The 72,089-nt window shown below is 42.9% G+C and overlaps 1 protein-coding gene, 1 long non-coding RNA gene and 1 other non-coding gene across 3 annotated transcripts; 2 read left to right on the top strand and 1 right to left on the bottom strand.

Annotated features, from left to right (window-relative positions):
• Nucleotides 1–15,939: 15,939 nt before the first annotated feature.
• On the bottom strand, nucleotides 15,940–17,947 carry LOC135104681 (uncharacterized). Its single transcript, XR_010270484.1, has 6 exons — nucleotides 17,869–17,947; nucleotides 17,684–17,738; nucleotides 17,421–17,597; nucleotides 16,638–17,077; nucleotides 16,290–16,424; nucleotides 15,940–16,096 (listed from the first exon to the last, which is right to left on the bottom strand). It is a non-coding gene; the product is annotated as an uncharacterized LOC135104681 (long non-coding RNA).
• Nucleotides 17,948–35,210: 17,263 nt separating this feature from the next.
• On the top strand, nucleotides 35,211–36,628 carry LOC135104680 (uncharacterized). The gene is made up of 2 exons (XM_064012209.1): nucleotides 35,211–35,845; nucleotides 36,014–36,628. The coding sequence occupies exons 1-2, from the start codon at nucleotides 35,806–35,808 to the stop codon at nucleotides 36,517–36,519; spliced, it is 546 nt and encodes a 181-aa protein (XP_063868279.1). The 5' UTR covers nucleotides 35,211–35,805; the 3' UTR covers nucleotides 36,520–36,628.
• A 12,453-nt stretch (nucleotides 36,629–49,081) lies between these two features.
• Nucleotides 49,082–49,153, top strand: Trnaw-cca (transfer RNA tryptophan (anticodon CCA)). The gene has a single exon. It is a non-coding gene; the product is annotated as a tRNA-Trp (tRNA).
• Nucleotides 49,154–72,089: the final 22,936 nt, after the last annotated feature.

Raw genomic sequence — 72,089 nt, 5'->3', positions numbered from 1 at the left:
AATGATTACACCACGACTACCACGCAGAGTCCCTGGCTGCCACTTAACAACCACCTATTCGGGATATTGTCTGATGGACCCTCTAATCATTCAAAAATTTATATACCGTCTTTTTACGAGCGAAGCGAAGTTTACAATAGAAGTTGTATCATTATGAGCGGCACTACAGAATGGATCTACAGAATGGAACAGCTGCTTACGGAAATTAAAGCCGTGTCTTCACTCATGCCCGTTGCGTTACGCCGAGAAAAGTAACTTCCTTCCGGGACTAGACTATAATAACGGAAATCACGGCGTATTATACATAAATGTCGTGTCCCTGCTCTCCAGTTTCCCGCGGTCAACAAACAAAACAAACACCACTCACCTTAAATAGAAGTTCCCTGATTCCGCAACAATCCATGACTCTGAGGACTCTTGTAGGGTAAAATAGATACGACACTTACTCACAAACACGTATTACATATTGTGAGAAAATAGGTATATAATGTAACAAAACAATCACAAGTTTCCCCACAAAGCAGAGGCACACCAACACTCACAGATACGACGTGACGCGACGTGATGCGTGATACTGCCCGCCGCACACTACCCAGCGAGCCTCACGTCGCGTCCCTCTTTCGGATCAAACTTTGGCTTCGAATAATTTATATTTGTGGTGTGTAAAAAAAGACCACAGTGTAATAATGGGGTGAAATACTGTTTATTGTATCTTTCTATAATACTTTTTCTATAAAATTATGACATACAATAACATAATGTATATATGATTTGCTCATTATTACAAAAAAAAACATGAGATGAAAACGAACGCTGATGATAAAATATCGACATCATGTTAAGAGGAGAAAAAAAAACATGAAAAAAGTCAACAGAGAAATAAAGAGAAAGAGAAAGAAAAAAATGTGAAGAAAGAAAAAGGAGAGAGAGAGAGAGAGAGAGAGAGAGAGAGAGAGAGAGAGAGAGAGAGAGAGAGAGAGAGAGAGAGAGAGAGAGAGAGAGAGAAAATAAGGGGAAGAAAAGGCGCGCGCGCACACACACACACACACACACACACACACACACACACACACACACACACACACACACACACACCATAACAGCTTATTAACAATATTTACGAAAGCCAGTTAGCGTATATTTATCGAGGTGGCTACAGAAAAAAGAAAAAAAATTTTTATTAGTGGGAGAACAGTAATAATTTAATGCATTTTACCAACACTGGTCGATTTGTAGTGTACTTCCTCTTTGGACAAGCTATGTACAGACCTCTCTGAACCTTTACGCCTCCACACAATATGATCATTTCCCTTTCTCAAACATCTTTCCTCTCTCCTTCCTTACTTACTTAATCAGTGTGACATAAACTATTAAAAGGAATGGTCTCTGTCAGCGTTTGGTTGTCACAATAGTGCAATCTTACCAGAGAGGAGGCTATGAAAAAAATATGTCTTGGGATGAATTTGTCAGTTTCGAGTTGCTCTGGAAGGGACAAGAATAGGGTAGAGAGGAGAGAATTAATATATAGAAAATTGGAAGCGTAGGAAAAAGAAAAGGTTAGGGGAAGCATGTAAATAGGAGAACATGAATGGAAAGGAAACAAAGAGAGAGAGAGAGAGAGAGAGAGAGAGAGAGAGAGAGAGAGAGAGAGAGAGAGAGAGAGAGAGAGAGAGAGAGAGAGAGAGAGAGAGATCGCTGACCAAGTTAAATGAAAGGAAGAAGAGAAAACGGCGAAAAGGAATGAAGGTGAGGGAAGATAAGGGGACGCTAACAGAAGTGGAGAGGAAGTGATGAAGAGAAGAGAAAGCAAATACAGAAATAAAGGAAGAAGAAGAGGAGAGGTGAAAAATAAGGGACGAAAGTTAGCAAGAAAAAAGTAAAAAAGCAGAGGAAGAGAGAGAGAGAGAGAGAGAGAGAGAGAGAGAGAGAGAGAGAGAGAGAGAGAGAGAGAGAGAGAGAGAGAAGGGAAGATTAATAAAAACAGAGATTGGAAGAATGGAGCTGAAAATTGAGAGAAGAGACGAAAGGACACACACACACACACACACACACACACACACACACACACACACACACACACACACACACACACACACACACACACACACACACACACACACACACACACACACACACGCACACACACACAGAAAGAGAGAAGAAAAAAAGGAAGAGGAAGATAAAATAAACAAAGACATGAAAAATGAGGAAACGATGTGGATACGGGAAAAAAAAAAGTTTGTACTGAGTAAATAAGTCAGAGAAGAAGTAGAAAAAGAGAAACCGAGTGAGAACAAGGAAAAATAAATACGTTAAAGCGAGCGGCTGTGTTGAAACGGAGCAAGAGAGAGAGAGAGAGAGAGAGAGAGAGAGAGAGAGAGAGAGAGAGAGAAAGAGAGAGAGAGAGAGAGAGAGAGAGAGAGAGAGAGAGAGAGAGAGAGAGAGAGAGAGAGAGAGAGAGAGAGAGAGAGAGAGAGAAGGGGGATAGGAAATGAAAAGATTAGGTCGGAAAGATGACGTGAGGAGAGGAAAGAAGAAAAAAAGTAAAGATGATGGGAAAGAAAAAAGAGAGCAAAGCAGAGAGTGAAAGGAGAAGAGACGAGAGGAGACTAGAGCGAAAAGATGAGAGGAGATAGAAAAAAAAATAAGAGAAAAGGAAGGGAAAGTTAATGAGAGGAAGGAAAAGTAGAGGAGAGGAGAGAAAATAAGACAAGGCAATGAAAAATAGAGCTAGACAGAAAAATCAAGGAAAGGAAAAGGCAAAAGAGGAGAGAGAGAAAAAAAAACAGGACAATAAAAGACAAGACTTGGCGGAAAAGGAAGAAAACGGAAAAAAAGAGGAGAAAGAAGATAGACCTGAGAATAATGACAGAGGAAATGACGAAACGATATATGAAGGAAGGGGAAAAGTAAAATAGAGAGATAAATGAGATGACAGAAGGCGGAGGAAAGGAGATATTAACTGAGAGATGACCGGAGAGAAATGACAGTAAGGATGATGATGGAAAGTGGAAAGCAGAAGAGAGGACAGAATGATGGTGGAAAAAGGAATAATTAAAGAGACGTCCTGAGAGAAAGGCGGTGAGGGAGGAGAGGCAGCAAATTTCCTTAAGGTAATTATGAATATTACATCATAGAATAACAGACAAGGAAATGTTAGCTGAGTGGTGGTGTGGTGCCTTGCAGGGCGAGAACCAAAGCAAACAAGCGAAGTCAGTCCTAGTTAATCTGAAGCAGTGCACTTGAAATACACGATAGTTTGCGGGTTAATGGCTCCCATCTCCACAACACGTCTGTTTCTCCTATTTCCTGCAGACTATTTGGTATACACAGAAGAATAAAAGTTAAAAGAGGAACGTGCACTGGCTACCGGCGAACCCTGAACCGGTAAAGGTGATAGCTGAAGTAACACGGATTCCCGCAACACTTCCGAGCCTTTATCATCATTTTGGGTTGTCGTGGGTTGGGGATTCGCCGCTTCACTCGTTACCTTTCTCCCAGCACCTCCTAGACTTTCCGGGTGTTGAGAATTTGGACGCATTTCTTCACACATTAACCTGAATCTTCCCCCGAGAGGTTGTTCCGATCGAATGCAGACGCAGCTTCTCTTTCAATCAGCAAGATGGAGAAACCAGCTAATGAAGATGGAGTAATTTTCATAGAGAAGGAATTTTTTTTTTTTTTTTTAACATGATGGCAAGACTGAAGTGAAAATGATGATCGAATGAAGGAGAAAGCGCAGCATAAAGAAACAGGCAAGACAGGAGGAAAAGAGACAATTCAATATGAACGATAATAGACACAGACGGTAATGAATACAGAGACTGGAAGAAATTCCTGAAAAGATGATGGCAAGAAAGAATAAAAAAAAAGTTAAGTGGATGAAAAAATAAATAATAGCGAATAAAAGGAAACAGATAGGACAGGAGGAAAAGAGAGAATGGAATATCCTTCATTCATTAAAGAGATGTTGCAAGAGTTATCTTCGTCCGCACTCTGTTATTGTTGCCATCCATAATGTGCCCCCTTGCGCTGCATTGTCACAATATTATCAATTCAACCTTCTATCATCATCAGTCTCTAAGGCGCTAAGAACCAATGCCATCACCTGCCCTTGCTTGCCAGAATGCCCCTAATAAAGAATACAAACATGATTAGTTACCTGTGCATCACAAAACCAGCATGTCACTTCTCACTTACTGTCGTTACTGAGAAAAAAAAAAAACGTCTCTCCATGCATAAAATAACGATAAAATCATGCTAATTTCCAAGCAAATCACAGGAGAAAGTGTGCCAAAGTGCAGTGTAACACGTTCACCTTGCAGAGGCTAATGAAGCTCAACAATTCACATCACTCTTTCCCTGATCGGCGGAGGAATTCGAGGGCGGGGTGAGCAGAGATGCGCCTCGGCAAAAGTCTCATTCACAGAGTGTTGCTGCAGGCAGATACAAACTCCATTCATTGTTTTGACAACTACCTGGGGAATACGTGGCGTCCGGTATTTGCATGCAGGGTTGCTTCTTCTTCTTGTATACTGTCAAATATCGTTTTCTAGAGAAATATTAACTATTAATTTTACCACATGTACTGTCCCTAAGATACTAACACTGAGCCAACGCTAAGTATCCAAACTTATTCGAATAACAGTAGACGATGTGGCAGAAGAGAGGTGCCTGCGAAAGCTGGTAGGATGCGATGGTGCTGTTGCTTCTATGTAAATTCCATCCAAGTCAGTTCCACCCACGGAGATTCCACCATGAACACTGAGCAAAAATTATTTACCCCATGGAAAATCTTCCAAATAAAACCTAACATGACTTAATCCAACACGTGGAAAACCTTGCGGGTGAAATGTTCATAGAGGAAAATTTATTCTGGCCAATTCGCGGATGGTGTTCGCAACATTCCGCAGTCTGTGAGAAACGTAACACGGATGGCCACGCCCACAGAGCGCACCCTGATAAATGTCCCGCATTTTACCTTTCACCAGCATCACCATCACCATTATAGCCGCCACTACCACTCGCAGTGTCTCCTTAACAGCCTCCACCACTATCACCATCACCGCCACAACTTCCACTGGGCAGTATCATTACAGTATTTCTCTCCTGCACCGTTTTATCGTATGTTTTGTTCATGAATGTTTTACGTAACTTTCCCTAGCGAAGAAAACATTCTCCCTCCCTTGCTCTTTTCGTCCTCGTCATGTTTGCATATTTCAGTGCTCGTTTCCGTTGCCTCGCTTCTCTTTGGGGTAAGATTCAGTCGCGATAGCAACGGACCACCAGCGCAGCAGCAGCAATCCCTCTGACGGAGTGTTTCCAAAGTCTGCAAGTGTTTTGCCCGCTACCAATAAACTTTTATTGAAGATTCACATGTAGCGATTCATTAGTATATTTATTATTCATTTACATTCAATACGAGCAAGACCAGAATTGGACAGTCTGGACTAAAACTGTTTAAAGATGAAAGGGGACAAGAGGGAACAACACGGCGAGTGAAGAACCCGCCAGTCTGACACACACCTGCTGAAGCCTCACGTCGGTGTTTGTCACTCACTGCTTGCTGGAATAATTGCCGGGACGGGATGTCGCGAGATAATGAAGAGTTTCTATTTTTTTACTTACTAAAACTCTAAAGACAGTTTCTTGATCAGAGAAACTTGAAATAAAGATAAAGCAAAGGTTTGTAAGAGACTCAGTGACTACATAATGAATTAGGGGATTAGTAAACGAACAGAAAAAAATATAGCTGACTCACGAAAAAAAAAAAAAAAAAGAGATGGAAAGAGTAAAATAATTAAGGAGTTATTACTTAACGTTCCGACCAACTGACCAAATGAAAGTCTAGCAAACGAACAAACAAGTCAACGAACGAACACACGTACTAGCCAGCCAACCAACCAACAAGCAAACAATCTGTCAACTATCATTATCTAGAATACCGAATAATAGAAGAAATAACGTCAAAACTAAACAAAGAATGAACAGACAGCAAAGAATGGAGTATAGAAAAGCAAAATGAAAACAGGCAAACGAAAAATCTTTTGTCCATTTTTCATTTCATTCATATCCAATCACACTTCCTCTTCCGACATAAAAGTACTGCTGTAGTGAAAACCCGTAACGATATTTCCTTTATATATAAGAGTTTAGAAAAAAAATTACAAAACAGTAAAAGTCGTGTATCGCCATGTCAACTGTGGATTCCTTCTTTGGACCATTATTAAGAGTACGTGTGAAAAGCCTGAGAGAGATGGCACATGGAGCTTCAGAGAGAGAGAGAGAGAGAGAGAGAGAGAGAGAGAGAGAGGTGGTGGAAGGGAGAAGTAATTCTAGGCTGAGTCACTACGCAGGTGCCCATCGCTCGCTTGGGTCAATACCGCTTTCAGGTGAAGCCAAGCATAAAGTTTAGGAGTCGCCCCGGGAGTTAATGCCTTCATTTGAGTTGAAACAGCTTTGATTACTGCTGTACGCGAGACAGCCCATTTGATGTTCCTTGACGCGCTCACAGAACTTCGGGGAACACCGGATTTTGAACGAATCACATTTTTTAAGATCACACACAATTCTACAGCAAAAGGTATCTGTGACAAATCTCAAGGCCTCACACAAAATTGCTGTAATCGGGTGAAGGAACTTATAGTAAAGTATTGTTTTCAATAAGGGCTTTCACACGTAACAATTTGCCTGGGCGAGTAACTCTCTCTGACAGTTGCTCGTTAGCGCAACCAGTTGTTACAACTCGGAGTTGCTTCCACACGAGGAGGGCATTGTTTCAGATACGAACTTTCACAGTGTGCCGCTACCTGGCGCCACTGTCGACAACTGCTCATTGTCACGCTGGGGTAATAACTGCTGCTCAAGGATTTGTAAAGGAAGGCTAAATTATTCTACGAGGGAAATATGAGAGGTGACAGTACGAAAAGAGAAAAGAAAATATTGCCATGAACCTACTGGATGATCAAGTGACCATTGCACTTTTGACTTGCAAACCTTGTCTCTTTAATGAAATACGATGCATATGAATGTTCCTTTTGCAATGCGTCTGTTCTTTGTGTCGCTATTACACAACTCAATTGCCGCCACGGTAACTGATGTACGCTTCGACTAGCTGTCACGAGTGAAAGTATTCGAACCCCACTTAATAACTTCAATTGTTAACCTCCCATTCTGCGCGAAGATACAACTTATCAAAAGCCATGAGATTAGTTTAGATCTGCCTTTGACTCTTAAGTGATGGATCTTCAGGTCAGCCTTTGTATTTGTTCATTTTAAGATACGATGCACATATTCACTCCGTTGTCACCACCACCACTGCCACCGCTACACTCCTCAGTCGCAAGTGTCATTACTAGCACACTGGCAATACTCGCAACTATTGGCACCTTTTCATAGACAGGCAGGCAAATAGTGGTAGCGAATGGGTGAGTGCAGGCATTCAAATTGATGGGTGATATGAGAGTCTGTACCGAGCAGCGACCTCGTTACCTGTTATACTAACCGGTAGAGTATTTTAAACAGGGCCGTGTGATGGCAATAGAGAACGACCTCCTGTATAATTGTGCCCCGCTAAGTCCATTATTGTGTCCATTTATAGGAGATGTGTAGGTCTCTCTCTCTCTCTCTCTCTCTCTCGTCCTCTCTCTCTCTCTCTCTCAATGCTTTGCTCATTTATGAAAGTCTATAGGGAGGTTTAAAAGCTTGTTAGACAATATTTTGGGGGGATCCGGGGATGATAGGTGGAAAAATATAAAACTTTCTTCTTCAAGGGACTCGCGTGTAGACCTGATGGCTTCTTGCAGTTTCCTTTACTATTTTTTTTTTTTTTTTACGTTTATGTACGAGTGAGACGGGCACGTGTCTGTTAATTCACCAAGTTACCCTAGCTGTCAAGTTATCGTGCGCACTCTTCAACGTACCCAAGAGAAGAGAGAGAATAAGTCACCAAAATAAATCCATTTAGTACACTCAACCAGTCTGCGTTAAATAATAAGAGGGAGAACAACACCAAAAAGACTGAAGCTAAACTGAATAAACAAACACTGAAAGGTATTGGTTGGCAGCCTCCCTCGAAGTATACGGTAGAGAGCCAATCAGCAGCGTTGCCTGTATTTCTTGTTTTACTTGGCAAGTATTTCCCACCGCCATGGAATTGAGGCCCTTGCTGCTGGAGGTTCCTACACAGGCCGGCCAGAGGGCAGCACGTACACAGATGCAAAAATAGCACAGGGAAAAGGAAATTATATAAATGACATAATAACACATAGAATTCGAGAGAGAGAGAGAGAGAGAGAGAGAGAGAGAGAGAGAGAGAGAGAGAGAGAGAGAGAGAGAGAGAGAGAGAGAGAGAGAGAGAGAGAGAGAGAGAATTACATTATCTACAGAAAATATGATAATCTGTTATCAAAACACCCACATTCTCTCTCTCTCTCTCTCTCTCTCTCTCTCTGGATGATAAACAGACAGTGAGGGGAGGTGCAGATAAACAGACGATGCTCACACAAAAATAAAGAGACGCGCGCGTAAAGAAGGGTATACAAGTAAGAAAGAGGTCTAAATTATCTGACTCCCCTTACAGAGAGAGAGAGAGAGAGAGAGAGAGAGAGAGAGAGAGAGAGAGAGAGAGAGAGAGAGAGAGAGAGAGAGAGAGAGAGAGAGAGAGGGGGAGAGGGAGGGCGCATGCAGGAAACACACAACTTGAACAAATCACTACCCTTCAAATGACTTAATTCCGTCGCTACACGTGAGCTCCCCTTTCCAGCACACACACACACACACACACACATTGTTGGTTAGTGAATAAAAAGCGAGTTTTCGTAGAGATACAAAATATAAAATACAGAATGCAAGAAACGCACTATTAAAAGGAAAAAAACAAAACAAAACACACACACACACATACACAAAGGAAGAGACGAAACATTACTTTTTTTTTTTCATTTTCCTTTTGTTTAATTTTTTTTTCTTTTTTTTTTTCCATCTAGTGTATACATCCATTACTGGGCCCGCGCACCTCCCTTTTATGCTATTCCGGAGCCGAAAGCCTCTGCCCGAAGCGTCCAAGTCCATGGCCTTCCATCATAACCCGCGCCCCAGAGGGATCGAGGCAGACTGCACCGGCTCCACTCCATCCAGATATCATGACTTTTTTTTGTGTCCTTTTCTTTCCCTTCTCTTCCGTCCCTGACTCTCGCAGTTGTATCGATGGAAGTAATAGGAGACTGGAAAATATATACATTACATGAGTTGATGTTGGTAGGTGTACTCGTATGTATAGCAAAGAAGGAGAGAGGGGGGAGGGAAGACAGGCAAACAGACAGATAGACAGATACGGACAGGCAGATAGAAAAACCGACGTGTAGGCAGATAGATAGATAACCATACAAACAGGAAAACAGACAGGTAACCGCCAAACAGGCAGACAAACAGTTAGATACGAAGGCAGACAGTCAGAAAGAGAGAAAGGTAAACAAACAGACAAGGATCCGGGACGAGGAAAGAGCGAAATATAGCGAAGTCTCTCACATGACTTCTTAGCCGTATGAGTCCACTCTGTTGGGCCGCGATCTGTTCCTGATGTCATGAATATACAACTAACAAGGAAGCAGAGGAATTTCTTAAGGTAATTCAGGATAATTTTTTAAAACAGGTAGTCGTAGAACCCACAAGGGGGAATAATATTCTAGATTTAATTCTTACTAGCAGGGAGGAAGCAGTCACGTAGGTAGAGGTTGGAGGACAGCTAGGTAACAGTGACCATAGGGAAATTAGGTACAATTTAGAATGGGAAGAAACAGTTAGAAACAAAAACACTAGTAAAATACCTGACTTTAGGAGAGCAAATTTTGAAGAATTAAAAAGGTACCTCCAAGGAGTGGACTGGCAAAGGATGCAGGGTGAGGTCAGGTCAGGGACGGAGTTCAGAGAGATAAGGCAGGATGAGAGAGGTGAGGTGAGGCGTGAGGGTGTAGGACAAGAGGAGGGAAGATGTGTCCGGAAGGGAGGAGGAAAGAGGAAGGGGGGAGCTAGGTGTGAGTATGTTGGAATGTCAGGTCATGCTGAAATGGGAGAGGTGAGGTCGAGGCGAGTAGATGAGGGAGTGGAGAGGATGGTAGGAGACGAGATGAGGGGACTAGGTGAAGTAAATGTAGATGAATTGTATAAATATTTCGTAGATAAATTTCATACAGGTCAGTTAGTAAATATCCCGTATAGAACAATAAGATCACAAAAAATGACCCTAAATGGATGACTGCTAGGTTAGAGCATTATATAGGGCGTAAGAGAAGTATATATTGGAGATTAAGGGCAGGTGAAGAAGTTTTAAGGACACAATATAATGAATTAGTTAGAACAGTCAGGAAGTTAACGAGGAAAGCTATGGACAATTATGAATCAAAGGTAGAGAGCCAGGCGAAGACGGACCCCAAGGGATTTGATCAGGTATACAGGACGAAGAATAAGGATACTGTAGGTCCATTATAGGCAGCAGATGGGGAGCTGGTTAGTTCTGGGGAGGAGATTAGTAAACTTCTGAATGATTATTTTTTAACTGTCTTCACCCAGGAAATCATGCAGGATATGCCAGATAGTGAACAGGTGTTTAGAGCAGATGAGAATGAGAAGCTGACAGATATTTCCATAACTAGGGAGATAGTGGAACAGGAGATAGATAGGCTAAAAAAGTCTCCAGGACCTGATGAAATATAACCCAGAGTACTTAAGGAATGTAAAGAGATTATTAGTGAGCCGTTAGTTTCTGTCTTTAGGAAATCACTGGAGTCAGGTGAGGTACCAGTAATGTGGAGGCAGGCTAATGTAGTACCCATCTTTAAGAAAGGAGATAAAACTTTAGCGTTTAATTATAGACCTGTCAGCTTAACTTCAGTTGTAGGTAAAATGTTAGAGTCAATAATAGCGAGGAACATTAGGGAACATTTAGACAAACATAACTTGATAAATCAGTCACAGCATGGCTTCACGAAGGGGAAGTCTTGCCTGACAAACTTGTTAAGTTTTTACAGTAAGTTGTACGAGGCAGTAGATAATGGTGATAGTTATGATATCTTATATCTGGACTTTAGTAAAGCATTTGACAAGGTACCCCATCAAAGGCTCCTGAGAAAGGTTAGGGCACACTGGATAGATGGGAAGGTGTTAGGCTGGATAGGGTCATGGCTTAGTGACAGGCGACAGAGAGTGGTAATAAACGGCTCGAAATCCGAGTGGGGTCATGTAATTAATGGGGTGCCACAGGGATCAGTATTAGGGCCATTGTTATTTCTAATGTATATCAATGACTTGGATAGAGGAATTAGTAGTGATGTTAGTAAATTTGCGGATGACACAAAGTTAGGTATATTAATTAGGTCAGAATCGGATGCCATCGCCTTGCAGGCAGACTTAGATAGAATGAATGAATGGACGGATAGATGGCAAATGCAATTTAATATCAATAAATGCAAAGTGCTTAGCGTAGGTAGAGGAAACCCACACAATAGGTACACATTAGACAACCAAACTCTGGTAGGTACAGGGTACGAGAAAGATTTAGGAGTTATAGTTAGCTCTGAACTCCGTCTAGGGAAACAATGCATAGAAGCCAGAAACAAGGCAAATAGGGTACTAGGATTAATTTTTAGGAGTGTTAAAAGTAGAAGGCCGGGAGTAATATTAAAGTTATACTTGGCGCTGGTCAGACCTCATCTAGACTACGTGGTGCAGTTCTGGTCCCCACATTACAGAAAAGATATAGGTCTATTAGAATCAGTACAGAGGAGAATGACTAAAAGGATACAGGGGATGAGGAGTATCCCTTACGAGGCGAGGTTGAAGCTGTTAAATTTACATTCTTTAGACAGACGTAGGTTAAGAGGGGACCTGATAGAAGTCTTTAAGTGGTATAAGGGTTATAACAAGGGAGATGTAAGCAAAATTCTTAGGATCAGCAACCAGGGTAGAACAAGAAATAACGGGTTCAAGCTTGAAAAATTTAGGTTTAGGAAGGAGATAGGAAAAAAATTGGTTCTTAAATAGAGTGGTAAATGAGTGGAACGGACTCAGTAATCATGTAGTTAGTGCTAGGACACTAGAGAGCTTTAAGAGAAGATTAGACAAGTTTATGGATGGGGATAGCAGATGGAAATAGGTAGGTGTGTTTCATACAGGGACTGCCAGGTGTAAGCCTGGTCGCTTCTTGCAGCTTCCCTTATTTCTTATGTTCTTATGTAACTGTGGCCGAACCTCCCCAGTTAATTTAATAAATAATATCCAATCCCGCAAGAAAAATCGTGGATATATATATATATATATATATATATATATATATATATATATATATATATATATATATATATATATATATATATATATATATATATATATATATATATATATATATATATATATATATATATATATATATATATATATATATATATATATTATATATATATATATATATATATATATATATATATATATATATATATATATATATATATATATATATATATATATATATATATATATATATATATATATATATATATATATATATATATATATATATATATATATATATATATATATATATATATATATATATATATATATATATATATATATATATATATATATATATATATATATATATATATATATATATATATATATATATATATATATATATATATATATATATATATATATATATATATATATATATATATATATATATATATATATATATATATATATATATATATATATATATATATATATATATATATATATATATATATATATATATATATATATATATATATATATATATATATATATATATTATATATATATATATATATATATATATATATATATATATATATATATATATATATATATATATATATATATATATATATATATATATATATATATATATATATATATATACTTTTTTTTCAGTTTATAATGTTCTGGGCGAGTTCTATTTTTACTTCAAATTGAATTATTAATGAGTTTAGGGCAAGTTTCCAACTCTGCACGGCTTCAAGGCAGTTATTTAATCTAATCAATGAGTTCGGCCCCTCGCGCATCAGAGCCTCCCCGGCGCTCCCTCACCCTCGCACGGCCAACCCAGGCAAAATAGCTTAAAGGATTGAAGGCTGAAGGTGGCGGCGGTCACATGATGGTTTCAAGCTTATAGGCATCCTTTTTGGCTTTTCCATGCAAGCAAGAACCGTACCCTTAGAATCCCCCCGCGCCACGTCATTGTGCTGTGGAAGACGTGCAGGAAATGGCCACTTCTTAAGGATGCAGGGCACAACACATGAATTCTACTAAGTGCCGAGGAAGAAAAGACAAAGGTATAAAGAAAATGCCAATCCCGTCTAGTCCTAGCCAGCCTTCGAACCCATGACCTCTCAGTTGTGGGCCCCGCGCGTTAACCATTGCGCTAAAGGACACCAATGGTTGAGATCACGTTAAATACTGAAGTTCATCATTGTAAGTGTTAAGGTACTACTTTACCGGAGTATGAAGAACATTTACTGAATTAATGAGACCAGTTCACATAGATAGAATGTACATAACCAGAATGTCAAAAGTGTATCGGGTGACCAGAGGCAGGATAATAAGGGAATTGGTTTTGCAAAGGGATAGTTTATATTGTCTTTGTACCAGGAATGTTAATATTATTGGCCAAGGTAAACAAACCTATGGAAAGTGAAGGAAGAAGTCACCCAGCCTCATGTCACCCCAGCACCTAGCAGCAACCAGTTCCCCGAAAATGTCATCGATTGGATTGGAAGCTTTAAAAGAGAACCATGAATTCGAATATATTCACTGGCAAAGTAAATTAATTAAATCCACTACTATTTTTATTAAAACAAACAATTGCTGAATATATGGCTGTTTACAGTATTTACTGGAGGGAAAATCATAGTTTCACGTAGTTTATTTAATCTTGCATTCCTCGTAACTACCCAAAAGTCATCATCATCTCCAGTAAGGAGCACAAAAGTGGGTACGCTTAAAGCTTGCCGGTGGTTGTAATACCACTGGCTCTGCGTCATCTCGATACCTCTTGTCCTCTAGCTGGCCAACTCCCATAACGTCACAGAGGAGCCGAATGGAAGTCAAGGAGACGTTTTTTGCAGGAGACGTTTTTTGTATACAGTTAATACGCTCTAATATCTTTATTTTAATTGTAATGTAAAGGGCAATATAAAACATATCCGCAAGTTCGTTTTCTAGTATTGGACAAAATTTTGACTAATCACTTACTTTACTGGATTAACTTGCAGGTCTTCTCACACTCTTGCAAGGTTTGGAAGTTGTTCTGGTTTCCTCCACAACCGCCATAGATGAAGTACTCGCACCGTCTCGTGGCGACGTTAAAGTAGTACCGCGGGAAGAACCCGTAGCAGTTGCCAGGCTCCATGGGCTGCAGGCACAGCGGAAGGGAAGTAGGGAATGTTGGCAAGGCGGTGATGGTAGGAGGAGGCGGAGGGAACGTGGCAGGACCTGTTGGCGTTTTCTAGTAAATATATGTCCGTAGAAAGGCTTCAGAAAATATCGTCATTAGCACACAAAGGCTGATGGTCAAGAAATTGACGCGCTCACTCACCACAGGGGTTGCGGCTGCATACGAATCCTCCCCTCACACAGTTGCACCAATTGCAGTCCACCTTCCACCGGGAACCGTCTTTGCACGCCTCTTGTCCCAGCGGATGAATGTGCCCTACAAGAAAGATTTGAAACTAAATTTTCATCCCAAGATTTAAGATATATATTAAAAAATATTTTCATTCAAAGAGTTCATAACCTTGAAACTAAATTTTCATCCCAAGATTTAAGATAAATATTAAAAATATTTTCATTCAAAGAGTTCATAACCGTATGGATTTATTTATTTTTTTTCTGTTCGGTTTCATTTCCACTGAGTTTAGCAACTTTACCAACTGCAGTACAGATAGCTTTGTAAATCACATCACTCTCGCAACCACATGGTACTCGCTTTCAACACAGCCTATGAGAGTGCAGCGAGCAAACTGTCCATTATCTGCGCAATCACACCAGTTACACTCTTCCATCCACCGAGAGCCGGGCACACATATGCCCTGGGAGGGAGGCACGTCAGGCAGAGGCTTCCACTCTCCTGCGTTGAGAAAAAAATAAAATAAATAAATAAAATTACTTCGATAAAAATTAAACAAATCTCATTAACACCACCACATACTTTTATCCAAAAAAAATTAAACAATGATTATCAAAATGACCCTCAGAGGCTCACCTGAAGTTTTAGCGAGAATGATCTTAGCATCCTGAGCTAAAATCTCCAACTCCCGCAGCCAGTTGTCTTGCGCCTCCTTCGTGGCTCCCGTCTGGCGCAGCTGGCACAAGTCAAACTGACATGCATCTAGGGATGAAATTAGGATCTCTCATGCATGACGTAAAGCTGTGCATATAGAACTTGAAATATTTATGTCCTGTCAAGTTTCTGGTTTGGAAATTCTCGTTCTGGCCGCCTCGCCGCCTTACCGACGTAATGCTCCAGCTCCTCGTCGGTTGCCAAAATCAAGTGCAGACGTCTGCTACAAATCGCCCGGAGTTCTTGTCGCTGTGCGGCATCTAGAGTACACGGGTCTCCCTGTAGCAGGCAGAAGGATTAATGCTGGCAGCCACGCCAGCCAAAGATCTAACGTTAATTCAAATAACAAAGTTTTACTTACTGTCGTTTCCCTGTCGCAGCCACGGCAAATCTGGCAGTCGCGGCCTTGATCCGGAGTCTGGAAAGAGATTACTGAAGTGACCGAACTGTTTATCGCCTCGTTCTTTTACTGCACTAAATAGATTTACACCACAAGTGAATTGTATAACTTTGAACTGAACTTAGTAACTGAAAAAAGTTATCTTCCCGCCATGACTCCGCGAAGGCCACGGGCCAGGGGTGGAGCGGGTGCTGCGTCAGGTCGCGCGACGTGAAGTCATCTTCCTTGTGGAAGTTGAAGCATTAACACAGACCATACAGAACGTTCACGTGTGACGGGTGTGCCCACACGTCCAAGCGGTGGCGGCAGTGCTGGATCTGGAGGAGGGAAAGAGGGGGAGGAGGGAAAGAAGGAGCGGTAACTGGCAGAATTGAGGGAGGAATTGCAGGTAACGGCGGGCGTACATTAAAGAAGGATGTAATTATTTAAGTCTTGGAAAAAAAAGCATTATCCATAACCGATCTGTAGTAGAGACAATCACCATTATATTATGGTAATTTCGAAGTTTACCATAATCTTTGAGGAGCCAACCAGGTAGATACAGTCCCCGTCCCGCCAGACCAAGACCGGGTGCTTGCCGTGAGAGGAGAGCGCCTCGGTCACGCCCGTTGTCGGCACCACGAATTCATCGTTATTCACTAGAATCTGCAGTGACAGTCACTCATGATGGCGCATTATAGGATTACGCTCGACTCACTTTGACAGACGAACTTTCTAGTTAACATAGTGTACTCCTGTTCTTCAGTCCATTATGCTTCTTTAATTTTACTGTTAAATGTTCAAAGTAATACAGTGTGGTAACTTGATATTAAACTTCAGAAATACAAGACCCCCTTACGAAACAAGGCTGGTACTCACCGTGAACGGGTTGTTGTGGCGCAAAGTGATTGCTGTGTATCGGTCATTCTTGAAGGTGGACACGTGCAGGCAGGAGGCACTGTTGTAACAATGGCGGAAGTCACTGAAGACACCGTAGTCAGGATAAAGACTATTTCCAGGCTGCGTCACGGTGTAATTACAAATACCGTGCCAGTCGTAGTAGTGACCATCAAGGGTGTGGATATGAGGGTCGTTGAACAGGTAGCAGTGCTTACCTGGTGGAGAAACATGGTAATTACAGTTGTTCTATATGAAAAAGCGGCCCATCTCTAAATGAAGGAAATAGGAAAACAGCAGCAGCACTCACAACACTGCAATCTCCTGAGAGGCAACCCACACTCCTCGCCTGCAGATTAGCTCCGCACAATGGGAAGTTAGTTCAGCTCCGTTAGGGTAGATCAACCCGTCAAACTCACAGCCTGGAAGAGAAAACCTTCACACACCACCATTACGTTGGCCCCACTGACAGCCTCGATATCAGGTGTTTCTGTTACTCGTCCCATATTGTCCTAAACACCAGAAGAATCTCATTATAATACTTCAAGCGTGTTACTTTTAAACATCTGAAAAACAAAACGAAAATTAAGTTACGACAATAATAAAAATGAAATGAAATACTACCTAAACATCTTGGTTCCCTAATGGCTACTATGGCGCTGCACATGTAAGCACTATTATAATTAGGGCACCAGAGATTCACCGTCTATGCCCATCACCACCACCCCACCCACCACAGCCAATTAAAGTACCCGGCTTACTCACAGCCTCTGTCACCAGGCTTGCCAATGTACCGCTATCGGATGTCACCATCGTGGCAGGTCAAATAGAGGCAGCACGACGGTAAGGAGGCGACAGTCTGGCCGTGGTTAAAGCTAGACTTCCCATAACAGCAGCCTTCACGAGGGCGCTGCGCTACAACTGTTGTCGCCATCACTGCTCCTGTGGATACACGCCAAATTAAGTGGTGTGGAAGCTCTTCGTTCTTCAGATTATATAATATTCCAGTTTCCCACGGCTCATCTCACCAATCGCCACAAGTAGACATGCGGTGCTGCTGTACATCCACGGCGCCTTTTGTTCCTGAGGATACAAAGCACATATTTCTAACACGTAGTTTTCTCCAATTACGTAGATCATCAGTCAACAACCCAAACACTTCACGAAGAATATAAAGCGAGTAATTTCCTCGTGACAAGACCCACTCCCTCACCATGAGGTAGCCCCGTCCTGCTGACAACACCACGGTGTTCTTGTCTCAGCTCACCTCTGCTGGCTGGCGTTCTATCACCACAGCGACTCTAATATCAACTCGATTTCGCTCATTCACTCATTCGCTGCTGTTCAGGGTCGTTCAGTCACACCCGCATCGAGTCAGAATGCTGCCAGCGTTTTTTTTTTTTTTTTTTTTCAAAGTTAGTGCATCCTCTGCAATGTTTGCGTGCTACCTGCAAGCGACCAGTGAGAAATATTACATTCTGCAAGGAACACCGTATAATCTAGTGTGTCCTCGTCTTACTAACTGCAGTTTCCATTCTGAGTTAATAAACTGACGTCTACTTCAGAAAACTCATCGAGGGTTTCTTTTTTTCATTCCGTTCCCTAAGCTTCGTCATTAACATAAGTATTTTCATTCGGTACAGAGTACGACGTAAAACTAGCACAAACGGTGGTTTATGAAATAATGGTATATATGTTTTAATACGGTTGAAGTGCATACGTATCCTTTCATAACTGAATGATCATATAGAAGGTGAAGTACGAAGTGCGTCGCATACTCAAGACGTGGAGGAACATCTTTTGTTGAAGAGGTAGAAGTGAAACATGTACTATTTTCGTGTTCGTTGCAGTGTGAGAGGGACTGACGTTTAAAGTAAGAGCAAGTTGCTATTAGAAAGGAGGGAAGCGTATTCCTTTGTATTCGTTGTAAGTGGGAAGAGCAATAGGTGGGTGGGTTCCAAAGCAAACAAGCTCATTTCTCCTTTGCTGCTCCTGGCCGGTGTGCGTCCAACTCGGCTCATTGCAACTCTGCCATTCCCTATTACCTACACGGCCCACTTGATGAACCAACTCGTGCCATTTTGGAATACCAAGTCGGATTATCAGTTCGATTTAACAAACACCCATCACAACCAAGCTATTCAGCTCATCTAAGGTATTATGCAACACACGCACTAACATATTGTCACGATCGCTTACTTACCTGCGATCGTACGATCCCGGTTATCTTTCCAAGAAAGTGGACGTTACACTGATCCCGGAAAGTTTTAAAGGTCTGGATTTTTAAAGGCTTCGAGTGCCTACCCGACCTATCCGAAATCACCAGAATTATCTCTCACTCTACCTTTACCTTGACTTAGCACACCTGGAATTACCTCTAATACCAGATTAATGTTGGGGGGGTAGAAAACACGATTATTCTATGTTACAAGCACATATATTAATACTAATAATAATTCACAAACAACATGAGGTAGTACACGTTACTACATGACGTTCTCGTCACTTCCCACATCACCAGAACCCGTTTACACCTCCACCAGTCACTGAAATATTTCCCCTCAACCGCAGGAATTTACCCGGACGCCATTACCGCGTCCCCAGACAATAATTCCCGTATTTCACCTCCTCAAACCTCACAAGAGATTACCATCATCACCAAAGATTACCCATAACACCATAACATCGTCCCTAAAATCACCAATACACCACAACACCAACTTCCAAGGTTAACACCACAATCTCCACTCACAAAATGGCTGCCAGTTTGACCTATGACCCCTTCCAACAGCGTCACCGGCACAACTCAACAACTGAATTTCAGCGGACAAGAGTTCTTGGTACCACAAAAGACTCACTAACCTGATCCTGGATATCAAGGTTATACCGCTACACCACTAATACCTCCACAAACTCATTCCATCACCAATCCACACCAAAATCCTTCCCTGAGAAACGCCACCTTCCTCCCCACTTCACGACCCAAGGCGCTCTACCTTCCCCTCCTTGGAATGTGTTGTTGCCCACTTAAGCTCCCCTCGTTTTCAACGTATTTCACCTCAATTATACTTCCTTCCTTATACATACAAAGATATAGAGAACTTAAATTATGAAGAGAATAATACTACATGATATAAAATGGGTAAATAGACCTTACACTACTTATAACAATAATAAGGATAATGCCTGAATGGCAGGTAACCGAAACACGGGGACACTAAGAAAACGTGATACCATTCAAGGTAAACTCGGCCAATAACATGACAATATTCATTCTATTCCACCTCCCTCCATCCTTCACCTCATCATTTCCGGTCTCTCCAACTTCCTTTTTTACCTTCACCACCTCAAAGGCTTCATGCTTACACCAGCTCACAGCATAAACACGAAAATTGTATATGAATATGTCTTCATGATATTTTCAAATCTGAATAAGGCATTTTACCTCTAAGAATGAGACACAATTCTTGTTAAATTACCAAATTATACAGACATTTCCACATGTGAAGCTTTACATATTTTTCATAGATACAAATTTAAACGTTTAAAATTCATTTAAAGCTCGTGATTACCACTGATTAGATTGAGAATCGAGGACAAAGTATATGGGAAGCACATGGTTCACATTAACACTGAAAGTTTGTGGGACAGTTCACTGATGTGCGTCATAATTCCAGACAGCTTTTATATGTCACACGTTTTACACACACACACACACACACACACACACACACACACACACTGTGAGCCATGGGTTCGGTAATTATAAGGCAGACAGATAATGGTGTTTATATTATCAGTAATGAGAAGTGCCTGGCAACAAGCAAACAATTAGTGACTGCTTTAATACCAGTGGGAATGGCACGCCTGTCCAATAACCAACGCATTACCGTACATATTTCCTCAATAAGCACCATGCAATAATTTCCCCGACTAGCATCGACGTCACGAAGCATGTTAGCCGCTTGCCCAACACCACGAGCAGTGCATCGCCGCGCCGAACGACACAGCACATCCCTCGAAGCACATCTGGGACGTTAAATGATAGCAGTGAAAGGAGAGTCTCAGAAGTCTCAAGAAATGTCTGTTATAATGTGACAAGGTCCAATATTCTAAAACAGTTCCATCCAGCATCACTACTTTCAAAAGGCTTTATTTGAAGTGACACTAGTTTTTTAGGGATATTTTTACTATTCTAGTGACATATTAATCATGTTTTTTACATCATTAACTAGATAAAAATTCTTGAGAATTCTTGAGGCTAATCATCTCTGTGGCCTAGGAAAATAGTCGTTATGAGAGAGCGAAGCCTTCCCATATACTGGCGAAGGGACGAGGACGTAGAACCCTCCATAGGGAATATGCCACTATGGAAAGTAGAGAAAAGACTGTCCTCGCGTCCTCTTGGTAATCTGTTTAAGGAGAACATACAGAAGTAGGTCGTTCAGTGTATATTTTTACGACTGCCCGCCAGAGACTCCCTTGCCGTATTATTTTGATGTTTGATCGTGACTCGTGACAGAACAGCGGCCTTTTGTTATTGTGCTTACGTAAAGGGAGCGGACAAGGAGCCTAATGTCCCTGTAATATACATATTTATGCTCCTATGTCCATCAATCATCCAAGTCCATACAGTTGTCTATTCATCTCTAAAAGTTTCCCTCTTGACTCATCACTAACAACCTGAGTCTATTCCAGTCATCTGCCATCTTATCCGATAATCAGTTTCTTCATACCTTGTAGAGTATGAGAGATGCCACGCTCGAGATGAACCAGTTAGGACACTAATTTCCAACTCTTCAGCCTCTCCTCCGTTCTAGTTTCTCGTATCCCGGTAACCCAGACTCCTCCTCCTCCTCCTCCCATCCTCTCTAACGCTGCTATTATATCACCACGCCGACTCTGGCAAGGTAACTTTACCAGCTGACGACACACGAACACTGTATCATTAACACTGAACGATGTTCCCGCCTGTCGATTGGCTCAAGCATTCGTGGTTTCTTTTCACACGTGTGGCAAGCTGGCTATATACGAATACCTACCAAAATCATCTGTTAGTTATAAGATACCGGGTTATTTGTACACATACATCGGTACCTTACAAACGATTATAGGTTTAAGTAAACATGAAACCAGTCTGCCGCACCATATGGAAAAGAAAACGAGAATACTTGGCGCCAATCAGCAGACGAAAGCATCGGTCAGTGGCAGTGTTACTAAGTTCGCGTCTCCTCAGTTAAATTCCGTTACCAGACTAAGCTTTTGTGTATAGCCCACCTGTTTCCCTACCTTTCCTCTCTGGCCCTCGACACCAGCCCACGTAGATGCACAGTGGCTTGTTTGATGAATTTACCAACAGGAGAGTCACTGAAGTTGAGATGCGGGAGTTCGGATTAGAGTTGTCTAGGTGGCCATTAGAAGTAGTTGGGAAATTGCCACCAGAGCCCCCATCCTGAAATGGCATGCCGCCCAGGTCCCCATGCAATGGGGACCTGGACGGCAAAGGCCATCCCACCCCCACCCCCAGGAGCGACTCTGATGGCATGCCATATTGCGAGTGTGGACCTGATCAAGTTGCAATGGGGAAACCTGACAGCAATTTTCCGTAGACTTCAGTGGCAGTCCATGTCAGGATGGAGGCCCAGGCTGTAGATTAGTGGGGGTTGGGAAGGGGGGGTGATTCATGACGGCGACATCAGGGGGGTGGGTGGGGGGGGGAGGGCGGGGGGGGGGACGGTGACGGCGACACTGACGGAGAAGAGGTGAGGGGGCGTGCGTCCTTATGCTTCGGCGACGATGGAATGACTAATGAATCAATGATGGTGGGCGGAAAATAATTGAGTGAAAGGAGGGGGGGGGGGTGTGGACTGGCGGCCAGACGTGGCAGCCGCCCGCCACACACGCGTGGTTAGGTGACTGTGACGGCAATGCCGTGTAGGTCGCCCTTTCACGTCCCCCCCCCACCCCCCCACCCCCAACCCACCCACCCAGGGGCGGCTCTGACGGCAAGCCATATTGCGATGGTGATCCTGATAGCAATTTTCCATAGACCCAGGCTTGGGAAGGGGGGGGTGATTCATGACGGCAAACACCAAGGGAAGGGGGGGGAAGCGGGACGGTGACGGCGACACTGACGGAGAGGTGGGGGAGGCGTGTGTCCTTATCCTTCGGCGACGATGGAATGACTAAATGAATCAATGATGGTGGGTGGAAAATAATTGAGCGAAAGGGGGGGGGGGAATGTGGACTGGCGGCCAGACGTGGAAGTCGCCACACACACGCGTGGTTATGGGGACTCTGACGGCGCTGCCATGAAAGTCGCCCTTTCCCTTTCATTCACAAGAATCCGGGAGGGTGGGATGACTGAGTGTTGCCATCACGCGTTCCCTCCGACATCTCAATACATCCCCTATGGTCAAGGTCGTCGCGACTGCCGCACGAGATCCCGTTACCTGTCCATCCTTTTTACCTGGAGAAAGCGTCTGTGACGGCCAGGGCAGAGCGGCGGGCTCTTCCACTTTCACCGACCACCAGCGGCATGGCCGACGTAATACTTATGTCGGATGGCGGTCTTATTATTATCATTATTATTATTATTATTATTATTATTATTGTTATTATTATTATTATTATTATTATTATTATTACTATTATTATTATTATTATAGCCGACACGTGCCCCCTCCGATATCTCAGTACATTCCCCCTATGGTCAAGGTCGTCGCGACTATCCACGCTGCACCGCTATAATCTCCAGTCTGGCGACGTATATATGTCATGAAAAAGTAAAGTTTAAAGTCAGTCTGTTAGTTGACAGGGTTTAGAAAACATGTCGTTGAGAGATAGTGACGATATATACGTATACCTATCTTCTCTTGCAGGTGGTAGGTCATTTCCCAAAAACACAACAACAGAATTTGAAAACAGAATCTTACCCATTCATTTAGACACCGGCAGGGATTATGAAGTCGGCCTGTGTAATATTTTATTCCCTAAATATTTCTACTGCATTACGGAAGGGGATCCAAATTCTAATATATCGTTCTATGGTCGGGTTAAGCAGTCAGACTTTGATATGTATGAATATAATATGTATACCTATCTACCGGAAAGGAATATCATCTCCAATTTTACCGATAAGAACATACCGGCCATAACTAAGGCGATTAATGGACAGATAGTGAGAGAACTTCAAGCAATCTTGAATGACTCCTTTAAGATCTATTTCCCTTACTCGGATATCATTTATTATGACCACGACTTGGAGCGGGTCGTTGTGAATAACGCGATTGTCCCTCCTAATGACGATCGTATTTACAGTGATATAAGTATAAAATTTGCATCGCATATAGCTCGCATTCTGGGTTTCAATCCAAATTTTCGCTACACCGTCTACTTTCAAAGATCTGGCGATGTCATTTCATCTTCCAGCGCGAGCGAAGCTTCCTCCTCATTACCCATAAAATTATTCGCTCAATACGTACCGCGAGCTGATGCAGGGACGGATTATATGTACGTTTATACCGACATCATTTCTCCCTCGCGATTTGGTAACCAACTAGTTAATATATTAGACGTCATACCACTCCCCGGCGACAGCACCAGTAAAGGTGCGAATTCAGTTACGTATAAACCACTTTCTGTATCAACTATAGAGAGTGTGGCTATCAAAATTGCTAATCAAAGAGGCAAACCTATTCAGTTTGAAGATGGGGAAAACAGTGTTACATATAAGACCACGTTAACTTTGCGTCTCGGACGTAAAGTTTTGAAGAGAATCGATCAAGGTGGGATAATGGCTGGAGTGGAGGATAATGAAACAGGCAGGTGTTGCCTACTTCCGAGGCAAGTCACGCACCTCGCGACCATCTGCGCGGGAAGCTTCAGTGTTTCCCCGCGCGGCACGGCGGCCGGGACAAAGTGTTGACAATGTTATAGAAAAAAAGAAAAGAAAAATGGGTGTTCATTGTGGAACAGCAGAGGCGCGGCTTTTATGTGAAGTGTGTGGGAGATGGCACACTAATCCATCCTGCCCCTCATGTGTGGAAGACCAGTGTGATTTATGCGAGCGGTGTGGACTTCTGTTTCCACATCCACCGCCAGAACACACCTGCGAAGTTGGCAATCCTGCTTCTTCTGGTAAGCATTATTACTTATTTTGGCGGGAATGTATAATAATAAAGATGAAATGACTGTCAATCTTTACAAGTTTGAGCTCTGAGCACATCTTCCTGTACAGGCTCACTCTCGATTAAGGTTGAGCAGAACGGCGGCGTAGAAGGCCCACGTCGGCGGACGTCACAAGGCGACATCCCACGCGGAGGCGGGGGAAGAGGTGAGAAAAAAAAATACTACAAATAATAAAGCAATAAATACGGTGCCACCGCCACTACTAATATTCTTTTTTTTTAAGACTCGCCACGGCCGGGACCGAGTGGATTATCGGGGAACGTATTCAATTCTTCCGAGACTTCAAGTCTTCACTACCTACACAAGGTAAATATCAATTCAATAATAATAATAATAATAATAATAATAGTAATAATAATAATAATAATAAACTGTCGCTGCTACTTCTATTTTTTCTTCCCAGACACGCCACAAGCGGAGGCGGACCACGATGAGCGCAGCATGGCAGGAGAGTCGGCGGATGCAGACCTTGACGAGCGCGGGATGCCGGAAGAGCCGCGGTTAATTGACTCGAGGGAAAATTTTATGAGGAGCTTCACCAGACATCAATATGACATACCTGATCATGTAAGCAGAGATCCACTCGGTCTACTTACCGAATACAGGGAGTTCTTTATACGGGAAATTAGATCATATTTCACGTCACACGGCTCGCCATTCCCCCCCACCCTGAAAATATTTTCACACATTTCTCTGTTACTAGTGAAATTCTCTACCTTAGGCGAGGATGAACATCGAGTCATTCATATTGCTTTTAGAGCACGACTGATCACCTATCAAGATGTGCCTGACCTTGTTGATTTATGGATCCATCAGCTGAACAGTCGGCTGGAAAGCCTTACCAGCGAGACTGAAGGATCTGGTTTTATCATTTCAAGAGTACAGAATTTTTTCATCAACTATTGCTTGCACGTCGCATGTAGTGGCATAGGAGATTATGTTGCTTATCCTAGAGGCGTGCGAGGAGGGAATGAAATTTTCAATCCTGATGGCCGACATTCATCCTGTGTTATTCAGTGTTTGGCGGCTTTCAGACTTCATGCTCGAGGTGTACCTTGGAAAAGAATTCCAAAAATATTACGGAGACGGCATGGCGGAGAGAAATACGTCACGCGCGGAAAAGTAGGCAGTCCAGTGACTTGGGAGAACTTGAGTCAGTTAGAAAGGTTAAATTGTCTGTCTCTGGACGTTTATACACTGACAAAAAGCGGTGAGATATACTATTTAACATTATCAAGAAAAGGCTCGCGGAAGTATAAAACTGTAGTCTCACTCCTTTTACTAGGTGGAAAACATATGACGCTCATTAAAGACGTGGAGAAGCTGCACCGGAAATTGACGAGAAGCAGCCCCACCCCAGAGGGTCATCAGTTTTGCAAAGTATGTTTCAGCTCAGTTCCCAAGTCTGTCAGTTTGAGCGATCACGAGTGTCACTGCGACTTCACTCAAACTCTTCTCTTTCCAGGTGACGGTGAAAAAGTAAAATTTAAAAATTTTGCCTACACCTATCAGCCTGCATACTTAGCATTTTTTGATTTTGAAACTATGATAAAACCTAAGGAGAATAGGAGTGTGATAGCTGAACATGACCCAATTGGATACTCGTATCTCATCATCAATAGGCATGGAGATGTCGTGGAAAAGAGAAGTTATTTCGGTGAAGATCCCGTGAATAATTTCATTGATAGCCTATCCAATGCTTGGGGAATCATCAAGGAAAGTGTAGTTAGCTATCCAATTAGCATGTCTGCGGAGGATGAAGCCCACTTCAAACGTCAGCGTCACTGCGAGCTCTGCCATCAACCCTTTAATGTGAAAACCCCACCTCATAAACATCACGACCACTCATTACCACAAAATAATTACAAGGGGGCTTTGTGCGCGCGATGCAACCTCCAGTGTCGTGACATGAGGAAATATCTCATCACTCTGGCACATAATATGAGCTTTGACGTCTCCTTAATCATAAAAGACCTTCACTTGCCAGAGTCGCACGTGGACATCCTTGCCAAGTCAGAATCGCATTTATTGAAAGTAAGGATTAAGGAATTGCAGTTTCAGGACACGCTTTCCATTATGAATGCTGGCCTCGGTCATCTCGCTCAGAGTCACGTGCAGGCGGGCTATAGCACGCGTTACGCCCAGGAAATGGTGAATTACCTCCCCGAGGATGTAAGGCGTGTAATTTGCACTCAAAAACAGTTTCTTTGTTATGAGTACATCACCGACCTTGGCCGCTTAGAAGATCGACAATTGCCACCTCGTGAGGCATTTTATGACACGCTCAAGGGGAAGGCTCTGACACCTGGAGAATATGAACACGCTCAAAGCGTGTGGAGTATGACATCCTGCCGCACTTTAGGCGATTACATAAGACTGTATTGTGAGATTGATGTGGGATTATTAGCCGACACATATCTCAAATATAGATCATACCTGCATGAATTTTATGGGCTGGACGTGTCACATTACGTGTCACTGTCTTCTTATGCTTATGACGCTTTTTTAAAGTCGACAGGCGTTCAACTTGATCCACCTTACGACCCTAACATGTATCACCTGATCAAAAGAAATGTACGAGGAGGCTTTGTAACTTGCGTCAGGCCACACCTGCAGTCAAACCACGAACCCGACGGTGGACCCGGCACCTATGTGTTCTATCTGGACTATAATTCATTATATGCAAGCGTTATGTGTTCCCCCCTGCCTATGGGTGACATCAAAAAGCTTTCTCAGTCAGAGATGGATGATTTTTTTGAAGTTGGCATCCAGAATCATGCGACAGATGGCGACGTCGGTTACTGGCTGCATTTAGACAGCTGTGACGTTTCCCCCGACGTAGCTCGGATCACGGACGAGTTCCCTCTGTGCCTCGCACACATGACTATTACAGAAGATGACATCTCGCCGTACAGTAAAAGACTGTTAGAAGCTGAGGGTCGTAAGCTGGGGAGGAAAAATCGTAAACTCGTGGCCAGTCATAAGGGACTGAAAGATCATCTCATCAGTCTGGAATTGCTGCAACTTTTACTCTCACTTGGACTGGAAATACAATGTGTTCATGCTATATATAGGTTCAGACAGGCTCCATACCTGAAACCTTTCATAGAAAGGAACGTCGCTCAGCGTAAAAATGAGACGTGCGCCATTAAAAATCGCATTTGCAAACTGATGTCAAACGCAGTTTATGGTAGATCCATGTTATCTGAAGTGAAGTATGGCCTCCAGCAGAAATTAGTGACAAAAAGAAAGTCTTTCCTGAAGTATGCAAGAAATCCATCCTTTAAAAGGGTCCACCAATTAGGCGAGGACCGAGTCATATGTGTCAACAGTAAGAATACGATTAAAATCAGGCAGCCAAATTACTTGGGATACCATATTTTAGAAGTGGCAAAGAAGTACATGTACAACTTTTGGTATCGTGTCATCAAAGCTAATTATGGGGAGAGAGCTAAATTAGCTTATGAAGATACTGACAGTTTCATTTTCAGTCTGCACATACCTACAAACTTAAATGATGAACTGAAACATGGACCCATGGCAAATTTTCTCGACACCAGTAACTTTGCTTCAGATCACCCGTGTTTTAATGGGGAGCGGAAGGGTCAACTAGGCTTGTTGAAATCTGAAACCGGATCCACGCTCATCAAAGAGGCGATTATATTAAAGCCAAAGATGTATTTGCTGCTGTTGGAAGATGACAAGCAAGTATCTCGAGGTAAAGGCATTCCAACTCACCTTCAGCAAAATATATTGCATCAGCAGTATAGGGAAACACTTAATAATGTCGCATGTGGGATGGTGGATTGCTATAATATCAGGAATGTGAAAGGACAAATTTGTACCACTCGTATGCGAAAGCGTACGTTGTCACATTTTGACGATAAGCGCTTTCACGTCGATGGCTATACCTCAAGGGCGTATTATCACCCCGACAATGATCCGCGGGAAAGAGATGTGGAGAATGAGATGGAAGAGGAGGTGGCGGTGGATGTGGGGGAGGTGGAGGTGGATGAGGAAGAGGAGGAGGAGGAGGAGGAGGAGGAGGAGGAGGAAGAGGGGGAGGAAGAGGGGGAGGATGGGGTAATGAGTGGTCTGTGGCGTGATCGGGAGAGACTTTCCGCGGCATTATTCACATCATGATTAAGGGGTAGAGAAAGAGAGGACGCAGCTGCTAGCAGACGCCCTTCATGTAATGTAAAAAAACATTTGCTCTGACCACGTAGGCTAAGGAAGAGGGGGAGGTGGAGGATGGGTTGTGTCGTGATCGGGAGTGGCCTTCCATGACATTATTCACGTCATAATTAAGGGGTGGAGAGAGACCGCGGCCGCCAGCAGCTGCCATTCATGTAATGTAAGAACATTTGTTTTGAGTATGGAGTTAAGGAGAGGAATGAGGAGATTGTTCATGTACTGTAAGGACATTTGTACTGTCCACGTGGGATAAGGAGGATGAGGAGGAGGAGGTAATGTAAGAACATTTGTACTTAGGTTAAGGAGAGGGGGGGAGGGGGGGGGGAGGTTGAGGAAGAGGTGTGGGTCGGGGGAGATCCACGTCATAATTAGAAGGCAGGGATGAGGATGCAGCTGGGAGGTTAGTTATGCTGTTACCTACATGACCATGTAAATAAAGGTTAAGTAATAAATACTGTAAACATATCGTAGCGTCTTTTAGTAACCCTCTGAACTTAACATGGACAAGACATTTAGCGAAGAGATGCTGAATCTCTTCAGATATCCTGCACGCATAATTATTGCAGGTTATACAAATTCCGGCAAAACACACCTCTGCAATAAAATTATAGAGAAATATCAGCATGGATTTAACAGAATTATCATTTGTGGCGTCTCATCGCATTCGCTGCAGCAGAATTCCCCTTTTCAAGATAAGGTCGAAGTGCATGAGAAAATTATTGATCCCGTGATGGATGATAACAGTCCATACGCCGACCCGCAAACGCACACACTCCTGATATTAGATGACAATTTCCTCACGGCTGGCAATTCTCAAACGATAGCAGAGGCTTTCACCAAAGGGAGACATAAAAATTTGTCAGTTATAATGATAGCACAGAATGTCTTTTTCCCCGGAAAGTATGCTAGAACGATAACTTTAAATGCCTCACATTACATTCTTATGAAAAACAGAGATATATATCAAATTGAATGTCTGGGCAGGCAACTTTATGGAAGGGAGCGCGCCAAACACTTTGTGGAAATTTATAAAAATGTCGTGCTTAGACGAGATCACGGTTATCTGTTGTGTGATTTATCCCCGAACGCACCCGAAGAAATTCAACTGCGCACGAATATTGTGGATGAGCCACCCTGTGAGAAAGTCTATCTGCTATGAACGCCGTTTTGGACGAACTTTACCGGGATATGACGAATCCTGCGGCTTTAGGAGGTGTGCAAGCACTCTACAGAGAGGGGAAGAAAAGGGATAAGAATCTAACACTCCGCGATGTGAGGGCATTTCTGCAGGGCAACCGCACTTATACGCTTCACAAGCCGACGCTGAAACGTTTTCCGCGACGAAAAATTCTCGCTCCTAAACCGTCCGTCATTTTAACTTGCGATTTGGCTGATTTTGCGAGGCTGCACAGACACAATGGCGGCGTCCGATACATCATGTTTTGCCTGGACGTTTTCAGCAGATACTTGAAAGTGGCAACGCTGACAAGTAAATCCGGACACAGTAGCCTGCAAGCGCTGAAAAAAAGTTCTAGAGTCGGGGAGTTTTACAGGCGTGTCGCGTCTTTTTACCGATCAGGGATCCGAATTTTATAATCAAGCAGTGAAAAAATATCTAACTTTGAAAGGTATTACCTTGTATTCCAATTACTCGCGTGAAACAAAGGCGAGTTTGGCAGAAAGGGTCATCCGAACCATAAAGACAAAAATATATAAATATCTCACGCAGAACAACACACTGACGTATATTAACGTCTTGCCCACCCTAATAAATACGTACAATCACACCCCACACCGCGGTTTGGGCGGCAACCAAACGCCGGCTCAGGTTCACCGCCTCCGCGAGCTGTCACAAGTCAGGAAGCAATTTAAACGAATGTATTTAAATCGGCCAAGGGGAAAGAAAGTTGTCAGTCATAAATTAGACGTGGGAGACATTGTACGCTTGCAACGTGCTTCCCGAACGCAATTTAAATTCAATAAGGGTTATACCGTCAACAATACCGAGGAGCTTTTTAAGATAAGTCGTGTGGATTACTCACATAAAATCCCTATTTATTTCATAAGGGATTTGGCGGGGGAGGACGTGACCGGCGCTTTCTACAGGGAAGAATTAATCAAGTCCTCTCTTCCCTCACATTACCAGGTCGATATATTACGATCGAAGGTCGAGCGAGGTAAGAGAAAGTACTTCGTCCACTGGCGTAAGTACCCAGATAAATTTGACAGCTGGATAGATGCGGACGACTTAGTATAAGATATGGATGAGGAAAAACCATTGATATTGAAGTACAAGGATTTGGTTTTTCTCCTCTCGCACGTCACCCCTAAATTGCGGAAGCAGGTCTTGCAAAGTTTGAATAAGCGCGAAGTCAATTGCATCTCGGAAATATTCGCCAACTTTTTGAAGAGACGTCTGACGGACGACGATACCATCATTAACCGCCTGAAAAAATTCAAGAGTGATATTCGCACTGTAGCCTTGAAGAAGACGCCCGTGTACAAGAAGAAAGCGATTCTAATCTCCAAACGAGGTGGTAACATATTGGCCGCGTTACTCCCGATAGCCGTGTCGGCAATAACAAGTTTACTACAGAGATGAAAGAATATTGTTTAGTTCCCGTCTCAGTTGCCGAGAGGTGTAAGTTTAAACCGACCGACAGCGCAACTCAGCACCGATTCACGTCAAAACAAGTCAAGAAAAAAAAAAAAACTTCACTTCCGCTACCGGCCGCCGCCCTCCCCGACGCCGCCACCGTGACGCCACCACCACGCGCACCTGTCAATCCACCCTTGGATGATTTGATTCGAGTTGCCGTTCCTCCTTCCTTTAGAGAATATGGTTTATCTCTCTTGAAATTATTGGAGGGTAAACCTGGGATTTCATGGGATGAGCGCGGTAACTTACTTCCACCATTTTCTGGCATAAGCGTGTTTGATCTCATACGAGTACTCGGTCACGAAAAGGGGGCCGCGAAAAGACTTTCACCCGATAAGCGTCCATTATTATCACTGCTACTTCGCATGGCGCAACTCCCCGCGGATGCCATAAGAAATACGACTCAACGAAGTAAACTGATAGGTGGCGGGGTCGGTGACATCTGGGAAGCATATTAAATGAGAAAGCTCCCCATCTTACTCTGTAAACGAGTAAGTACATCAATAATACATGAGAGCACGTGTTAGGCGCGTCAGGGGTGCAGGCCCACGGATGGATAATTGATGAGGGTTATGGTCAAAAAAAGGTTCACCCCCCCCTAACCCACATCCCCTAATAAATAATACGTTCCCCGCCCTCCATCCCTTCCCACCAACAAAGGAAAAAAAAATAACACCTGCGTCAATTTGAATGAATAAATTCTACTACGCAGAAGGTGTGATATCGACCAATACGTGCGAATAAAGGTCTGCGATGTCACATTTCCCCCTCACTCCCCTCACAGAGGGTTCAACGTGTGGATCAGCCCTCCAATTACTCGTCAAGATGAAGGTGGTCGAGGGCAAGCTGACCGATGGCATCTTCCGCGACCGCCGCTGTTATATCATTTATTCAGTAAATGCCGTCTCCACCGAACCGAGTGGGATTGCGCGGGATCTCAAAACGATTTACCCATACGAGAATACACATGCAGCTAGAAAGAGACTCTACTCGCTTCATCGGGCCACGGCAGACACGAGAGATGACCCAGGACGTATCATTATCCACGCGCCTCCCACAGGAAGCGTAAATCTCCCTCACCTGGTGGCCTGCGTGACTCAGTATTGTTGGGGCGAGGCCGTCGAGGGAAACGAGAAGGCGCGACAGGCAATCGCGACGTCGAAGGATTTGCCTTACGTGGAAGGACTCAAGATGGATACAAGCGTGAATCGACGTCAACACTTCCAGAATTGCCTGAAAAAGATTGCCCTGCTAGCCATGGCGAACGCTGAAGTAGAGCAAATTATTATCCCGGAAGGACTGGGATGTAGAGGTCGCTGCCAGGATGAGTGGAAGAATAATTACCTGCCTATGGTGGAAGGGCTGGCGCAGCGACTTCAACCTTTTGGAGTTGAAACTATTCTGGTGAGGAAGTCTGAATAACTATATCATGTAAATTTTAAAATAAAGTTGATGTGTGTTTGACAAATCGAGTATAAATGTATTCCTTAATTGGGGTGACCGTTATTATTTATTTTGATCATGGCGGGAGCAGCATATCAGACAGAAATAAATAGCCGGTGATTATGCTCGACGTCTTATTCATGACGTGACAACCATCATGACGAGAGCGTTCACACCTCCCACTCGAGCGGAATACGACTTGCTTTTTACGCAAAGCAAAGGTGGAGGTTTAGACGACATCCGGGTTTTTATTCCACCCCATTCAAGAAGAGGTGGCGGTCTATTTTCCGTTTTGAGTGGCTTTGCTAAAAGAGCAATTCCCTTTCTCATGCGCACTGTAGCACCCGAAGCGCTCCAAATGGGAAAAGGTTTATTAACAGATGTTTTAGAAGGGAAGCGACTTCGCGAATCATTAAGAAATAGAGGTGTTGCAGCCGTGAAGGGTGTGGGGGAAAGGATAGTTCGAGGCGGACGAGTAATGAAAAAGAGGAAAGTTGGAGTCGGAAAAAAAAAAAAAAAGAGAAAACCACCAACCAGGCAACTGAAAAGAAAGACTTGCTATAAAGCAGATATCTTCAATATTTAGCTTAGTCGCAAAGATGACTCATTACGGTCCGGATGTGCAGGGTGGAGCGACCTCCACCCCCCTGAGCAATTATCTGACGGCCGTGAGTGAGAACTTTCCGCGGGTGAATCGCTTGCATACCATCGAATCGTCAGTCGCTGCGAGGGGAAAGTTGGACGTATTACCCGTTAATTTAGATGCAAATGCTAATAATCATGCGGGGATCAACGATCCTTACATTGAATTTAGACTGCCTGGTATTCCAGGGCAATTTTTGGATCTATCAACGCTGTCTCTAGAATTGCGAGTTAGCGCGACGAAGGCAGACGGCGCGCCACTAGACGATGGCGATCACGTCGTTTTTAGTAATGGTTTGAATAATACGATGTTTAAGTCATGCGCTTGTTATTTTAACGAACAGCTTGTGGAGTCATCCTCTTTGTTCAACTATCACGCCTTCATTAAAATTATTACAACAATCCCTCAGGATAAAATTGACTCTATCGGTCGCGTCGCCTTCTACCACCGCGATTATGATGGATCAAAAGGCATAATCAATAAATTTGATGAAGACTATTTCACGGGAGGGAATAAAGACGAGAAACAAATGATGAAAGATTGTAAAACGCACGGCATTTCGATGACTGCGCCTTTGTTTTCGGATATATCAAGTCTGGACGCTTATCTGCTTGACTCTGTTGATGTGAGAATTCGATTAGAATTGGCTAACAAAACATGGATTCTTAATTCACACCAAGATGCCAGCAGTTTCAAATTTAAGCTCGAGATGGCTAAGTTATGGGTTGACCGCGTCACGCCACATCCGCCCGCCTTAGAATCGTTAAATAACTCCTTGACTCGAAATCCAATGCAATACACTTTTAATAGAACGCTCAATAAAACGTATGTGTTAGCCGCCAATCAAACGTCTTTGATTGCCGAATTACCTTTCGCGCAAATCATACCTCAAAATTTGACCATGACAATAGTTGATATGGACAGCTTACAAGGCGTAATTGATAAGAATGGTTTATATTTTCAACACGCCGATCTGTCACATGTACATATCACCGTGAACGGGGCGACCATTTATAACGTTCGCAGCTCTTTCCCGCATCACGCGTCAAAATTGTTTTACACGACCCTTGAGTCACTAGGATTGGACACACGTAATTCCCTAACATTTGATGCATTCAATAAAGGTCGGACAGTATGTTTCTTTAACTTTGTGACGGAGGACGTGCACAATGCCATCCCTCTGGATAAATCAGGAAATCTAAGAATTAATCTGTCGTTTGCCAAGGGACGTAATCACAACCGCGTCATAATGTTTTTCGCCGACACTACTGGCGTCATAGAAATTGATCATTATCGTCACGTTCGCTGCATTGTCTGCGCATAAGCCGTCATGAATGCACGTGAAATACAGGCCGGTCTAGCAGGCATCTTGGGCGATCGAGTTTATTTTTTAGGCTGTCACGATCATCGCCATGTGACAGATCTGATAAATCTTGCCAGAAAACAGGTGAAGCCATGCGTTTTCATTCTAAATACATTGAGTGACTCAAAGACCATGGGCCACTGGATTACTGTTTATCTTAATTTTCAAAGTCAGACCATAGGCTATTACGATAGCTATAACTTGCATCCCAAATACAATTCCGCTGTCTTACATCATTTTATGCAAACTTGTCCACATATGAAAATTAGCACATTAAATTATCGACTTCAGGGGTTGAATTCCCTCGTGTGTGGCATTTATTGCATGTTCTTTTGCCTTCTACTGAGTTGGCATACATTAAAACGTGCAATGTGCATTATTCACGCCACCTTCAAAAAGCATCAATATCTATATAATGACAAAAAAAATTACTCGTATGGTATACGTAATATTTCGTAATATGCCGCATTGCATGCCTACGTTTTGCCCAGCCGGCAGCCGGGCGAGATGTCGTAACATCTGTAAAGCGGTAATAAGGTAGATTGGGGGGTGGGGTGGGGGTGGGAAAGGGGGTCAATATGGGGTAATTGCTGACGGATAAGCGTCACTTCGCCATCACCTCTCAACCCAGTCGGACGTCGAAGCCTCATCTCCAAGAATGGAGCAAGCTAACAAACGTTTCATCTTGAGAACTGCGGGTGAGTACGCCATTACCTTGCACGGCATCTGACATCTTCACCATTGTAAATTACATTAACGTTCTTTGCCAATGAATAAGAAGAGGGAGAGTGGGAGGGGAAATAAAAACTTTTCCATTGTTCTCATCGTTTTTTTTTTTTTTTTTTTTTTTTTTTTGTCTGTTACAGAACGCATCTCTTTCCGCTTTGATATCTATCTGGGCGATGCTGGGGGTAAGCGAAGCCGTGCTGACCATGAGGATGTCAATGTGGAGAAAATGTCAGAACCTGCAAAGAAGAAATTGATCTTTAGTGATGACGACATGTCGCCACTGCCGGCCAGCCCACCTCCTGACGCTCCATCAGGACAGGAGTCGCAACAGCAGCAGCCGACATCGCAGTCGATTCCGCCACCTCAGGAGTCGCTGATGCCACCTCCGACCGAAGCACAGCCGCAACGGTCAGATGAGTCGACAGTAGGCGGCAAAGAGGGTCAGGAGGTGAAGAAGAAGTCGCAGGAAAACAGAAAAAAAAAGAATATTCCCCCTAACACGCCAGAGGACGACAGCACACCAAAACTCCCCGTTGCTCCAGCCGCCCCTCGTAAGAAGCTGGTTCCTAGAGTTATTAAAACTACGCCCGTCATTGACAGCGATGACGATGATCTCTTCGCCTTCAATTCGCAAATGTTTTGAATGAAAGAGATGTATTTGCCCTAATAAGCAATGAGCTGTATTTGTCCTAATAAAAATAAAATGTTCCATCGACTCTGCATAACCTTTCTAATAATAATAATAATAATAATAATAATATTAATAATAATAATAATAATAATAAGGTGACCATCCGGCATAAGTATTACGTCAGCCCACGCCGCTGGCGGTCGGTGAAAGTGGAAGAGGCCGCCACTCCGCCCTGGCCGTCACAGATGCTTCCTCCAGGTAAAAACGATGGACAGGTAACGGAACCTCGTGAGGCTGTCGCGACGACCTTGACCATAGGGGATGTATTGAGATGTCGGAGGGAACGCGTGATGGCAAGTCTCGCCACCCAGACTGTCCAGGATCCGCGCGGGCAACTAGCGCGTGACGTCCACGTGGCGGCCCATTCTAAGCCCTCAACTTCCCGTTCCCGCCAAAAAAAAAAAAAAAAAAAAAAAAAAAAAACCTGCATGACTCCTGGCGGCGTAAGGCCGCATGGGACCTGGCGGTCATCGCCTGCCACTTTCCTGACACGTGCGGTCCTCCCCCCACCCCATTCCCTTCCACCCGACCTTGACCATCCAGCGGTGGCAACCTTGGAATGTACTGAGGTGTCGGAGGGAACACGCAATGGTAACACTCAGTCATCCCACCCTCCAGGATTCTTGTGAATGAAAGGGAAAGGGCGACTTTCATGGCAGCGCCGTCAGAGTCCCCCCATAACCACGCGTGTGTGTGGCGACTTCCACGTCTGGCCGCCAGTCCACATTCCCCCCCCCCCCTTTCGCTCAATTATTTTCCACCCACCATCATTGATTCATTTAGTCATTCCATCGTCGCCGAAGGATAAGGACACACGCCTCCCCCACCTCTCCGTCAGTGTCGCCGTCACCGTCCCGCTCCCCCCCCCCTTCCCTTGGTGTTTGCCGTCGTGAATCACCCCCCCCTTCCCAAGCCTGGGTCTATGGAAAATTGCTATCAGGATCACCATCGCAATATGGCTTGCCGTCAGAGCCGCCCCTGGGTGGGTGGGTTGGGAGTGGGGGGGGGGGGGGACGTGAAAGGGCGACCTACACGGCATTGCCGTCACAGTCACCTAACCACGCGTGTGTGGCGGGCGGCTGCCACGTCTGGCCGCCAGTCCACACCCCCCCCCCTCCTTTCACTCAATTATTTTCCGCCCACCATCATTGATTCATTAGTCATTCCATCGTCGCCGAAGCATAAGGACGCACGCCCCCTCACCTCTTCTCCGTCAGTGTCGCCGTCACCGTCCCCCCCCTTCCGCCCTCCCCCCCCCCACCCACCCCCCTGATGTCGCCGTCATGAATCACCCCCCCTTCCCAACCCCCACTAATCTACAGCCTGGGCCTCCATCCTGACATGGACTGCCACTGAAGTCTACGGAAAATTGCTGTCAGGTTTCCCCATTGCAGCTTGATCAGGTCCACACTCGCAATATGGCATGCCATCAGAGTCGCTCCTGGGGGTGGGGGTGGGATCCCCCTCCCCCCCTCCCCCCCGCCCCCCCCCCTCCCCCCCTCTCCCATCCCCCAACACCCCTATTTACAGCCAGGATCTCCATCCTGAAATGGATTGCCACTCCGGGTAATTGCCAACAGAGCCTCCATCCTGAAATGGCCTTTGCCGTCCAGGTCCCCATGCAATGGGGTCCTGGGCGGCATGCCATTTCAGGATGGGGGCTCTGGTGGCAATTTCCCAACTACTATTAGACATCAGGTGTGTGTGGGAAGCCCTTAGGGTTTGTAGTAAAGCTGTCGTCAGTGTCATTTATCGTGGGGTGGGTGAATGCTCGTTCCCACACGCTCACCTGTTGCTGTGCCCTGCTGTGACTGGTGGAGGCAGGAGCGTGGGTGGGATAATAGTAGTGATAGTAGTGAGAATGCTGTAGTGGCGGTGATTGTGAAAGATTATGATTATGGTTAAGTACCGATGTTAACTCTCTCTCTCTCTCTCTCTCTCTCTCTCTCTCTCTCTCTCTCTCTCTCTCTCTCTCTCTCTCTCTCTCTCTCTCTGCCTTGCATCTTGCAAATATGGAATCGGCCTTCGAACAGCAACAAGCTCTTAATTTTTCCAGTCAGCAAATTGTCGGTACATTTCACTAGAGTCGAGTTTTTTGGTGAATCATTACAGATAATTTGCGCATTAGGCACGTTTAGAAAACTGTGAGGGCTAGGTTTTACAGCAGCGCGTATTTTAATTAATCAGTGAATGGTGGTGTTATCACCCGCCAGTTAGTTGATCCGGTAAAGCTGAGGCAGGTCCTGTTTGGCCATTTCCTGGCATATAAAGCCTTTCATTTGTCAGGGGATGAATGTTATCAAAACTGCTGTGCTCCCTCGTATTGAAAGCCTCGCTCTACTGTGCTTTGTTGTGCAGTGATGCTCTGTGCTACATTTCCCCAATTACGACAGCCGACATAGCCGCTCTCTGCCATATCCTGGGCGTTGGTTATGTGAGTTTGACAATATTCTCTAGGTTTTTAAGAGGATTTCAGAGAGATTGCCACGTGTAGGCCTGATGGCGTCTTGCACCTTACCTTATTTTCTTCTCACTAAGTTTTAATTACGAGTTTGGTCCTGGCGTTCGGTAGTTTCTTTGTGGGAGAAGTAGCGCTCTTTTCCAAACATTACCCGGTACTGTATGACCTAGTTGTTGAGGCACCGAGCTCATCAATGTCCTCGAACGCTCATCTGTATGGTTTTTATATCTGCAAACGTTATATACAGTATCTTTACCGTCTCTAACCTTTATTTTCAGTAGGGGGTTATAGATTAGCGTTTTATATCCACTGTCCTTACCATCTCGAACTCCTTTTCTTTCTACGGTTTTCATATCTACAAGTGTTTTGAATTGGAAGTTTGTGTTTTGAATTGGAAGGTTGTGAGCCGAGGGCTCACAACCTTCCAAGAAGGCCCGGGTTCGAATCCCGGGCGCGACGAGGCAAATGGGCGAGCCTCTTAATGTGTAGCCACTGTTCACCTAGCAGCAAGTAGGTACGGGATGTAACCCGAGGGGTTGTGACCTTTCTGTCCCGGTGTACGGTGTGTCAGTGGTCTCAGTCCTACTTAATAATCGGTCACTATGAGCTCTGAGCTCTTTCCGTACGGGAACTGCTGGTGGGTGACCAGCAGACGACCGTTGGTGAATCACACACCACACACACACACACACACACACATACACACACGCACACATTCATTAGTATGGATATTCGCGGTGGGAAGAAGATATTAAAGGGTAAGAAGTAGATACTTCATCTCTCCTAGCCCTCGTAGTACTCGTTCCTTGATATACGATTGCATTTATGAATCGGGGAAGATTTCTTTATTTCCGGACTGTAATAGCAGTCTGCAGATGGGGATACAGGATTAATAAACTGAAGTGCAAGTGAAACAATGTGAAATAAGGAACTAAAATGACTCGTTCAGTAATTGTCACCCAAAAAAACAGACTGAATTTTGGCTGCTATGACTTCTCAAGCTAATGAAGTGATCAGGTGTAACTTTAGACTACGATATCAAAATGCATTGAGTGCCGTAAATATTTCAGTGCCAGGAGCTACATTTTTGTTCAGTAAATCTGCGTTGGGTTAAAATAAAGAAACGGGTATCGTTAACAGTGAAGGAAGCAAAGAGAAACACGAGAATGACCGGAAAACCTTTGAGCACTGGTGACCTGACGTACGTAACACAGTGCCTTAAAACTTGTTGAAATTGAGTCCCTAACGTACATCACATTGACGCATAACAAACCCTGCTGTTCTTTGGCCTTGTAGTGGCTCAGCACGATATCACGACAGGTTACAGATTTCTCCAGTGACTTTACCAACAAAAATAGATAATAGTTAACAATGGTTACGTGTGGCGTGATGATCTTGTAATATATACCTGTGTATTTCATAGAGGAAAATTTATTATCGAATTACTGCATTGAATTACTACATTTCTGAGAGAGAGAGGGAGAGAGAGAGAGAGAGAGAGAGATAGAGAGAGAGAGAGAGAGAGAGAGAGAGAGAGAGAGAGAGAGAGATGATAGACTGGCCATATGTTTGTGGAGATACACACTTTGTTTATAGATGTACAGAATGGTATAAGCTGGTTTAAAATGTTCAGATATATATGACAAAAACCAAATCTTTTCATGCATGACCCCTCGTAAAACAGACTTTGCTGTTAATCTAACCTGAGTCCTCCCAACAATTTAGTCAGATTAGCGAGGATTTGCTATATTTATGTTTGTCTGTCTGTCTGTACCTATCTATATATCTGTTTCCGTCTCACTCTCTCTCTCTCTCTCTCTCTCTCTCTCTCTCTCTCTCTCTCTCTCTCTCTCTCTCTCTCTCTCTCTCTCTCTCTCTCTCTCTCTCTCTCTCTCTCTCTCGTTATCTACGTAACTACTTGAAAATAAGATATAAAATATAAGACGAGTATTGAGACACACACACACACACACACACACACACACACACACACACACACACACACACACACACAAGCACCGAGATCTGTAACTGAATTCTTACGTTCCAACAAACAACAGAAACAAGATGAAAGTTACATTGCTACATGTACGTTCTGGACAGTTACACGAGAGATACGAGGTCACGCTGCTTGGTAACGTGCATGACCGATGGTTCTTTCGCCTCCCATTAATAGTTGCAGCAACAGATCACGTCTTCCTACTCTGTCTTCTTGTCAGTGAGAACGGGTGTCGAGTGCTAAATAGACTTACTCTAGCATAGCGATAAAAAAAAAAAAATGTAGAAAGTGGTGGCAGTGGTGGGATCTACTCTTCTAATCAATGAATCATCTTCGTCTTCACCTTCAGTCTGTTTCTATATGGGGTCGTAATTCTTAGCTAACCTTTTCTTGCATATCCTCTTTCCTCGGTCCCTTTTCCGGCATGTATTTTGCAATGTTTTTGTTCTGCTGGAACTTCTTCAAAACACTGAGTAATGGTTATAAAAGTGACATAGCCACAATAGTGAAAAAATGTTCTCACCGCGTGGTGGTGAAGAGCAAACTTACTTTAACCAGCTCATGTATCTCAGAAATTTATCATAACACGTATCTTGTGTCCTCTTATGTTATAATCATGTCTACCTTCTCTGAATCCATGAACCATCTCTTCGCTCTCATTGAATGGGGATACGTTCATTTCCAGCTTTTGTTTCCCATGTACTCTATGTTCCCTCAGCAAATAGCCAAAGCAATCTCATTTCCCTACCTTTGTCCCCAAATAGGTGTGTCCCCCAAATTGAGGTCTGCGCATGATTGGCACGTGTTTGCTCTCTGTCAGATTAACATTTCTAAATGGCAGTGTATTATTCCCTGCCACAGAGAAATATTTTATGCAGTTTATTATTATTTTTTTGTATTTCATATTTTTGGAAGAATCTACTCAGGTATTAGAAACCGAGGAGCGTTGCTGTGAATAATTGATTTCAGAATTAATTTGATAAATTTGCTTGGGTTTCATTTAACTCTCTCTCTCTCTCTCTCTCTCTCTCTCTCTCTCTCTCTCTCTCTCTCTCTCTCTCTCTCTCCTCTCTCTCTCTCTCTCTCTCTCTCTCTCTCTCGTGTGTGTCTGTGTGCGTGTGTTTACCTATTAGGTTTTGTTTCTTGACTTTTTACTTATTTGCATTTTTGCAGGATTAAGTTGAGCTCGTTATGTGTGTGTGTGTGTGTGTGTGTGTGTGTGTGTGTGTGTGTGTGTGTGTGTGTGTGTGTTTGAATATGTAGTTGTATATATGAATACGCCTGCGCATTAATGACTACACTATATTATGAAAAAAAAAAACAGGAAATAAGTAAAATGTTGCAAATTTACTACAATGGAATATCAGCTAAATTCCATAAAATGTGCTGGAAATGTGAAAATGTAAATTGATGCGACAGGTGAGCGCACGTGTGTTAGCTGCAGTTTTTATCCAGGTACGAGTATATGATTAGTTCTTTTTGGGGTGTGACTTTTTACTGTTGCGCTCGACGGCTTTGTTCAGCCACTCTGGCACGCGCGGGAAAACTGCCATTTGGATGAAGAGTAGATGAAATTATTGTTATTATCATCAGTGGTGGGAGTTGCAGTAGTAGTGGGGAGCCAACGACATTCCTTCAGTGTCCCCTCTCACTCAATGTAATCAAGTCAGTAAAGGCATCTAGGTCACCTCCCTCAGCTCCGAGTAAGTAATTAGACATTAATGAAGAGGAAAGTGAACGTGTAAGTCACATTTTTTTTTTGTGTGTTATCTTTTTTTGCGGTGGTAATTTTCTTCACTGTAAAGAGACATTTTTTTTTTTTTTTTTACTTTTTTGCCGTCCTCATTCTTGATTCTTATAATGGCGAGGTGGAGCACGCAGACTCTTTCACGTATTTCAGTATAATGTGGTAGAAGTTGTATATTGCATATGTAGGTCATTGTTGTTATTATATTGGAGTAATGATGTGTTAGAAGCCCCATTCCCCCCCATTCCCCATTCTCTCTCTCTCTCTCTCTCTCTCTCTCTCTCTCTCTCTCTCTCTCTCTCTCTCTCTCTCTCTCTCTCTCTCTCTCTCTCTCTCTCTCTCTCTCTCTCTCTCTCTCTCTCTCTCTCCATATATTTCCATCCTTTTCTCTCTTCCTCTTATATTCTTCTATTGATCACATTCCTCCTCCTCCTCCTCCTCCTCCTCCTCCTCCTCCGTGCTGATCTTGTGACGCGTGGCATGAGTGGTGTCCTCTTCCTCGCCATTCATTCGCTGCCTCAGAGGGAACGAGTCAAGGATTTATTTAATCAAAGGAAGTCATCAAATGACGGTCCGAACTGACATTTTTGAGACGCACTCCTTTGATGTGGATTCTTCAGAAGTAAACCGGATTACTCCTTGAAATTTACGTGATATTCAGTAAAACTTGGTAATAACAGAACGGATATACTGCTGTCTTTCCTGTGATCTGTCTCTTGGTTTGAATGACAGCGTCCCCCTAAGTCTGGCTCCATTGCGTGCGGTGCCGTCGCTCTAATCCTAAAGTCATGATATAGAAAACGTACTTTACCTTCGTGACTGTTCTTTCCTCCCTGAGCTACTTTATTCTCTACTGGACCTCGTTGTGTGCCCCGCTGATTCACATTCCAGCGTAAGCACCCACGACTAGTATTTTCCATTATTAGTTCGGGTGGTGATGGTATTCTCTTACTAGTGTTCTTTATGTTATCTTGTCACGCGAGTACTTGAGCGTTATGAGTGACCTGCCTTCGTCGTGCTGTTATTTAGTTGCCTAATGATGTCTTCACTCAGTACTTACCGATATCAGTCTGCACGAGTTACTGTAATTCATGTATTAGAGCTTAGGTATTTTCTCCAGCGTAAAAATGAAAAAAATGTACGTAATGTTTCACGTAACTTTAATGGCTAGCAGACCAAGAGGAATTGTAGTCAGGATAGTAGCTATTGTGAATTTTTTTTTCAGTTTCAGTCCTTGTTAGTTGTAATGTCGGCAAATCTGCAGTGGATCAAATCGTAGCATTGTTATAACTTTAAAATGCATGGCACAAGTTGAGGTGAGCATGAACACAGGCAGGTCCTAATGATTAAAAGTTACTTCAGCTCTGTAAAGCTCCATGATACGAGGCTGGAATCTGAACACAGGAGCGCCGGTGCACTGCGTCACGCGCGGCTCACACACTTAAATGTGCGCGCAGTTACAGGTGCATTACGGGCATTCCATAGCGAGGAATCTCGAAATCATTGTTCAGTAGAAATGAGGTGGTTTGTCCTTGTGATATGTAGATATGCAGGTAAATGTGCACGTAAATTTATAATTGGACTCATCGGCTTCTGGTGGTCAAAAAGTGTTTTCTGTCGTAAATGAAATCACTCACTTCATTTCTATATACGTACATAGTTATCGTGCCTTTTTTTTTTTAATATATTCTAACAAACTAGCAGCCCGTGACAATCTTCAAACATATTCCCAAAGAAAATATAACAGGAACATAATCCACGTGATGCCTTTCAGTACGGTACACCAGAACACGAGTGACTCTTGCAAGGAGGTTATCGACTCGCTGCACACAAACTGACGTCATTCCTAACCTGTAGTATTTAGCGCTTTGTTCTCCCTCATTAGAACTATTTTCAAAGACCACAGAGGTGATTAGACGTATTTTCATGGGTATTTTTCCTATTGATGATGCAAAATCCTTATTAAATTAATGTAATCATGAAAACAACATTGAAAACCCCAATAACTTTCACTACAGCCTGTGAAAAGTAGTCGAGATAAGACGTCCAAGTGTTTGAGACCACAGACTCTTATTGCTGATAAAGAGAAAGGCTATTCTGTTCGAGACAGTAGAGTGCACCAGCCAGTAGCAGTACCAAGCTCTGGAAACCTCCTAAGGATCTCAGTGCCATCGAGATACGTAAAGCTTTTGTCAGGTGTATCTGTTCTTTTCACCAGGAAGTGTTCTCACAATATAGACTTTGGTTTTACCCGACGCGACCATAAAACTTGGCCTCTTTGTGCGCCGCCACCGTTCCCTTCAGGAGTAAGTGTCTCTGCAATGATTACGGCGGCATTTGTAGGCGGTGTATCGGTGACAGTAACATTGGCGGCAGATGCAAGGCGGTAACTCGTCGTGGTAAGACTGTTCAGCTGACCCAGATCCTTGACTTCCTAGATCCTTAAAAATTCTATGCTATCAGATTATATTCAAGTATTTGAGTTATGATTATTGAAGTTTCAAGTTATTGTTTTCCGTTACGCACATTTCGGCCTCCGCTCAGACTCAGGCATCTGTCGAGGCTCCAGACGTGTGTCGCTTTCCAGACACTGTGGGTTTTAAGGCATATTATGTTTCATTTAGCAGAGAGGAGTATCAACTTGCTATTCACACACACACACACTCTCTCTCTCTCTCTCTCTCTCTCTCTCTCTTGTGCACCTCGAAATTAATTTTTTTTATTTAAATTAGCAAAAAAGACAGTATTCTTCCATTCACCTTTATAAATATTTTTTTGATTCCATCGTATCTCTTCTTTTATCGTCAAGTTTTCACGTCCATGCACATCTTCCATTATTCCAGTATTTTTCTATTTCATTTGGCACGAGAGCATGAGACTTGCCGACACTCCTGGCCATCGTATTCCCTCCTCCCTCCGTTCAGCGTCATTGCCTTCACGCGCCTTTCAAATAAATAAATCTCTCTTTTTTAAGGAGGAGGAGCGTCAAGCGGATTCATGTCTTGCATCATTTTATATCCCGTTTCTCGCCGCTGATGATATTCTTTGTCGCGTCAATCATCGATATTATTACTTTTTCTTTGCCGCTCCCTTCAAATTAATGACTCTTCTTCATTTAATTTCGTTACAAGACATTTTTTTTTTCTTCACTCCTCTCTTTCTCTCCCTTCAGTGCTTCTTTCTTTATCGCTTACCCATCGTCTTCATTATTTCTCTTCTTTCTTTCTTCCTTTCTTCCTATTCGTCCCTCCCTCACTCCATCTATCCATCCTTTCTGCCTTCCCTCCTTCCTTCCTTCCTTCTCCCTCCACCACTCCCGTCCGTTCTCTTATCTCCATCATTATTCTTCTCCCTCTACTCTCTTCTATTTTTCCCCCTCCTTCCCGACATTTTCCGCACACACACACACACACACACACACACACACACACACAGGAATTTGTAAGAAACAAATAACTTTGCTGGTGGGATGTTAAATGAGAATAAATCTATCAAGCTGTGTGTGTGTGTGTGTGTGTGTGTGTGTGTGTGTGTGTGTGTGTGTGTGTGTGTGTGTATGACTATAAATCTATTCCTTAGCGTCTTTATGACATTTTTCTTTTTCTTATGTTTTCTTGTTATTATATTCTTTCCTCCTCCTCCTCCTCCTCCTCCTCTTTGTCTCTTTCCCTCCCCAACTTCCCCGTACTGACAGCGCGCCCGCCTTTGTTCAAACCAATGTTACACCAAAAATTTTCTCTCTCTCTCTCTCTCTCTCTCTCTCTCTCTCTCTCTCTCTCTCTCTCTCTCTCTCTCTCTCTCTCTCGACATTTTTAATTCCACATCTTCAACTTGTTTTCCTTTCTTCTTCACTTATAAATTTTCGTTTCTATTTTTGTCTTTCTTTTTTCTCTTCCTCCTCTTCCTCCTCCTCCTCATTATCGTCACCATTATCACTAACACCACCATCACCATTACTGACACGGCTATCTGTGACATACAACATAATAGTGTGCATATTCGAGCGAAATAAAAGGTAATATATTTCTCCCAGGGCCTTTATGAGGATCTTAGTTGGGAAAAACCTTTAGAAAATTAGCTGGGGGGGATCTTTCTACCTCCTAAGTTAACGCTACGGCCTCTGAGTCTTAATGGGATGGTCTGTGTGAAGGGCAGGATATCATGATTTCGAAAGACACTCCTGATAGCAAAAGGAGAGAATGATTTCGTCGTTCAAACCTTTTCCTGTTTACAGTTTTATATCTCCCTTCGTAGAACCGTCTGGAATCGCTCAAGTGTAGTGACAGATGAGTTTTTTTAATTATGTATGAGGGACACTGGTTAAGGGCAACAAAAAAGCATCCCCCTCATACTCACACAGAAAACGGGCTACTGAGGTGCCGGTCCCAAAAGAAAGGTCAAAAGAACCATCTAAAAAGTGGAGGATAAGCGTCGTCATTACTTCAACTCTTGGAGGGTTACAAAGACCTCGAGTAATAGGGAAGGAGAGTACAGTCATAGTCACTAGTCAAGCTACATGCAACATTCACTTCCACTGCGTTTGATGCTTCCTTTCAACATGAAGTCCTTGATCTGTTAAGAATTAGCAGTCAGATTTTGTAAGAAGATTGTCAGCGGGAACTTAATCTCTCTCTCTCTCTCTCTCTCTCTCTCTCTCTCTCTCTCTCTCTCTGGTGTTATTCTTTCACTCGCTCCAAGTCACTGCCCACGGAAGTCAATTAGTGTAAGATTCAGGAAAATGGCAAAGCACAGTGGCAGTGAATATCAAAGGTTACTCTACTTCTGACCCAGAGTCTCTCCACTTCCACGTTCACCTCTTAGCATTGCCAGCGTGTGATAGTGTGAATCGCCAGCTGTGAACCCCCTGCTTCGACTCTAAACCGAAACTAATCTCGCCAAATCCTCCATCACCCTCCCTCTTCCTCGTACTGACTGGGGTGTGTGTCGGATACGAGTCGAATCAGGCGGGGCGGTTCACGGCAGGCGATTCACACATTGGCAACGCTGAGTCATGAACGCGGAAACGCAGGGGACTGTACCTACAACAGCGTTACAAAAAGATTTCAGGAAAGACGTGCGTACATGCGTTTCAGTCTGTGTTTTCTAGTACAGACATTGTTGCTCAGGAGCTTGTTGCAGTAAAGTAGATTTAACGCAACACTCGGAATGCCTTGAACGCACAGCCACCAACACCGCGGCAGGAAGCACCGACATACCAGATGACTTGGGCTGGAATGTTTCTTCAAGGCGCGTTGTCGCTCAGAGGGAAAAAACAGCCTTGCGTGCACATCAGTTGCGACAATACTATGATGGTTCATGATTCGCTTAGATGTTTATCGCTCAGTCGCTTACCCTGTGAAGTAGATATTTTGAAATTATGCATAGTTGTTCAAAGCCCAGCCAGCCAGAGATCTATTTCCACCTCTTCACGTTAACGAGAAATCGGTACCTGATATTACGATCATATTAGTCTCCCCATAGATTTAATCATTTACGTGACTGGAAAACTTTCACTCGGTTACAATTTTACATAGTTGTTCAAAGCCCAGCCAGAGATCCCTTTCCTTCTCCACTTTACCGAGAAATCTTTACTTGATAATACATAACATTTTAGTCTCTCTTTAAGTTACCATATATCTCATTATTTACGCGAAAGAGAAGAAGGAAAGAAAATAAACCTACTTTATATCCTTAAGACCTTCGATCACTTCGTTTCCGAGTTGCAGCGTCCCGGGTCACGTGTTAAGTCGGTTGTTAGACCTTCACTCTGCGTCGTATGTACTAATAAGGCTTCCTTTGTGCTGTGGGGACAGTTTTCATTTATATATATATTCTCAATAAATATGATGATGTTGCCACCATATCTGCCGGCAGTGTGCTGGGGGTAGTGGTCTTATAAAGGGCTGGGGAATTTTCTTTTGGAAGTAGAATAGTGCTCAGGTAAAGCTGGATATGTTATTGTAGTAAAAGACCTTATCTGCTTTTGTTACGTTGCTCTTCATATTTTTATCGTACTCTTCCTCCTCCTCCTCCTCTTCCCTCTCGTCCTCCTCTTCCTCTTCCTCCTCCTCTTCCATTTTTTACCTCTCCTCTTCAGTCTTTTACTTATCTACCACCTTTTCTCCTCTCTCCTCGTCCACCTCCTGTCTGTTCCACTTCTCTCCTCTCTCCTCATCCTAATTCTTCATCCTCACCTTTCCTCTTGCCTCTTTTCAACATTCTCTCTTCCTTGCTCTTCCTCACCCTACCCCTTTACCCCTATCTCTCCTCTTGCGTCTTTGCTTCGGTCGCGGTTAATTCTCACACCGGCCCCGTGGCGCAATGGTAGTGCGTCTGACTCCAGATCAGAAGGCTGGGTGTTCGAGTCATTCCGGGGTCACATCGTCGGTGTCATGTTCTTATTTAGTCTCTGATGTCTTTTTAAGTTGAAGCTTGTCCTTTTCTCCCGCGGTTTAGTACATGTGGCTACTGGAGTGTAGTTAATTGTCCGTTATGATATATTTTCACAACCTGACTCAATAAACTCGACTCTAGTATAATCAATCATAGGAATAGTTTGCGTCGAAATATTTTTTTTAAGTTTACCTGAGGGAGCGTAACGTTATTTGAGACCGTTTTTCATGACCACCCTCTCTCCCCCATCCCCGCCCCTCCCCCAATGCTGCTCACCTCTCGCCTCGCCGCTGAGGTTCTGCTAAAAAAAAAGTAGGCAGGTTTGTGTTTTGCGTTTCCAATTTCCTAACCGAGCGTGTGATAAATTTTCTGCCGCTGCCCGGGAATGTTATTGGTTCTCATTTTACTAAACGTCTCCTATAAATTCTGCCCGGTGATTCTAAAGTTGTGCCGAGGGTGCGGAGGTTTTTTATTTATTTATTGACGCGCCCTATATTCTCTCTCTCTCTCTCTCTCTCTCTCTCTCTCTCTCTTAGCGTGTGAAGTAGGATGGACTAGGACAGAAAAACGGGAGAAAAACACTGAAATTGTCACTCATAAAAATATATAACAGGAAAATTTTCTAGACAGTCATTGCGATCGTCACTGTATTGTCTTCATTGTCATAGATGTTTTTACCACGTTGCCGCTGTTGCTTTCCTACAAATAGCACTGATATTTGGGTCTTTTACTGTCAGTAGAAGAAGTGCCACCATTGTTATCACTAAATATCTTCATTCCTTGTCACCTCTATGCCATTTTGTCTTTTTATTGATTATCCACAAACTTCAATACTAACACCATCATAGTTTTCACCATCGCAACTTTAAAAATTAATTACTTCATACGTTGCAGCGCCATCCGCAGCGGAGATTCTCATTTCTCATATATTTCCTTCGCTATGGGCGGTAAAAGCTAAATCTCGTATATATATTCTTACACAATGTCCTATGATAAGAAGGTTCAGCGGACACAAAGTTAAGCCGCAAATTATAAAGCTGATCCGAGCAGCACTTTGGGGTTTAGTCGACGGAGTGTTGGAGTTGCGTTTGTTTTGTTGAAACGGAACACGCAGGTAAGCTTATCATCTTTTCAGCCAATGGGAGGATAGAGCGTCCTTGATCAGCCTGCAGAATCCAGCCCCAATACGAGACAGATGCAATAAAAAGTTCCAAGCGCACTTAGGTGCTAGATACGTGACTAATGGAGCTGACAGGGTTATTCACAGTGGGAGCTTTACTGCAGTGCTTTGCCATTTTATAAAGCTTTGACTTAAGAGCATTCCTGGACTGACAGATATTTGTAGTTTTCATTGGAGGAGTGTTTAATAGGAGTAGTAATTGTAGTATTAAGCGGTTCCATTCCTTTTCACTGATCAGTTTACATAATAGTCAAATAGAATTACACTGAAAAAGAATGAGAAGTACAGTTTTCACCAAGAGGGATTTGCATGCACTGGGTGGAGGATGAAGGCAGTTTATCGAGTTAACCTGCACACACTCCCTTCATTTTATTAACTAACGTCCTGTCATTGCGGGGTGGCTGAAGAGCAAAGAGAAAGGCAGGAATAAATTGTGACGGGGTTGATTAAACTGATTACAGATCACACACACACACACACACACACACACACACACACACACACACACACACACACACACACACACACACACACACACACACACACACACACACACACACACACACACACACACACACACACCCGCGCGCACACACACACACACACACACACACACACACACACACACACACACACACACACACACACACACACACACACACACACACGGACACTTAGAGAATCGAAATACACAGGTTCGCATTTTTTTTATAGATTTTAGTAGCGCTTTTAACATCATCCAACCCCACATATTGTTACAAAAGTTACTAGCATTAAATGTAAACAGAGAACTCATCAAATGGATACATAGTTACCTAACAATGCGTTCACAATATACAAAACTTAAAAATGTTAAATCAGACATTGCTATAACAAATACAGGGGCACCCCAAGGTTGTGTTCTGGCTCCACTACTTTTTGTATTGTACACAAATGACTGCAGAAGTAAATATAAAAGTTGTTCTATAATTAAATATGCAGATGACACGGCAATAGTGGGAAAAATCAGTAATGATGATTCACGAGAGTTCCTGAAGCAAGTTGAAGACTTTGTTACATGGTGCAATAATAACTTTTTAAATCTAAATGTAAAGAAAACAAAAGAAATGATAATTGATTTCCGTACAATTAACACAATTTCAGATCCACTAGTCATAGCCAATGAGCAAGTTGAAAGAGTACATGAATATAAATATCTTGGCGTAATAATTGATGACAAATTAACAGGATCTTCAAATACAACTAAATTATACAAAAAATGTAAACAGAGAATTCATTTTCTAAGAATATTGAAAAACATCCACATAGATCAATCAATATTATCACTATTTTATAAATCAGTAATTGAATCCATTTTGAGCTTTGCTATTACAGTATGGTATGGATCCTTAACATGTAAAGACAGAAATAAACTCAAAAGAATTGTAAAGAACGCTGGTAAACTTAAAGCTAGAACTGATTCCCTAGATGATATATATATTATGATGGTGATAAAACAACTAAATAAAATTATGAATGATGTCCAGCATCCACTGCACTGCCAATACAAGTTCCTGAGATCTGGTAAAAGACTTGCCCTCCCAAAGATGCAAACTACTAGATTTAAAAATACCTTTATTCCTAAGAGTATAGATCTCTTCAATTCCTTTGCTTCCCGCTAACTTTTGTTTTATGTGTGTGAGTGTGTATTTTTAATGATGTATTATTTTTAGTATATTATATTATATTATGTGGAGGAGCTACTGAGCAAGCCAAGAAGATTTTCATGTTGTATGTAGTTCAATGTGACAATAAAGCTTACTTACTTACTTACAATGAGTAAAGAAGGGAGGAAACAACACTAAATACCCGAAAAATTACCCTCTGTTCGCTGTTCCCAGTTTGTTTCAAGACAGTCGAGGTCATAGGAAGGAAGGAAGGAAGGAGAATAAGTATCGTATGTGTCATGTTAAAACCGATAAATCTTTGTATTATCCTTTAAACGACTTCCGATAAGCTTGATGTGATACTAACAAATTTAAGTATTTAGTTAGTTATGCGACATCCGTGGTTAGAGAGAAAAGATAAAAGTAGAAAACAAATCTTACTTTCCGTAGATTCTGAGCAACTCCGTCTTAAATAAATAAATAAATAGATAGATAAAATAAAATCAACTCAGAATAAAGGTCAGTCACATTCTTATCTTTTTTTTCATACGAGATATCCCATGAACAGCATTCCCCAGCAAATGAACCACTATAATGCCTAGACGTGTGGGCCTCGTTCGGGAAGAAAGTTATCTCTTATAGTATACAGTTGAAACGTACAGTGCGGATTAGACTTCCTCTTGATTAGCGCTACAAGGAATAACGATATTTCTCCCTCGTGTGTGGCGTGAGACGTGCTTGTTTGCCGGGGAATGGCTGGAGATGGTGGTGGTGGTGTCGCTTGGTTGTGATGAGACTAACTGGGAAGGGCGTGACGTGACAGGGCTGTGGCAAGGCCGTGGCAAAGCTGTGGCCATAGTGTAGAGAAAGTAGCCCAAACAGTTGTAACAGCAGTGAGTGTAGAAATGAGATGGACATAGTCATACGCTTATTTAGTATTGTAGATATCTTACAATATCTTGGTTTGTCATGGTCTTATTGTAAAACTGGGAGGGTTCAGTTTTGTTGGTTCAGACCCACTAAGGTCGTGCGTTATGGAGGCCTCTCACTCAGCTGTACACGTGGCCACTGTTTGTGTTGATCTGTCTATCTGTTTGTTGTTTCGGCGTGTCTTCCTGTCTGGATGTCTCTCAGTGTTTTTCTTTAGTGTTCGAGGAAATTAGATTACGTTTAAACAAAGTTGGTAAAGCCTCACTCCTTAGAGGAGGTCAATTTTCGTCTGCTCACTCTAAAAAGTTATTTGGAAATTAGAAACCACTCAGTATAAGGTGGCGAAGTTAATCTGCCTCTGTGCCAATAAGAAAAGTTACCAAGATTATTTTTTTTTAGGAGAAAGTTCTCTTTATTTTTCCATGCACACAAAACACTTTGTTGATTACCCGCTTCTTCCTCGTACAGCATTAAGAGCGACGCATTGATGTTTTAGTGCAGACAAACATAGTAAGGTTTAGTGTTCTTTCAATTAACCAGTGTCTGCTTCATGTACAACACTGATTACGTTGCAGTGCTTCATACAAAAATTGATATACTCTTGTATAACTTTATTTATTTATATATTTTTAATCTAAGCCAGAGTGTCTACACTTTGATGTGTCATGATCTCAGCCTGCAGTTGAAAAAGAAATTACCGCAATGATTTAGAATAAGAAAACATGTCATTAACTTAAACAGGCCTTAAAACAGCTTGAACCTTTAAGCTACACTAATGGTAATTATGTAACACTCACCGTAAATCCCGGACATACACTGAACTAAATAGCTTGTTTTCATTGATAATAATGGCGCGCGAATACTGCAATGTTCTCAGAATTCAGGGATTGTTATTGTAATACCATGGTACATCTTTTACAAGCTGGCAAGTCATAACAAACTGATTGGATTCCTAATATGGACTGATGCCAAGTTGAGTCCAGTTGCGATAATTTTTTTAGCTTTTTCAGATGGTTCAAGACGCCTCAATGTAATTTTGGCCTTGCTTTGGAAGTTTTCTTAAGGGATTGGCACTTTCAGTAGGTCTTTGTACCAGCTTTGTCGCCCCTGACCAAAGGTACTCTTACATAAATAAAAAGTTGTGTTTTCCTGAGGCCAATCACTTCTCGCAGGGTGGCGGCGCGAGCGCCAGCACTCAAGAAGGTTCATCACGATGGCTGGTGCTTCCCGTCGCGTCCGCCTGCGTCATCATTTCGCCCTCTCGTATACCTGGCAGCCAGGCGACAACAAGACTTCTCTTCAGGATGTTTTTTTCATTTAAACTTTTCTCTTAAGGATGGACACAAAAGTTTTCAGGCATTTTCTTTGAAAAATATTTCTTGTTTACAACGACCTCAGCACTTGGGGATACGAGAGGGAAGATTTCACTTTATGTTGATGGCGTTCACCTGTTTAAGGGACACCGTAATGAACACCCCGTCCACTGAATGGCTTCCCAGTGCAGCGTTACTTGTACCCTCTCTGTATCTTGACCCTTGAGCCGCGGAAACTCCCGAGTGATGTTTGAGTGTCTGCATCAATTGAAATTGTCAGTAATTCATTTACAGCATCCACTAACTCAAAATTTTATGAAAGCTAGTGATTGCATCTACTTCTGAATTTAACCATACAAAAATTCGATCTCACATTTTCATTTATTCATTTTGAGATACCATACGAGTATATCATTGTAATGCCCAGGAATGAAGAGATATGACGCACGGGCGTGCTTGTGCCAGCTTGATAAGTACTGCATGGCCGCTGCGCCCCACACATCTGTTTTGTATGTCGTTGCAAACGTTCGATCGCCTTGGGTCGTTCAGTGGAAAAGTCCCAATAGTCACAGGGATCATTATATAGAAAGTTGTCTTCCACGAAACACACTTGTAATTAGCAGTGTTTCCGGCCAGCAGCAGCGACCCTCTACTTTTCATGGCTGTCGGTGCAAGTTTTATAGAAGTGCAACTTTTATGTAAAAAGTTGGTAATGACTTATTCTCTCATGGGTGTCGTTACGTCATATATTCCAAGAACTTTGAGATTATTAGTGAACATATATTGTTTAACTTCTATAAAAGCTTTTAATTATTTATCTTGAAGTAAACAGGAGCTTTTCTCGTACGGAAAGTAAGCACTATGAAAGAATTCACGTCGCAGCAACAAACAGCACGAGCGCCAAGGCTGTGCGGGAGTTATGGTCGTGGAGGACACATACTTACAGGTCACGCTCTTAACCTTTACGTAATCGCTTGCAGGACGCCGATGTGATATCTTCGTGGCTTATACGAAGTCACTCATTATATCAGTTGTGCAAGAACCAATCAAGAAAGTTATTACCAGAGGGAACGAAAACCACTACAAAAATAATTTATGCTACCTAAAAAAAATTGCAGTACTATAAAGAATGAAAGCCACTTGAAAACTTAGTTGCCAAAGCTCAAAAATACTTAAAATAGGAACGGAAACGATAGAAAATCAATAATGGTCACTTGGGAAATGCGTTGAAAGAAAAAAGAAAAAAAAAACACACCAGAGAACTCAATTATGACCTACTGGAAATGTTTCACTAAAAAAGAAAGAAAAATCACTGGATAGAAAATCAATAAGAACGACTTCAGAAACTAGAAAGAACAAAACTACCGGACAAAAAGATATTCCCTGCCAAGGATAAGAAGAGCGTCTCATCCTCGCTGTCTGCCAAGGAGGGGGAAGGCGGCTGGCAGGCTCCCGTAACAGCTTAATTAACTCAAGCAAAGCGGCGAGAAGAAAATTTCTGGCTCCATGAACTCTTGGCTTTTAGAGTAAAACTGGCGCCTCTTTGCGACAGATAGCAGAGGGAAAAGTTGAAGTGCTTAGTTACTTCTGCTTTAGTTGCGCGAAAAGCATTACATAAATTCCATCCAGTGTTTGAAAATACTTCATTGCTCTTAAAATCAGAGGAATGTGGGCAGGCAAAGAATATCCACCTTGTGTGAAGCTTTGCCTGGCTGCCCGATTTTCCCTGGCGCAGGACGGAGGAAAGAAGTGAAAGAGAGAGTGAGAGAAAGAGAGAGAGAGAATAGATAGATAGATAGATATAGATGGATAAGTATATATAGAGACAAACAGATAGGTAGATAAGAAGTACAGAAAAGTCAGTATGTCTCCACTCTCGCAAGATTTTCCTCGTATCTCTTAATCATTCTACTCTGTCCCCTTTATCCCTTGTCTTTCCACGTATTACCTCCGCTACGCGACCTTCCCCGTGCCAGCAGTATTTTTCAGGTCAAGTCATCCTCGTATAGATAAAGATAATGTAGAGAGAAAAGAAGGAGTGGGGAAGAAAGATAGGGAAAGGAGGGAGAGGGAAAGAAAGCAGACAGCGGGGAAGGCCATGTCAGAGATGAAAAAGAAATAAAATAAAAACGAGTAAAGCCCAAGAGAACGCAACATCACAAAGGAGTGCCCCATCCTTCGGCTCCCCTCCCTGGCGGCTTTCAGCGAGCCTTATTGCATTCCCGGAGAGGCGGATCGTGCTGGCGAATGTTGCACGGGTCACCAAGCACAGACACACACACCCACCTACCCACTAGCCAGGAAATTCTACGGAACACACTCAAATACAAATACAAAACCCGCACACACACAAATGGAAGCTGAAACTCGAAGGGAAAATTTAGCATCGCCAGTTCCAGAAGTGAAAAAAAAAGAAAGAAAAAAAGGAAAGTGAGTTATGAGTAAAATATCTGCAAAGGGGAAGTACAGGATAAAAAATTACTAGCACCCTTCTCGTACAGGGTCACATCTGCGCCAGAACAGCCGTGCCTCCGCTCAAGTGTTACTCCCGCACCCCACCACGACCACCACGACCACCACTGCTCCGTGCCTCCGCTCAGATGTGGCCACGATGTCACTCCCGCACCCCACCACGACCACCACGACCACCACTGCTCCGTGCCTCCGCTCAGATGTGGCCACGATGTCACTCCCGCACCCCACCACGACCACCACGACCACCACTGCTCAGATGTCTACGAGGAAATGAGTGTGCTGTATAGACCGTTTTTAAACATATAACTTGTCTTTTTTTTTTTTAATGCTTTTTACAACGCACACTGCAAGATTCATGTATGTCACCAAATTACCACATACACACGCGCGTATACATGGCATTAACCCTTTCACTGCTACACGAAACAATTAACAGCACCGGAAGCAATGCGTGAAGTTTTATTAAGCACCTACAAGGAAGTTATGGCTGAAAAGAAAACATTAAACAATTTCTCCCCAGCTCAAAGACTGGATTTGGCTGCAGGACTAGTAAAGATGTCTCAGAGTGATTAGAAATTAGGGAAGGTGTACCAAGTGGCAGTCAGAGGGTTAACACAAGCAGGCAATACTTGTAATCCTGCAAGCATCTTTATTCTGACAAAACAAATGGCCACACTCTTTTTTTTTTTTTTTTTATGTAGGAAGGATACTGGCCAAGGGCAACAAAAATCTAATAAAAAAAAAATGCCCACTGAAATGCCAGTCCCTTAAAAGGGTCAAAGCAGTGGTCAAAAATTGGTGGATAAGTGTCTTGAAACCTCCCTCTTGAAGGAATTCAAGTCATAGGAAGGTGGAAATACAGAAGCAGGCAAGGAGTTCCAGAGTTTACCAGAGAAAGGGATGAATGATTGAGAATACTGGTTAACTCTTGCGTTAGAGAGGTGGACAGAATAGGAGTGAGAGAAAGAAGAAAGTCTTGTGCAGCGAGGCCGCGGAAGGAGGGGAGGCATGCAGTTAGCAAGATCAGAAGAGCAGTTAGCATGAAAATAGCGGTAGAAGACAGTTAGAGATGCAACATTGCGGCGGTGAGAGAGAGGCTGAAGACAGTCAGTTAGAGGAGAGGAGTTGATGAGACGAAAAGCTTTTGATTCCACCCTGTCTAGAACAGCAGTATGAGTGGAACCCCCCCAGACATGTGAAGCATACTCCATACATGGACGGATAAGGCCCTTGTACAGAGTTAGCAGCTGGGGGGGTGAGAAAAACTGGCGGAGACGTCTCAGAACACCTAACTTCATAGAAGCTGTTTTAGCTAGAGATGAGATGTGAAGTTTCCAGTTCAGATTATAAGTAAAGGACAGACAGTGACCGTCTACCACAGCAGCAATAGAACGGTCAGAAAGGAAACTTGAGATGAAGTTACAGAGAGAAGGATAGAAACCGTAGGAGGGTAGTTTGGAAATCAAAGCTTTGTGCCAGACTTTATCAAAGGCTTTTGATATGTCCAAGGCAACAGGAAAAGTTTCACCAAAGTCTCTAAAAGAGGATGACCAAGACTCAGTAAGGAAAGCCAGAAGATCACCAGTAGAGCGGCCTTGACGGAACCCATACTGGCGATCAGATAGAAGGTTGTGAAGTGATAGATGTTTAAGAATCTTCCTGTTGAGGATAGATTCAAAAACTTTAGATAAGCAGGAAATTAAAGCAATAGGACGGTAGTTTGAGGGATTAGAGCGGTCACCCTTTTTAGGAACAGGTTGAATGTAGGCAAACTTCCAGCAAGAAGGAAAGGTAGATGTTGACAGACAGAGCTGAAAGAGTTTGACTAGGCAAGGTGCAAGCACGGAGGCACAGTTTTGGAGAACAATAGGAGGGACCCCATCAAGTCCATAAGCCTTCCGAGGGTTTAGGCCAGCGAGGGCATGGAAAACATCATTACGAAGAATTTTAATACGAGGCATGAAGTAGTCAGAGGGTGGAGGAGAGGGAGGAACAAGCCCAGAATCGTCCAAGGTAGAGTTTTTAACAAAGGTTTGAGCAAAGAGTTCAGCTTTAGAAATAGATGTGATAGCAGTGGTGCCATCTGGTTGAAGTAGAGGAGGGAAAGAAGAAGAAGCAAAGTTATTGGAGATATTTTTGGCTAGATGCCAGAAATCACGAGGGGAGTTAGATCTTGAAAGGTTTTGACATTTTCTGTTAATGAAGGAGTTTTTGGCTAGTTGGAGAACAGACTTGGCATGGTTCCGGGCAGAAATATAAAGTGCATGAGATTCTGGTGAAGGAAGGCTTAAGTACCTTTTGTGGGCCACCTCTCTATCATGTATAGCACGAGAACAAGCTGTGTTAAACCAAGGTTTAGAAGGTTTAGGACGAGAAAAAGAGTGAGGAATGTACGCCTCCATGCCAGACACTATCACCTCTGTTATGCGCTCAGCACACAAAGACGGGTCTCTGACACGGAAGCAGTAGTCATTCCAAGGAAAATCAGCAAAATACCGCCTCAGGTCCCCCCAACTAGCAGAGGCAAAACGCCAGAGGCACCTTCGCTTAGGGGGATCCTGAGGAGGGATTGGAGTGATAGGACAAGATAAAGATATGAGATTGTGATCGGAGGAGCCCAACGGAGAAGAAAGGGTGACAGCATAAGCAGAAGGATTAGAGGTCAGGAAAAGGTCAAGAATGTTGGGCGTATCTCCAAGACGGTCAGGAATACGAGTAGGGTGTTGCACCAATTGCTCTAGGTCATGGAGGATAGCAAAGTTGTAGGCTAGTTCACCAGGATGGTCAGTGAAGGGAGAGGAAAGCCAAAGCTGGTGGTGAACATTGAAGTCTCCAAGAATGGAGATCTCTGCAAAAGGGAAGAGGGTCAGAATGTGTTCCACTTTGGAAGTTAAGTAGTCAATATAGACTGTAAATCCGAAGAAGCAACGTGGAATTTGTTACAGAGAGAAGAGTATAAGGGAGGTGTATTCTTATTACCGCCCCGCCTCCATCCTCAGCCTTCTCTCGCTGTGTATTGGGTCATGGGGAGAGAAAGGCTGAATTTACATGTAAACCTTTCCTCCTCCTGCATGTCCTTTCCGACCCAATATGGATGAGGGAAACGCACTTGGATAAGAAGACAGGCAAAGGAGCAGGAGGGGGAGGAGAAAGAAGAACTCAGAAAAGAAGAAAATGTAAAAGAAAAAGTAAAAAAAAAAAATAGGATGATGAACAAAAAAACAAGACAAAGGAAGAAAAAAAGAAAGAAAAATAAAATAACATGGAGCAAAAAAAACAAAGCAAACGTAGTCTACCCTTACAAACCCTAGAGGGAGAAATATAAGTAAAAGTAGGAATAAAAGCAAAACAAGCCCTAAAACAAGCGTCCCTGTCGGTGCGAAGTCCAGCCCTACCACCGGAGATATAACTCACGGGGCGGGGCAGCGCTCTCTCTCTCTCAGCCACGCCAGGAAAAGTGATGCATCGGAATACGGAAATCTCCTCTCCCCTTTCTCTGAATTTATCGCCGCTAGGTGGTATAGGTATTTGTCGTGGCGTTACATATCTGTTGACACACACACACACACACACACACACACACACACACACAACACCGTGCAATACTCCTCTTCTTTTTAACTTTTCCACTGTTTAGCTTAATTCTGCTACGGTCTCTCTCTCTCTCTCTCTCTCTCTCTCTCTCTCTCTCTCTCTCTCTCTCTCTCTCTCTCTCTCTCTCTCTCTCTCTCTCTCTCTCTCTCTCTCTCGCCAGCCAATCACAGTGCGTGCTTGCAATACTTTCGCCTTGCCTGCTGACTGACTGCCGCTCTTTCACTACAGGTAGAGTCCACTGCGATATCTTTAGATGATCTCTACTCTGTGCTACGTAGAACCGAGACTACACTATACCAGCTGTAACAACGTATTCCTTTGGTCTACTACTACTACTACTACTACTGCCACCGCTAACTTTCAACTGCCACATCCTTAGCTACAGAAGTTTCGGCAATCAACACTTTCTTTAGAGTCATCGAGAATCTCCTTACGGCGTAAAATCACTCTCCCTTTCCCACTGGCGTCTTGGTGGGTTCTTGCCGGTCCCCAGAGAGCAGACTCCATATTTACATGTTGATCCTCCCATTCCAAGTTCCTCTCGTCTTGAATGCCTCACTAATACCGGCAAAGTGATGGCGGCGTCCCCAGGGGTGATAACTTGGTGGTCAGATGGATGGATGGCTAAGCTAACAATGCACACTCGTTCCTCTCCACACCGGCTCCGGGAAACGAATGGCCGGTTTTTTTTTTGTACGTTTCCGGGAAGGGCTTCGCAGGGAGAGAGAGAGAGAGAGAGAGAGAGAGAGAGAGAGAGAGAGAGAGAGAGAGAGAGAGAGAGAGAGAGAGAGAGAGAGAGAGAGAGAGAGAGAGATTTTCAGTGTAGGTTGAAAGGGTGCTAATTAATTCAATCAAAGGTGAGGACTGAATAAAAAAGGTAACATTTGATGACTCAATAGCTCGTTTACCTTCGTACATAACACTAGTTGGATAAAATGCTTCGGGTACGTTTCTAGAGAGAGAGAGAGAGAGAGAGAGAGAGAGAGAGAGAGAGAGAGAGAGAGAGAGATGGGTGGGATAAAAGCATTGAAGTCTGAACGGGTTAAAACTCACTTTGCACTTCTGTTCTCTTTCCTTTTCTATTTTTTTTCCTGTCCCAAAGTGAGTTGCCTAATGTGTGTTCAGTACAAGGTGTTCATGACTGACAGTACTTAGCAACCCTGACGTGAATAAAGCTGGCGGTCGAAAGTAGAGTTGTAGCAGTTGATTAAAAAGCACATCTCCGCCTTCTATCATGGAATATATTACTGAAACTTTACTGTTTTTCTTAGCAGTAATAGCAACATTTTTTTTTATTACATTTTCACTGCAAGTTGACTCATTATTTATTCATTACTTACGAATAGAGACTCTTCTCGGAACACTGTGTTGGCTAGAAAGTGCAAAATCTACTCAGTTTTATCCCATACTTTTTGTAGATCCTCGTAACAATTCCTTACTTTGATTATAGGGCTATGAATTGTTGCATATGACAGTGAAAGGTTTAAGTCACTGAAGATTTCAAGTGTTCTTCGTTTCTACTAATAGCTCAAGTTCCTGCCGCATCAGTAGGGTAAAGACGATGATAACCTGGCCAATCATCTCTGTGGCCTTTGAAAATTGCCCCAAAGCTCTTTAGGAAAAGGGTTATAATCATATTTGCGCGTGCACAGAAAACTGGTCTCGGAGATGACGGCTGCGATTCAGAGTGTCGGCGGCGTGGCAGGGCAATATGCAACTCCTATCCGAGCCTTTAAATCATGACAGGAAGGCAACAGGATTTTTTTTTTTTATTTCTGTACATTTATGGATGTATCGCTGAAAATGCAGAAAAGGATTAAGAGGAATTTCTCTTTCCAAGTACAATAGTGTTTTCAAAGAGAGGCTTCTTTTCTTCTTTTTTTTTTTTTTCTTCCAGATTATATTTTAATAACTGCAATATATATGTTGTGTGTTTGAGTGTGTGTGTGTGTGTGTGTGTGTGTGTGTGTGTGTGTGTGTGTGTGTGTGTGTGTGTGTGTGTGTGTGTGTGTGTGTGTGTGTGTGTATTTTTTTTTTTTTTTCATTAGAGCAGTTTTATTTTGACAAGTGTATTCAGTTATTACGTGCCGTGACATTTAGCACACACCAACACACTAAACATTACGTATCTCGCGCAAGGTTTTTATTACTGCCACCAGCTTGAGACTTTGATCGTGGTACTTTCTACGGAGTGTCGGAGCGCAGGGAATGTCTACCTTCCCTTTTGCCGTGGGTGTGTCGTGTTACATACGTGAAAACGACAAAAAAACTAATCAAGCACACGTTGCACAGAAAGACAAACAGAAATATGACCCGCCCCTGAAAACCCCAGACTTGTGATGCCTGTGTGATTCAGACCCGCTTGCCTTCCCTGCATATCCTCCACACTCTCCAGCAGTATCTCGTTGTGCTTCTCCGCCTTTTTCTTGCCGTTAACTTCTCCCTCGGACTCCCCTGCACTTCATAGATGGACGGCATGATAGAGCGGAATCACTTTTCTAAATCTGAAGAGGGGTCAGGGATCGAGGCCCCCAAAAGTTTTTACACAAATGGAGGCAGACCTTGGGCTGTATGTAAAATAGATGGAGGGAGGGGAAAATAGTCTGCTAAATTTTGCTCCATGAAGACTAAAGGAAGGAAATTCGAAAAATCAAGGGTCTGTTACGTGAGTTTCCCTTATGGCTCCTCCCTTTTCGGCAATTGGATCACGGCTGCATCACTGGCTGGAAGTGCTGGTCCGTAGCTTTGTCTTTCCTCCTTTTTTTATTTTTCATGTTATATTGGACACCCATCACCACCACCACCTATGGAGAAAGTGGAGAAAATCTTGAAAATTCATGTATTTTTCGTAATAAATCGTCTTAGGAGCGAGGGTACTTGAACTTCTCAAAAGCTCAAGGAAGGCTGGTAAAGGAAGCACCAAGAGCCCAACAGGTCTGCACGTGCCCCTGGGTGAAGCATACGTACTCTACCTACCTTGAATCCCTGTCCTGCATCCCTGTCCTTAAATACATCTAATCATTTAAATCTCCCTATTGACTCAACACTAATACTGAGATTACCAAGTCTAGACCAGTCATCAACCACTCTGTCTGTGAGTCAGTTTGTTCAGGAGATGGATAGAAGTGGTTGACTTGGTAATACTTGACTTGGTAATACTGCTATAAGGAATCACAAGGCGGCCAATCAGGTAATGGACGATTATCAAGGGAAAAATCTTACAACTCCTCGCAACACACAAATCCTATCTGTGTTGTTATTCCCATCCATTCCCCCCCATCGCCCGGCCACGCACACACCACCCCCTGCAAGAAATATGTATTGTTCTCTAGACACTTGAGTTTTGTTCATTCTGTGGAGTCTCTCTCTCTCTCTCTCTCTCTCTCTCTCTCTCTCTCTCTCTCTCTCTCTCTGCACTATACCTTTCCCGTGGTAATCAAATTAGTTTCTTTGGCTATACTCTGCTCTCTGCACCCGCCATTGCCAGTTTTTTTTTCTCAATTCCTCTCGTTCTCCGACTTACCAGAACCTTCCTTCTGTATCCTTTCATGCCTTTTTCATTGGCATCGTAGGTCAGTTCTATTCACCACGCTGAATCTGACTAGTTTGTTTTTCTTCCTTCCTTTCTCTTTCATTTCCTTCTTCCTTCCTTCCTTCTCTTCCCTTCCCTTCTCTTCCCTTCCCTTCTCTTTCCTTTTTTTTCATTCTTCCTTCTTTTATATTTCCTGTCCACCTCATTTCTTTTCTCCATCGATTTCTGATAGCAATTGATTTGTTTTCCCTTTATTTCCTTATTTCTTCTTTTTATCCTTTCTTCGTTCGTTCGTTCATTCGTTCCTTCCTTCTTTCTTCCTCACCACACAAGTGATTTCACCTTGTTTCTTGTCTTCCTTCCCTTCTTCCTTCCTTCCTTCCTTTATTCCTTTTCTTTCTTTGTTTCTTCCCTCCTTCCTTTCTTCTTTCCTCCTCCGTTTCTCTATTTCTTGGTTTCTTCGCTCCTTCCTTCCTTCCTTCATTCCTTCCTTCCTTCCTTCCTTACCACATTGATTATTCCATTTAGTCTGTTTTCCTTTCCTTCTTTCCTTCCTTGCTTTCTTCCTTCCTTCCATCTTTCCGTCCTTTCTTTTCTCTTCTGTTATGCTTTTCTTCCTTCCCTCCTTTTTCCAGTCCTATTCTTCTACCTCTCTATATTTTCTTCGTTTTCCTTGCTTCTATCTTTAGTTCTTTCTTCCACCTCCCTCATCGTCTTCCTGGCTTCCTCTTCTTTCTTTCACTGTAGCTCTCGTTTTTTTTTATTTCCTGATGGTTCTCTCTCTCTCTCTCTCTCTCTCTCTCTCTCTCTCTCTCTCTCTCTCTCTCTCTCTCTCTCTCTCTCTCTCTCTCTCTCTCTCTCTCTCTCTCATTTCTTTATATTCTCCGTATTTCCATTTTCCCTAATTCCTTTTTTCGTCCAATCTTTCTTGCCGTCGTCTTTTCTTTCTTCCTCTCTCTTTAAAGTTAAGCCTGACCTGGGCGTCAGGGAAGAAAAAGGAAGTGGAAAGAAGGAAAACGAAGGCAGAAGGTGGAAGAGGGAAGGAGCGGAGAGGAAAGTATTATAGGATAATGGAAAATTAAAGAGTTAGGGGAGAGAAGCGCGACTGTGTTTCTGTGAAGTGAGAGACGAGAGAACAAAGTCGAGCAGAATAGAAAAAAAACAGACAAAGGCAGACATAATACACTCACACACACACACACACACACACACACACACACACACACACACACACACACACACACACACACACAAAGCAGTTAGACACACAAACATACGTACAGGTAAGCTCGCAAAGAGACATGTAGACAGATAAGCAGACAGTCAGATGCGTTGAGGCTTTGACATAAAATAAAAAAAAAGTGTAGTAGAACAATGGACAAAGAGGAATAAGAACAACGCGAGTAAAGGAGGAAGAAGCAAGGGGCAAGAAAAGACACAGGCATCACAATGTATAATGGGATGGAGACATGAGGCAAATAAAATAAAGCAGAAATACTTAACCGTCCCCTTTAGCAGCAGCGCACCACGCCACCCCTTTCTCCCGGCACCAGACAAGCTAGTAAGCAACAGGGGAAAGGCAAAACAAACCTTCAGAAATCTTCGTCATGACAGAGACCTTCAAACATTTTCCTGTGAGATTTCCCTCCTTAAAAAAATAACGTGATGGATTATATAAACCTTTCCTTTTAAAATTGCAAGCATCCTTTGGGCGTCTTGTCAGCGAGAGAGAAAGATACTTCTAAGATACTTTCCACTACATGTTCCCGCTCTGGTTTTCGGTGAATTGTGGAAAGTAGCCGCTGTTTCATAAGCCCTGTTGATGCTTGATGCGAATTGTTTGATTTGATGGCAGCGCAGTTGTTCCTGGTAATGGGTACTTAGTGTGATGAGTTCCCCCTGCACAGTGACTTGTGGCGGCCAGGAAGGGAGGAACTAGGGTACTACTGTGTGGGATGCCTTGTTGTTGTTGTTGTTGTTGTTGTTTTTTTTGTTGTTGTTGTTGTTGTTCGATTTCTTCACCTTCAGCTTTTCCTACAGTCTCTCTCTCTCTCTCTCTCTCTCTCTCTCTCTCTCTCTCTCTCTCTCTCTCTCTCTCTCTCTCTCTCTCTCTCTCTCTCTCTCTCTCTCCTTTCGTTCACATTCAGACGCATCATTCTCCTGCCATATCCTGCTGCTCATCTCTTCCTCATTTAATTCTTTTCTCCTGTATCTTAGACATTGATGCAACTTCGGCTGTTCATCCCACTAAGTCATCTATCTGTCTATCCTCGTCACCTCAGCACCGACCCTAGTCATCGTTATCTCGTTATCACCCATCTGCTGTGCATCATTCACTGGCCACTTGTCTACATCTTACACCATTACGGATCTCACAACTGATGTAATCTCCTCCTTGAATGCTTCCACTACTCCTCAGGTCACAGGATGCACGAGTCATTCCCTGGTTCCATATCTCTGCCGGGAGTGGGTACAATGGGTACTTACATAACACCCTGGTACTCAACTCGAGGCAGTACCCAGAGCTCTTACGATACGACCTGAAGACTCCTTGATGGTGTGTAGAGGGACACATCTCATCCTCACTGCCTGCCGCCACTCAGCGCAGTACTCACTAACTTTGCATATGTTGCTGGACGGAAAAATATGCTACCTGCGTTTTCTCACTTTTCTCGGTCCGCTTCCCCTCGGCTAAACGCACTCAAGATTACTCTTATATTTTACTGCTGAAGAAAAGAAAGAATAATTCCAAGGAGCCTCGTGGAAAAGGTCTTATATTCTTACAGAGATTATGTGATGGAACTGAGATGAGAGAGAGAGAGAGAGAGAGAGAGAGAGAGAGAGAGAGAGAGAGAGAGAGAGAGAGAGAGAGAGAGAGAGAGATGGCGGAGGGGGGAAAAGACTGAAATTACTCAAGGACAATTTTACACAGAGTTCAGCAGTACTCATGGCCTCGTTTAGCTGTGATGTGCCTCCTCATACGGTCATTATCACACGATCACCTCCTCACCCTGCACTTGTAAGGCTGAGGTCTTCCAGTTAGCTCCTCCACCCGAAGGGACTTCTTGATTCATGGTTTTAATGCGGATCTTACTGACAGATGGGAAGATTACAAATAAGGTAATAAACATCTCTACAGTAAATAACTACGAAATATGCACAGATAGTTAGAGATTACTACACGTGCGTCTCCTCTGCAGGACTGTCTTGTAGCGAGGATGTACTGTATAGCTCTTCTGGGCCTTGTAGGTAAATTCCACTCAGATTTTATCCAAGGAATTTAATGAAACTCTCACTTACTATAATAATCTCTCCATGATAAACTTCCCCTTCTTAACTTTGTCCTACTTAACGTAATTTGTCGTGTTGGCATTATTTTTGGAAATATCACTAAAATGAATGAACAGTGACGAACCAGCGTTAATTCAGGGATTGCTGAATTAAATACAGTTGCGCGTGATTAGCATAGTTAGGGGGAACTCGACCAGAGCTGGGCAGGATTTAAATAAATTTGTATATAAGTACGTATTTAAATACACCTCTGTATTTGGAACTGTGTTTTTAAATACATTGCTTTTATGTATTGGAATATAACATTTGAATATTCTTATAGTATTCAAACGCAATGCATTTAAATATTCATTATTAGAGAAACAAGTAAATATTTTGCTTGTTAATTTTGCTAGCCATCTCGTCTGTCTGGTAGCACTGAACACTAAGCACTGGGGTGAGAAGCGCTGCCACTGCATAGGATTTTTCCAAGATCCTGAGATAGCAATCATTACTTTGTGCCGTTTTGTGCCGTATGTGGTAAATTCCATTGAATGCATGTGTTGTATGTATTTGAAATGTATCACAAATATATTTAAGATTACGCTCACGTTGATGTAAAAGTGGCCTTGAATTAAAAGCTCTGGGTCGCATTTTGAAACTTTTGCGACTCATTGGATTTTTGCAAACAGGAGTATTATTGTTGTGATTTGTCTGGGGCGTAGCTTTCTGTAATGGGTGTGAGTTGGGGCACGGAACGGGGAGCGCTGGCTTTGTTTTGCGAATTATGTAATCTTCATGCAGTCTATCTAGAGCTCAGTGGTGTACAAGGCGGCTTAACAAAGATCAGCTGTGCGGTGGCTTGGTGGATGATTCGGTCCGGGATGCTTCAAACACTTCATAGTTATAGTTTATGAGAATAATGATGATGTTAGGTCGGTCATAGGTACTTTTATCTTCTTAGTGAGTATCCGTTTTCTTTACTTCTTAGTGAGTATCCGTTTTCTTTACTTCTTAGTGAGTATCCGTTTTCTTTACTTCTTAGTGAGTATCCGTTTTCTTTACTTCTTAGTGAGTATCCGTTTTCTTTACTTCTTAGTGAGTATCCGTTTTCTTTGCGAATGAAGATTTAACAAGTGTCAGAAGTGTGCAGAAGTTTACCGAGACTTCTCCAGCGTTTACGTGGAAGCAACAAAGCAATACACAGGTTATGTAAAGACAAACAATCATGATCCGGGATGGAGGAGCGACCTGTTTTAATCGCGCCAGTGACTGTGATTCCTCCCCTCGCCAGCATATTTTCCTCCGCTTGTCTCTCATCTTAACGAATTTTCCCTCCGCTCATCTCTCCATTTAACTGACTCTTTTCCCTGTCTTTCAACTCCCCTCGCACACTCCCTCCGTTTGTCTCTCCACTTGATAGCATGCACCGCCCAGTCCTGCCGCGCGGATCAAAAGCACCAATGTTTCGTGGGTGATGGCATGTTACGTTTGAAAACCTAACCAGTGCATTTTTATTTGTATAGTTAAGTTGAGTTGTTTTTTATTTCAACCGTAAAGGAAGGAGATTTTTTTTCCACTTGAAGTAATCGCCTTGAGTAGTCTGATTGCAGGGAATATCAAATCAACTCTCCATTTTAAGTACATAAAGCGTTTGAATAACTTCGTTTATTTGCGTCAGTAGTCTTTCCCTTTCCTCTCAGCATTCATGACCTCTATTTCACTGACGACTTTGTTTATTCCTTTCCTTCTCTCTTCCTCTTGCTATCTCTCAATCATTTCACTTTCCATTACGTTAGTAGCATAGTTCACACACAACACTTCCATTTATTTGTCCCTGTTGACGCAGATCATGTCCAAATCATTGTGCCATGCCATTATACTGTGATGAGAACGAAGCAAAATAAACAGAAAATAATTACAAAGCTTAAATTCTGCATTATAATTTCATTTGGTGGAATTATCATGTTTTAATATGGAAATATGTAAAATGCGTTAGTACCATATTTTATGTCTTTTGAACTCACAAAAAGCAAAACAAAAATGTGTCATTTATGCACCCCTTTGAACCCGCACATACCGGTGACATCTAAATAAGGCCAGTACTCTGAAACGTTTTGCTCTCTCATCACGACTACATTTAAAGGCCACAGGGATGATTAACTCTTTCCTGTTAGCAATGTAGAAATATTGTTACTCTATCACTAGAACCAAAAAAAAAAAAAAACACTCTTACAAACCTGTGTATCTTCAGGTTTTTCAAAGTAGTGAGGTGCGGTGCAGAAGTGTTTCAGAACAGTCTTAAGTGAGAGGCAGCAGGCCTCTTCTTCTTCTTCTTCTTCTTTCTTTCTTTCTTTCTTTCTTTCTTTCTTTCTTTCTTTCTTTTCCTTCATCCCAGCGATAGTGTTTTATGTATGCAAGTCAGCGTCAGTTAAACTTTTAAATATCAAGTTAATTTGTAAAAGTGAGAACGGAAGAAACGAAGCCAGTGGAATCCAAGTGATAGAGCTAGCGTGGTGCAGGAGGACTGCATCCTTTACGAAGTGGCGCTCCTGCTGGCTGCAAGGACGGACAATTCTCCTCTAGAATCAGGCAGGGACGAAAGTTACCGTTTTCTCCACCAGTGTGGGAGAGGAAACCCTATTTAGCATCTCATTTACCTAAAATCAGAGCCGGTATCTTCACCCCGTGATACACTCGAGCTAATTCCGACCGCGGAACACCCATAAAAGCCACCACAGCCAAGGAAACCACGGAAAACAATCCTTTAATTATCTTATTGATGAAAATATATTACATAAAGAAATAAGATTAGAGATCCTGAGTTCATACTCGTCTACGGTTCTTTCTCAAGTCTGTTACGGAAAAAAAAAAAACATACATTATGATCATTCCTTTTTTTTCATGATGACCTGTATAAATATACTTTTTGATCATCGTTATTATTTTCTTTAATATCAAACAAACCGCAGCCTATAATTTTATACCACAACTGTTTGATCTCTTACTTACTCTTACCGTTAAGTCTGAGCTGGAGTACATTACCCCACTGCACGGCTTCCAGCTCTCATTACCTGCGAGGAAGAGGAGAAGGAGAATGAAGGAGAAGACGGAGGAGAAGGAGTAAGAAAAAGGAGGAGGAGGAGGAAGAGAAAATATATTGTGCGGAAAAGAAGGAAGGAAGGAAGGAAGGAAGGATGAATGGATTGCAATTGAGAAGAGAAAAAAGGCAGTTCGGGTCTGGAGTGTGATTCAGTGTGCAAGTTTCAAATTACCTCCTCTCCGGGCACCAGTTAGAGGCGGGACAGCCATCAACCTGTCGATAGGCGGCAATACACTGAGTAGCCTTCGTACAACCGCAGGGTACTTCAGTCTCACTCCTCCGGCAAAGCAAAACTACCATCACCAGGGTTGGGTGTGACTGGTTCTTTATTTCATGTTCATACAGAGGCTTTCTTTCATCGTTCATGTGTCTGTCACTGAAGGTCTCAGTAAATCAACGTTGTCAGCAAGGTGCCTCGTCTTGTAACCATTTCCTATCAGTTCTATCCCATTTTCATTCTCATTGTCATTGTTCTTGTCCTCATCTTCATCGTCGTTCTCCTCCTCCTCTTCTTCCTCCATCTTTTCCCCTTCGCCATTATCACCGCCATCATCATTACCACCAATTTTTCTCCATCTTTTCTCCCTCCTTGTACTCTTTCTTCTTCCTGCTCCTTCTCTTCCATCTTCCCGTAGTTGAAGACAAGCCTCTGATAGCGGAGGGGATTCATTACTGAGATGTGAGGTTCATGGAGAAAGCAGTTTTTCATCATACGAGGCGTGCGATGCAGTGGCCAAAGCTTCCATGAGTTTAGAAGCGTAAAAGGTTCCTGCATGATTACGTTTGTACTGAAATCCTGGACTGATATTGGGTAGGAAAGCCGGGATATTATTTTCGTTAGTGATATCGATATAGGTGACTCAAGAGACGTGGAATAACCTTCGGCTAAGTATGGTAAAGTGTAAATGAATGTATAAACACAAAACAAGACGAGGGCGTACATTGCCAATCCCTAAATAAGAAAGTCAGGTCTTCTCTCAGTGTCTCAGTCCGTCGAAGAGAATTTTACGGTAAACCAGAAATGTGATGGTGTCTTTGGAACAGTAATCCCTCCCGAGAATCTGCAGGGATGAGCATTCATTGATGATATCTCTGGCCTGGAATTCTGGTGCACGTCGGAAAGATGTGACAGTAGAAAATGACAAAGTAACTTACATACAGTGAAAAGGGGACCAGAATTTAAGATAATGGTCGAATAAGGATGCATTAATTGATTTTTTGGAGTGCTAATGGCAATATGGCACTTGTTACTTCGTCTGAATATTTCTTGTCATAGACCATTGTAACTAATTTGTGTCCAACATGAATTTATTTAGCAGAAAGCGTTACCTTGAGGTGCCAGACTCCGGAAGAAGTAATGTGTTTTTAAATTCAGAAGAGCCGCAAACAAAAGTCACCTACAAATTGTTTTCGTGAACCCATCAACAATTAGCATGATTACCAAGTGACCGACCTCGGTGAAAACAGCAAACAGGTAAATTAGTGAGGAACGCTCGTCTTCCTCCTCCTCCTCCTCAACACCATCATAAACCTCACTATCATCATCATATCCCTATCCCTCTTCCTCCTCCTCCTTGGAAGATAGCAACGTACTAATAATTTCAGGCAAGCAGGACGGGTTCAGTATTAAGAATTACCGTCCCAGTAGAGCACCTCTTAGCCTCCTTAACAACTACGGCCCACACATACTCGTTATCAGACTTTCCCGGTCTTGTTTCAACGTGTACTTTTCCTCCCAGCGCGTCTTTACACGGATGGTTGTGTAACTAGTAGTGTTCTTCATCATTTCACGACCCCCCGGACTTTGAGGTAAATTGTGCAAATGTGTACCGTGTGATTTTTATGAAAGTTCTGGTAATGTCGGCTGTCTATCTGCCCA

This window comes from Scylla paramamosain, chromosome 11, assembly GCF_035594125.1.
Source record: "Scylla paramamosain isolate STU-SP2022 chromosome 11, ASM3559412v1, whole genome shotgun sequence".
NCBI classification, from domain to species: domain Eukaryota; kingdom Metazoa; phylum Arthropoda; class Malacostraca; order Decapoda; family Portunidae; genus Scylla; species Scylla paramamosain.
The sequence above is the reverse complement of the archived record's forward strand: the minus strand, read 5'-3'. Positions and strand labels throughout refer to the sequence as shown.

Bases quoted from the DNA above. Each gene is read 5' to 3' on its own strand.
- LOC135104680 (XM_064012209.1), top strand. From the start codon at position 35,806: ATGGAGCAAGCTAACAAACGTTTCATCTTGAGAACTGCGG. The intron at 35,846-36,013 runs GTGAGTACGCCA...TGTCTGTTACAG, and splicing joins TTTCATCTTGAGAACTGCGG to AACGCATCTCTTTCCGCTTT.